General features: G+C 45.0%; 1 long non-coding RNA gene and 1 pseudogene across 1 annotated transcript; one reads left to right on the top strand and one right to left on the bottom strand.

Moving 5' to 3' along the window:
• Nucleotides 1-24093: 24093 nt before the first annotated feature.
• On the bottom strand, nucleotides 24094-25646 carry LOC123386642 (annotated as a pseudogene).
• A 15189-nt stretch (nucleotides 25647-40835) lies between these two features.
• On the top strand, nucleotides 40836-45533 carry LOC109492902. The gene is made up of 2 exons (XR_002146869.3): nucleotides 40836-41081; nucleotides 45184-45533. It is a non-coding gene; the product is annotated as an uncharacterized LOC109492902 (long non-coding RNA).
• The last annotated feature ends 26556 nt before the right edge of the window (nucleotides 45534-72089 follow it).

Below are 72089 nucleotides of genomic sequence, written 5' to 3'. Positions count from 1 at the left end.
TTCATGAGTTTGAGCCCCACATCGAACTCTGCCATGACGACATGGAACTTGCTTTGGATTCAGGGTCTCCTTCTCTCTCTGCCCCTCCCCTGCTCGGGCTCTCCCTCAAAAATAAATAAACATCAAAAAAATAAAAATTAATAAAAATAATTGTTTGGTGTTGAGGGGAGCAAGGGTGTCAAAAATGATCTCCTCGCTGTGTCAGATACTCTACCTACAGCACGGAGTCTGAGTTCACTGTGCTTCTTGGACACTATGATTTGAATTATAGGCCATCCTTTCCACCCAGAGGACCCCTGCTGTCATCTATCTTACTTGGTCTTTCTATTCCTAGTTTGTGTCTCTGCTGAGATACCAGCACGCCTTGCATCAGACCCACCAGGGTTTTGACACCTGAAACGTCAGACGACCACATCTCCCTTGTAGCAAACGTCCAGGTGAAAAGAAAATTCCAGTTAATCATCCAGATCTTTTGTTTCCTTGAAGGCAGGCGTCTGGTTGATTGAACACTTTTATCAGTGTGATGACATGGTCACCGTCAGCACGGGACACTTTCATCTTTCAAATCTATCCGGGGCAGCAGTCAGGCAGGCGTCATGGTCATTGGTGGATATGGCCAGGCATTGTTGGCAAAAATGAGTCTCTGCGCTGAATGGGCCTCTCGTCTGCCGTGACCACAGCATCCTATTTCCATTTTGTTTTGCCACCCTGTGTGGTTTCAAGGGTGACTTGATTGTAACTGGCGCCCCATGTGGCCCAGTCTTGGGGTGGTTTAAAGAAATAGTTGTTTCACGGAAAGATAAACCTAACAACGCGTTCCTTTTGAACGGACGCCTGGAGAAACTACAAAAGGACAGCAGAAAACACATGCTCTATGTAGGCCAAATGCTCTTCAAAGTCTAATGCTCTCATCTAGGTCACCTGGGTGCTTTGCAGACAGGGGCGGTTCCTTCCTCTCTCTCTCTGTCTCTCCTCACTCTTACTCCTAACCAAAAAGAAACAAAACAAAACAAAACAAAGCCCTTATCACCAGGAAGCAAAAACTCTTGCCCACCCAGCTGGTCCAGCCCTTTTCTTCTCCGTTTGTTTCCTGGCTTTTCCATGACCTCTCTCCCGTCCTCTATCCATGTCCCTCTTTCTGTATCACAAATGCACAGAGCTGGATGAGCAAAGACCACTTCCTCTTAAGCCTAGAGGGAAGGAGGAAATGCTGGGAACATACACATAAATGGCTTTGTCTCATAAGGCTTCCTAGGTGCGCTGCTATCAGAACGACACCTAAGGGCCTATTATATTTGATAGAGTGCTATGCAAACAATATAGTTACCTTCTGCCCCATGGCACTTGTCTCATACCCGAGGGGAGAGCTCCAGTTTGGGTATCTTGCACTACTGATCAGAAACCATCAAAAGACCCGGGGAAGTATAAGGTTTGAGACGGATGGTAGACTGAGATGCCTTAACAAGTCATTTGATTCAAGCCTAGCTCATCCTCAAGTCATTCCCACTTAATGATTGCTCAGAGGCCTGTGCATGGTTGTTTGTTGGTCTCAATCTAGTCATTGGTGGCCAGCTGTCCATGACCAACGGCCCCATTGTTTGACCGGGAAGTGCTGTCGGTTGAGCTGTGTCAGATCTTTTGTATTCCTCTTCTGAATATGAGCTCAGGTATTACAGGGTGTTGGGGTCGGGGCGGGGGAGAAGTTCGGGAGAGGAAAGGACATTTCGAAAGGTGAAATTACTGTTGGCTATCGCTTGTTTTTTGCCCCAGGGGACCAGAAAAACAAGCTCAACCAGTGTCAAACTCCAACAAGTGTGTGAAGCTGCATGTTAATGGCTCAGGCTGAGTGTAATAAATTGCCTCGACTGGGGCCTTGCCAGGTTGTTGTCGATTCTGAGGGAAAGTGGCATTTTCATAGGCTCCTGGTTATTCTGAGCTGGAGAACTTTTCCAACATGCTAAGGAAATATACAACCGCACTTTCTGCAAGGCTAACCTTTCCAGAAGGGTGTCCAGTGTCATGTCTGGAGATGTTTAATCTTAGCTGCTGTGATGGCTTTTTGATCAGTGAACTTTTTCTGTTTCCTTTTCTCCAATTTCATGACCCAGTTTACTAGTTCACTTCCTATTGTACATCCACGCTGTCAAATGCAGTTTCAGATGACTGGCGTTTTGTCTTGATCAAAGCTAAGGAGAATTTTATGTTTGCTGTTTTCCTGGTTGCAAGTCAATGGGGCAATTTCTTAGGAGATAATAGAGACGTGGCCAGAAATACAAGTCTTTCCTTACTTGGAGATCAGGAACCGAACTCTGTGGACCTCAGGAGGTCCCAATGTGGAAATTATTAAAGGAATATGAATTTGAACATAAAACCCAAGACAAACCAACACAACCTATTGCAGAGTTAGCATAGCCTTTCTGAAAGCAGAGCATCACCTCCTAACTTACTTCAGTACAAATCAAATAAAACGTAGAGTACATTTTCCCATCATTTCCCTACTTTAATTTTTTCCACAGTAAGCGACCGGCAAGTGCCTTTCTGATCCCTGAGTTGGAGGGACCCCGGGGGCTGCAGTCACCCTGCCCTCCTTCTCTCAAGAAAATCTCCCAGGTCAATAACCTTTTATTTCTGACCTTTTAACCAGCGCTAGTGGGCCATGAAAACCTAAATGCCATTTCTTTCAGGTTCCTGGGAAGCTTCAAGTCTCTTGAATCCAATTCTCTAGGGGAGTTTACCCCGTCTGCTCAGGTCATTGATCCTGGAATAACAGCCTCAAGTCATTTGTGCCAATCCTTCCTCGAGGGGAGGGCAGCGCCTGCTCGACAGGGGGAGGATGATGTCATTAGACAGCTGTAGTCCTCCCCAAAGCCAGGAAGCTGTCATTTCTAAGGTCAGGGAGACTCGGATAAGCATTAGGAACAGGGATGTGGACTGTTCTCATGGTGGAGAAGTTTGAAAGACTAATCGATATGGGGCGTTGCTGCTTACTCTGACGCTTGCTGAAGACCCTGTGGGCAAAATGGGTCTTGAAATAAAGCAGGCGGTACCCATGTTCACATGTGCTTCTGATGCCCATGTGTTTGGACCTTGAAAGTATTTGGATGGAAACCTCAGGGGCTACGATGGTTGAGATTGTATGACATATTTGCAACATCTGGAAGCTTCGGCACAGGTCTGGCCTGTAAAGCAACAATATGGCCCAGAGCGGGTGGGCGGGGGGGGGGGACTGGGCCACTGAAGGCCTATCGTAAGTGGGAGGTCATTTCTAGCAGACTTGACTAAAATGACCGGGCATGTCATTTCTAGAGAGTTCGTATCCTTTTGCAATCAGGAAGTTGATATTCTACGTTAGCAATTTCCAAGACCTTGATTGGGAGTCAACATTCCTGAATTCTAGCCCAGGCCCCGTCGGTAGATCAGATCAGCTGTCTGATCTTGCGCTCTGAAATTTCTGTCACAATTTCTGAACCTGTGCAATGGGAACACTATCACCTGCTGGCATCTGCGTGTCTATTCCATAGGGTTGTTGTACCAACAACAATAGATGTGAAATGCCTTGGAAATAACAAAAGCAATCGTGCCCGTCATGGCCTTAGAATTTATTCAAATTTTTCTTGACGACATCCTGGGGAAATGAGTCTCAAAGGAAGGCCACTCACCATAGAACTGGTGCCTCTTCACCAGTTTGCTTTTTTTTGGAGGAGACGTGGCAGGGTTTAAGCTTGTGTCTTTCAAACTTAAGTATGCACTCGATACAGAACGTCTCTCTAACATTTTATTTACCGAGAACCGTTACCTTTGAAAATAGAGGAGAGTGTGCACCTGAATGACCGAAAAATAAGCGCATCAGTGTAAACGTTATAATCTAACAGCAGTTAGCTCTGTGTTTACAGCTTCGATCACCCTTTATTGTATTCCACGACAGGATATGGAATGAACGGTTGAGATTTTATGAAAACCTGAGGTGAATTGTTCATCTTTCCTACTGCATCCCGGCTGTCCTGCTGTGCGAGATGTGACTTGAACTCCTCGCTTCCATTTTATAAACATAACAGCACTGGAAAATTATTCAGCAAGGACACTGTGAGTGGCAGAGCGGTGATTTGACTTGAATCACTGCTGGGCTTGGCAAATGAATCCTGGCCTGCGTGGTAGGTAGGTTCAAATTTAGTCAATGATTTGTGGCTCTCAACAGGTGATGGGTTATCTTTAAATTTTTTTTTTCAACATTTATTTATTTTTTTGGGGACAGAGAGAGACAGAGCATGAACGGGGGAGGGGCAGAGAGAGAGGGAGACACAGAATCGGAAACAGGCTCCAGGCTCTGAGCCATCAGCCCAGAGCCCGACGCGGGGCTCGAACTCACGGACCGCGAGATCGTGACCTGGCTGAAGTCAGACGCTTAACCGACTGCGCCACCCAGGCGCCCCGATGGGTTATCTTTAATTTGACCAGATGGTTAAACCTGATTTCATTACAGAATGGGATCCTTGGATTCCCTTAACTCTTTACCTCGGGCTTCCCTCCTATGCCAAACAAAATGGTCCCTTTGTTGTTGAAAGGGCTGGTAAATAATGTAAATGACATTGCGGCCATATATATATATATATATATATATATGTCTATATATGTATATATACGTATACATATACATATACATATGTATATATGTACATGTAAATATATGTATACATATACATATACATATGTATATATGTATATATATATATTCCAATTGAGGTTATATATTTCATTAAATTTCCTAATAACCCCTTAAAATAAATTCATATTTAAATATACCAATGATGCACGAATACACTCTAGTTGTAAATACACTCTTGCAAAACCCCCAAATAATACAGGAAAATCAAACCCTCCGGCCAATTTGTGCCATTGCCCTCTCTCCAATGAACCAGACTGCTTTCCCCCTTTTTCTCTACACAGTTACATTTATATGTTCCCATAGGAAAATCATTTTGTTTTTGTTTGGTATATGTGTGTACATACACAAATGGGGTTACATTTGTTCAGTAACTTGCTCCCCCCCCTTAATATGTTTTAGACATCGTCCCAAGTCACTACATGAAAATCTACATTGTTCTTTTAAACTACTGGATAGTATTCTAAAATATGGGTGTATAACAGTTTATTGTAATTAGACTACTTGCGATTTTTCAAACATTAGAAACAATACTACATCTTGCCACTTGCGACGACACGGATGGAGCTAGAAGGTATTATGCTAAGCGAAATAAGTCAGAGAAGACAAACACCATACGATTTCACTTATACGTGGAATTTAAGAAACAAAACAAATAAACGTAGGGGGAAGATAAAAAAAAGGGAGGCAAACCAAGAAACAGACTCTTAACTACAGAAAACAAACTGATGGTGAGTGGAGGGAAGGTGGGTAGGGGAATGGGTTACAGAGATGATGGGGATTAAGGAGGGCACTTTTGAGAAGGACCTGGTGTGGTATTGGAAGTGTTGAATCACTAAATTCTACGCCTGAAACTAAGAGTACGTCGTACGCTAGCTAACGCGCATTTAAATAAAAACTTGGGAAAAAACCCACAATGCTACAGTGAATATTCTAATACATGCCAAATTTAGAAGTGGAATTTTTGGACAGAAGGATATGAAGGATATAAAGAGACCAAGGGAAAGGTAGTAGTAAGTTACATGTTTGCTGGGCTGGTGACTGTCTATTTATTTTGTTTCTGATGCCAGAGATTCTGGCTTTCGTTTCTGTTTTCATAATCCTCTCCTTCTGCACCCCCTTTGGGGCTATACTTGTGTTCATCCGCCCCTGAAGGATAGGTCACTGCTCAAAGTCAATTCCAGGAGCATATGGGTTACAGGAGCTCGGACACCCTTAACAGTAAAGACACCCAACAACAGAGCTACCAAACGAACAGCTTGGAGAGGGCTTTGCTCTCTCTGTTCTGAGTCGGCAGAGGTGGTGGGGGCCAAGGCAGGGGTGGGACCAGGTCAGGGGTTATTCCTCCCAGGAGCCAATGAGGCCTAAGTGATGGCAGGCAGGGCTGTACTTCCTGGCTCCTGGGAGGCATGGAGACGCTACTCAGAGCCCAGGTCCTTGTTTTGTTTTGTTTTTGTTTTTTTTCTTTTTAAATTAAGTTATAATCGACACGTAACATTATATTAGTTTCAGGTGTGCACCATAAGGATTCGATGTTTGTACATATTGTGAAATGATCACAGTAAGTGTAGTTTAGTCCACATCCAACACCACACATTGTTACAAACTTCCTTTATTCTCTCGACGGGAACTTTTAAGATCTACTGTCGTAGCAACTTTCAAAATTGCAATAGAGATTTATTAACCAGGGCCACCATGCTGTGATTACATCCCTAAGGCTTGTTTATTTTAATAACTGGAAGCTTGTACCTTTTGACCCTCTTCACCCCTTTTGTCCTCTCCCCATCCCCAGATCGGCGACTACCGATCCGTTCTCTACATCCATGCATGCAGTTTATGGTTTGTCTGTTTGTTTGTTTTTTAAGATTCCACATGTAAGTGAGAGAGGACCTTTTCAATGGCCTGTGTGCCAGTGGGAATGACACCCAAGTCTCCTGAGCAACAGCCAAGCGGTGGGCAACACGGTCACAGGCATCCTCTCTAGGAAGAAAGGAATCCTATGCTAAGGAATGTCCCTCCTCCTCCCCTTTCCAATTGACTCCTGAACTTATTTGTACTTCTGATAAGAACATTTTGGATAACATCGTAGGTCAGGGCATTTTGGTTTTTTTGGTTTTGGAGAGAAAGAGAGCGTGGGTGAGTGGCAGAAAGGGGCACAGGAAGAGGGAGAGAGACAGTGACAGAGACAGAGAAAGAGGGAGAATTCTTAACAGGCTCCAGACTCAGCACAGAGCCTGACGCAGGGCTCCATCCCACAACCCTGGGATCATGACCTGAGCTGAAATCAAGAGTTGGGTTCTCAACTGACTGAGCCACTCAGGCTCAGCCCCATCCATCTTTTTAAATAGAGGGATCATTACATAACAGAGAAATCTGGATTTACACTCAGAGTGTGAACTGGTTTTTGTTTGTTTGTTTGTTTGTTTGTTTTAAATTCAAGTTAGTTAACATACAGTGTAGTATTCGTTTCAGGAGTGGAATTCAGTGTTTCATCACTTACATGCAACAGCCAGTGCTCATCCCAGCAAGTGCCCTCCTTAATGCTCATGAACTCTTAACGATGATCATAATTATACTCCTGTACACTCTTGCCTCACTTGGTCTTCTGAGAGAGAATTTTTTTTGCCCGCCTAGAATATCTGCCCCAAATCCCCGACTCTTTCTTTAGCATGATGATCTGGGGTGTATTAACCCTAGGAAAACCTGAAGGTCTCCATGCTATAAACTCAAGGGAAGGAGAGACTAATTCTGGTTCAAGTAGCAGGTGAATTCCGTTGGAGAAAAAAGGTGATTTTTTTGAGTTATAATCTCTCTTTTTTTTTTAAGTTTATTTATTTTGAGAGAGAGAGAGAGAGAGAGAGAAAGATGGAGACAGAGAGAGCACGTAAGTGGGGTAAGGGCAGAAACAGAGGATCCCAAGCAGACTCCACACAGTCAGCACAGAGCCTGACATGGGGCTTGAACTCACCAACCGTGAGATCATGACCTGAGCTGAAATTAAGAGTCGGATGCTCAACCAATTGAGCCACCCCCTGCTTCATGCGCTATAATATCTTGATAAAATATTCCTCCAGTCCAACTCTCTTGGCAATGATTATGCTTACCAAGTAAGCATCTGCTATTATTTTGTTTTCCCTGATGAGGACAAAAGGTTCTAAGAGGTTGACATGCGAAGTCTGGTCATCTTGACCGTTCTATTTATCCCTAAGTGAAGAGACCAGAATTTTGGATTTCTGGCTAATCTCTTGGGATCTTGCTAAATAGGACATGGAGAGCATGCAGAACAAAGGAGGGAAGGAAGAATAAGTTTTAGACGACTGTGCTTTTCTCCTTGACCTCAAGCATAGAAGACTCCATGACTGGAGTCTTCCTGGTCTTGAGGAGAAGACTAGGCCATCAGTGGGGCTGCTGGCTGCTCTGCTCCCAGGAGGGCCACTGGCCGCTGTGATTCTACGCCCTGGACGCGGAGGGCGACCCAGCATTCATCCACCAGCTCGTGCTCTGGTTTCATCTGTTTTTTGAATTTATTTCCATTCCTTTCCACCCGCCATTTTGACTCCCTTTGACCTCTTGCCATTCTCAGAGAACCTGAATAATCACATGTAAAAACGAAATCTCTGCAAGGTTCCTGCCCCTGGGGACGCCACATTTAGACGCAGAGGCTGTGAATGACGGATGGCTATAGGCCATTTTAAGGGCCACAGCATCCACTGTTCATTTGTAAAAACTTACTCTCCTGCCAGTTTCCTGACAGAACTGATGTAAATCAATGTGTCAGTGTCTGGACTAAAATAACTTTTTTCCCCCTCTGCGAAAACAGGTTTTCAGATAGAGTTAGCCTGACCCTCACTGTGCCCCTGGGGAGGTGTAATAGCTCTGTGCCCTCTGACACTGCAGAAAAGAGTGTGCTCCTGCACCCAGCCACAGCTCCTCCTGGATTCCAGGCTTCACCGGGTCCAGGACTGAGTGCAGCAGGGACCCAGGTAGCCAGAGCTGACAGCCTCCGGGAGCACACTTTCCAGAACTGCATGGAAACTTTGCATCCAGGTAGAAGGGCTCCGGCTACACATAGTGGAAAAGGCCAGGGCCTGGCCAGGGTGATCCAACTTCCTTTTTTATTTTATTTTATTCATTTATTTTTGAGATACAGAACGAGTGTGAGAGGGGCAGAGAGAGAGGGAGAGAGAATCCCAAGCAGATTCCATGCTCTGTGTAGAGCCTGAGCCTGAGAGGTCACAACCTGAGTCGATGCCAAGAGTTGGGTGCTTAACTAACTGAGCCACCCAGGTGCCCCAAGAGTGATCCAACTTCTTTTTAAAAAATTTTTTAACGTTTATTTTGTTTTTGAGAGAGAGAGAGAGTGTGCGCGAATGGGGGAGGTGCAGAGAGAGAGGGAGACACAGAATCCAAAGCAGGCTCCAGGCTCTGAGCTGTCAGCACAGAGCCTGATGCAGGGCTTGGACTCACAGACCATGCGATCATGACTTGAGCTGAAGTCAGACACTTCACTCACTGAGCCACCCCAGGCGCCCCGGGTGATCCAACTCCTTATACCACAGTCCATACATTCCCCTAACATGCAAACACACACACACACACACACACACACACACACACACACACACAAACTCACACACACACTCTAAATAGGACTCAAGCCCACATTTAGGTTGGTGTCTTACAAAATAAAGCAACTTTGCAATTGCCCTTCTATAACCTAGCTAAGCTTTTATAATCCTGACTTCTTCTAGGTTCAGGGAATAGACATAGGCTGGAGTTCATCTTCTTAGCTGAGCTATTGAGTTATTAAAGATCTCCCTAACAGACGCCTATGTCAAGTCACATTCACAGAAATTATGTATTTTTTTTTTCCGTATGAGACCAAAAATGTGCTGGTCTGATTTAATTCCTTTCCTTCTCTCTCATTTATGACTTAGTTTTATCACGAAACCAAAAAGGTGGGGGGGGGGGCAGGGCCACATTTAATCTTTCAGTTGACCATTTCTTTGCAATTCTTTTAAGCCGTAACAATTTTCCATTCACTCATCTTTACCAAGATAAATGAAGGTGAAAACAAGCCTGTGGGGTGAGTGGTCTGGGAGGTGAGGGCTGGGAGGAGAGAGAGCTGGAAATGAACAATGCTGAACACGTGAGCGACCTATGCACCTCGTCTCAGATTTAACAGCCATTTGCCACGATTTACAATCCAAGGTACCATTCCTTGCCTCTTCTATCCCCAAGCCATGAAGAACAGAAAGAACAAAAATGTCATGTATTTCTTACATTGATGACTTATGGGTTTTTAAGGAGGTTCTCTTGGACATCAGAGCAAGTTGCCTTTGACAGATGTCTCTGCTACTGTATTTGATTTCAAGTTCCCACCAAGGAATGCCAAACAAAATCGGTTATGTTTTAAATTGTCCTATAATTTTTGCCCCTTCCCTCTACTCTGCCATGCCCCCAACCAACAAATAAATCACGCCAAGTTCTTTTAACCGCACGCTTTAAAATGAAACAAGTACAAGGGACATTTTTCAACCTGACATCTGGACCCATTGTTCAGGAAGAACTTTACCAGGTAATGTTCAATTTCTCATGACAAATCACAGCATATAGTCCATCTGGGAGAGCATTCTAGGGTGATTCGGGGAGGCTGAAGGGCTTCCTTCTGCATCTGATATAGACAAACGACCTGTGCTGACGCAGAGGGCTTTTAAGACTATCTAGTCACCCACTGAGCAAATTGAATCATCAAGCATGGATGCTGCCTCTACCAGATGGTCCAGGTCCAGATGATGCAGCTTATAGAAATAGCCTTCTGAACCCAAGGCGATTGAAGATGAAAAGAGAAAAAGAAAAGACAAACTTTGAAACTCAGTCTCCGTTCTTTCTCTCTTGAAGTTCTCCATTAGTCAATCCAAGGAGAGTATGTTCTGGAGAAACATAGTCTCATGTCTGAAAGTCATGGAAGATAGTTAATCAGGAAGTCATTGCTTTTCTTTCTTTCGCTCTTTCCTTCCTTTTCTCCCTCCTCCCCTTCCCTTTGTTCTCTCTTTTCCCCTTTCCCTCCCTCCTTCCTTCCCTCCCTTTCTTCTCCCTCCCTCCTCTCCTCCCCTCCCTTCTCTCCTTCCTTCCTTCCTCCCTCCTTCCCTTCTACCCCCTTCTCTCCTTCCTTCCTTCCTTCCTTCCTTCCTTCCTTCCTTCCTTCCTTCCTTCCTCCTCCTTCCTTCCTTCCTTCCTTCCTTCCTTCCTTCCTTCCTTCCTTCCTCTCTCCCTCCCCCCTTTGTCTCTGTCTCTCTCATTCTTCTATTTCAGGACTTAAGATAGTTCTGGGCTCACAGAAGTTATGACATGGATACTTTGTGATCTTGCTTGGTTTGATTGTTGAAAACACCAGAGTCAACAGGGGACGAGTGCCCTACTTGAATAGTAGCTATAGCAGGAGGCTCTAAAAGATGTTACCCCGTGTTCTCTGCACAAGAAGAAGAAACCAGAGGGTGGGAGGAAAATTCCCAAAGAACAATCTTAGCTTCTTGCCATGAATGGAGGGGGTCAAAAGTAGCTGAGAAATGAGCTATCAAAGGGGAACCTCAAAAGCCAGATTCCTGGGCAGAGAAGTCCTTATGCCCCAAATGGGAAGTTTTGAAGGGAGATTATGGACATGGCCTCTGAGGAGAAGCTATTTTTGAACACAGAATTTATTTAAAAAATTTCTTATTGTTTACTTATTTAAAAAAAAATTTTTTTTTCAATGTTTATTTATTTTTGGGACAGAGAGAGACAGAGCATGAACGGGGGAGGGGCAGAGAGAGAGGGAGACACAGAATCGGAAGCAGGCTCCAGGCTCTGAGCCATCAGCCCAGAGCCCGACGCGGGGCTCGAACTCCCGGACCGCGAGATCGTGACCTGGCTGAAGTCGGACGCTTAACCGACTGCGCCACCCAGGTGCCCCTGTTTACTTATTTTTGAGAGAGAGGCAGAGCATGAGCAGGGGAGGGACAGAGAGAGAGGGAGACATAGAGTCCAAAGCAGGCTCTGTGCTGACAGAATAGCAGCCTATTCAACCATGAGATCATGACCTGAGCCAAAGTTGGCCGCTTAACCGACTGAGCCATCCAGGCACCCCTGAACACAGAATTTATAACCAGATCTCAGTTTTGTTCCTGTTTAGAGTATATTACCCACAGGGCCTTGTGCCTGATGATGACAATAGTAGAATTTTAAAAATTCTTCTGAAACTAATCAGTTGGCTACCATCTGGCAGGTCATGGGCACATGTGACTAGAAGTGAGGAAAATGGGTTGATGTGACTCATGGTTTTATGGAGTGAAGAGAGGGTCTCACCCTCATTCCTAGCTTTCCCTTCCTCTGTAGGCAAAGGGTTCAATGTTTCATGTGTGAGAAGCACAAAGAACATGTGATAACACTCGCATGTTTATATTGATTTCCTGGCTTCGAGAAAAGGTTTCTTGCTATCAAGAGCTTGGCTTTCTTAGGGGTCTCTGAAAAAAAAAAAAAAAAACCAACAAAGAGAAAATGCTTGTGGTGTTTTGAAACTTTGATCATGGAAAGTTCCAAAAACATACACGCATAAAGAGAGCATTGTCTACTGGCCCCATCCTCCCATCACGAGGCATCAGCAATTATCAGTTCAAGCCTGAGTGTGCTTCCTTAATTCTCCACCCTTTCCCCTGCCCCCAACAGGACTTTCTTGACCAAGATCCCAGGCGTCATATTTTTTCACTGGCAACTACTTCGAAACTTATCTCTGAGAGCTATGGACTCTTCCTCTCTTTCTTAAACGTAACTGCAATATCATTATCACACCTAAAAAATCCTAACAATAGGGGCGCCTGGGTGGCGCAGTCGGTTAAGCGTCCGACTTCAGCCAGGTCACGATCTCGCGGTCTGGGAGTTTGAGCCCCGCGTCGGGCTCTGGGCTGATGGCTCAGAGCCTGGAGCCTGTTTCTAATTCTGTGTCTCCCTCTCTCTCTGGCCCTCCCCCGTTCATGCTCTGTCTCTCTCTGTCCCAAAAATAAATAAAAAAACGTTGAAAAAAAAAATCCTAACAATAATTCTTCAATGTCATCCAAATTTCATGACCTTTTGCATTTTGATTGGTTTGAGAACCTTCTGGCTAGTGGGAAGGGGCTCTCTGGCAGGTCACTGGGCACCATGTTAATGCTTCTATTATGTGGTGTGATGTCCACAGGTATAATTAGGCCTGTGGCCTTCTCAGCCCCAGGCAGCCACTAAATGAAAATGCAGGGCAACAGCTAAAGGAAAAAAAAAAAAAAAAAGCTCTGATTTAGCAATTCCCCTCAGGCGCTCTGTTTTCCTCCTGGTTGTTATCCCACAAGCAGTTACCATTTTGTAATTTCCCCAAACCACCCCCATTCTTGTATTATCTAATCACTTACAGAGCATCATAGATGTTGGTAACGTTGTGTTTCCGAGAAAATACTTCTCTAAATCTGTCACTGAGGCGAGAGCCATTGAACTCTGGAAAACTGTCAGGTTAGCTGTAATTATGGTGTGGGGTCAGGGACAAAGATTTGGGGAAAACACCGGGGCTCCTTAGAGCGAAGAAGGGGACCACTGAGGACAAGGCGCCCTCTGTTTCTGGCATATAATTGCTTTAGCATTGAAAAAAACGGCAATCCTTGACCTCTGAGTCTGGAACTTTCTTCAGCATCTCTGACAGAATGTCACTCTGTTTACGACTGTGGTGAGATGATCCTTTACTCCCAGTCTTCTCAAGAGTTGTGGATCACGACGAATATTGTCTGGCGGTCTCACGTTGAGCGTTTTGAACTGCAACGAATCTAAAACCTCTTTGGATCACTGTGTTTTGGGTTTGGTCATTTTTTCCAATTTGCAGGCACAGCCACTCACATCTGAGAGCACCAATTCATCGAGTTAACTGAGGTGGCCCAGCAAGGGCTGTTCGTTGCAAAATGTTAATTTGGAATAGGCCTTCAAACCTTTCTCTTCCTGGGAGAGCCACACGGCTCGACAGAGGCCCGTCCGGCTCTCTGGACAGTGGATGAGGACAGTGTTGATTATACAGTTCCATTTCGGCCACGGAAAGGTTCTGTGCCTGTGCCCTCAGGTAGAGACAGGGGAGAGTTACAGTTGCCTTTTGAGTTCCCACGCTGGGCCCAGGCGTGTTCCTCCCTGCAATCCTATTAACTCACTCTGCGAAGGTAAAGGAGGGTGGGCTTCGTCCCTTCCTTTTTGCATCACAACTGCACCTGTTAGACTGGCTTTCCTCAAACCTTTGCCCTTTTATGCAAATATCCAAAGCCAATCAGTTCAGCAAACCTACTGGCCCTCTCCTACTAAATGCAGGGTCTGTAGTTAGGCTCAGGGAAGCAAGAAATGCTGGAGACACAGATTTTTGTCCTCAGGGAAGAAAGATCTACCCCCAGGTAGCCTCATCCAATACAAACCAATGTCCTGTTGACCCACCCTCTGAAATACCATCGAATCTGTCAACACTTCTCCATGGCCATCCGGCCCAAGCCACCGCCACCACCACCACCATCATCTGCGTGGCTGCTTGCAGGGACTTCTATCTGGTCTTTGTGCATCCACCTTTGCCTCTCTACGGTCCCATGTCAATCCACACAGCACATGAAACCAACTTTTCAAAAACAGACACAACGATAAATCACCCCTCGGCTTGAAGGCTAAAGGTACAAATTCTTAACAAGGCCTTCAAGGCCCCCCCTGTCCCCCACCCCCCAACCGTCTCTTTTGCCCCCTTTGGCTCATCTCCCTCACTGCCGTTCACTGTGACCTGCAGGTCCTGTCCTCACGAGACTTCCTCCTGCCCCAGCTCTCCCTGATAAACTCTTCCTTCCATTTGCCTAATGAGTTCCCAAGCAGCCAGGAGCTCTAGGCTCAAACATCTCTCCTTAGGGACTTTCCCAGAGAGCCACATAGCATCATGTTCTTCTCTGCAGTGCCCCTCACAGTTGTCATCTTCCTCTTGCTGGGTGATTACTTGATGTAGGCCTGTCTCTCCATGCCTTTTGGACCATAAGCAACATGATCCGTGAAGAAGACAGGGACCACGGCTCCTTCATTCACTGTTGCGTCCCTAGTGCCCAGCACAACCGCTGGTGTGGAACGAACGAACAAGGCAAATGCCCTAGGTCAGGGAGACAAGTCACACTGGGAAAGGTGGTCTGGTAGCCTTAGAAATGAAAGGCAGTGCTAAAAGATAAACTGAGGTACATTAAAATTTTTAAGAGCTTGTTTGAACAGAAATTGATCTGGGGGTGCCTCGGCGGCTCAGGCTGTTGAGTGTCCGACTTCGGCTCAGGTCATGATCTCGCGGTCCGTGAGTTTGAGCCCCGCATCGGGCTCTGTGCTGACAGCTCGGAGCCTGGAGCCTGCTTCGGATTCTGTGTCTCCCACACTCTTTGCCCCTCCCCCACTCATGCTTGGTCTCTCTCTCTCTCTCTGTCAAAAAGAAATAAACATTAAGAAAAACTTTTAAAGATTGGTTTGAAGAGGGCAGCAGGAAGCAGAAAGGGTTAAGGGCTCTCTTCTGACCAGAGCACAAAGAGACTCTCATAGACCTAAGGTGAATGCAAAGCAACGAAGTTATTGATTAGCTATAGCTCAAACGTTTGCCTTACTTGGAAAAGCCTAGGTGGCCATTTGTGATTGATTGCCCTTAGGTTCCCACTGAGTAACCTTGAGGCTTCACAGGCTTCAGTTTTGGTTTGTTGATGTTGGTGGCTGCTAAGCTATTAGGACCACTTCAGTCTAATGACCACCTTGATTAACTAATTTAGCAGGAGAGAAGGGAAGGAAAGCAGAGATGAGAGACCTTGGGAGACAGAGTCGAGGTGACTCGAAAAGCACCAAAGGTAAGAGGGCCTTGACGTTTATGAATTCCCACACTTGATGGCTATTTCCCAGAATACATTGCTCAGCACACTTATCCCAAGAAGCGTCCCCTAAAAGAAAAAAAGGGGTCCACGGACAAATACTTTTGAAAAGTATTCTCACCCGTATCTCTTTTTTGGAGCTTCGCCATACGAATGATCATATTTGTACCTGATACTTTAAGGTTACTTAAAGAAAGCCTATTTGACTTGAAATGAGGAAGAGCTATTTGGTGGGTGGGGAGGAGTTAGAGGGTAATTACCTTTTCTGATCTGTTGAGCTAAAATGCCAGCGACTTTCCGAGCGGGGATGTTAAACAGGTCATTGCAAATGTAGCTCTGGAGATGAGAGGGTAGATACGTGAAAATGCTCAGAAAAATATAAGTGCAGGCCTGAACACGTCCATCTTCTACAGGAATGGGCTTTCTGGGGATACAGTCCTTTAGCCTCCAGATAAACTATCTTGGAGGAAAGTGCAGACAAAACGTGCTCACCAATCTCCCTTGCAGTTAAGGGTGGCCAGTAAAAATAAGTGGGAGTTGGTTGGGACTTCCTGCCCAGCTCTTCAGAAGGGATCTACCTGAGGGGAAACAACCCAAATGTCTCCTGACATGCATGGATAAACAAAATGTGGTGATGCTTTCTAAAGGGAAGAGCCGACAAACAAAGAACCACGGGTAGGCCAGTGAGGTCTGGGTGCTTCTTGAGCGATAAGCAGGAGAATTACATTTTTTGCGTGTTTCTTTAAAGGTAAAACCTCTTGGGGGCGCCTGGGTGGCGCACTCGGTTAAGCATCCGACTTCAGCCAGGTCACGATCTCGCGGTCTGTGAGTTCGAGCCCCGCGTCAGGCTCTGGGCTGATGGCTCAGAGCCTGGAGCCTGTTTCCGATTCTGTGTCTCCCTCTCTCTCTGCCCCTCCCCTGTTCATGCTCTGTCTCTCTCTGTCCCAAAAATAAATAAACGTTGAAAAAAAAAAAACAAAAAAACCACAAAAAACCTCTTGGTAAAGAATTCAACGCTATCATAATTTTAGGGGTGAGACTGCCAGGTTCTTGGCTACAACTCACGGTTGAGTATTAGTTGCACTATCTATGATTGAGCTAATTGTAGGTTACCGATGCCGTATGTATATTTATTCAATATCAACCCACATTTGTTTGAGTCCCACTTTGTACGTGTAGTGAGCAGCAAGGAACAATAGACCTGACTGAAGCCACAGTGATGGATCTTATTGCAAACCACAAGCTTTTAAAATTCCCCATTAAATGCAGAGAGTCCTCATGGAAGGAAGGAACTAAGATCCCTATTGATAAATACAGACACCGGATGACCTCATTGCCTCTGCCCCCTTCCACCCGCCAGAGTGTCTCTCAAGGTCCGTGGGTAATTGTGACACTAACAGGCTCCTTTGTAGATCAGCCATTAATTTTAATTAAAAAAAAAAAAAAAGTCTTGGGATTGCATTTGAGCTCAAGAGAAGAATGAAGCCCCTGCAACCAAGAGTGACTGTGGGGCAGGTGGAGAGTAATGAAGACATGACCTTGGGCAAGTCTTCTCTGCAAAACCCAGCTCTTCATCTATAAAATACAAGTGTTGGAAGAGGTTATTTCAGGAACCTTCCAGAGCTGATAGTCTGTGATGCTAGTTATGGAGCTACTGAAATGAAACGGCTTGTGAGGAATTTGAAATTATGTCTCTCCTGGACTGTTAGAGCCCTAAGTTACAGGATGTTCAGTCACACATTTACTCATCCATACTTTCATCCACCGAGCATTTATCAAGGTCATACTGTATGCCTGTTCTTAGCCGCTAGAATTGTCTTGATGGATATGACATGGTTCTTACCTAGAGAAACTCAGGGTTCACCTGCCGAGGCACAAACACCTTAAGAGCTTTAACAAAGGTGAGATTGCAAAGGAGGAAATGCCTGCAATATGTTTATGCAGGTATTATGCAGGACAAAAAAAAGTTTCTAAAGCAATTAAATGAGAAGACAGGATCTTAAAAAGAGTGGAATGCTCCAGCTTGGGAGCTAGAGAGGGAATGAAAGGGGTCAGGTCATAGGGACCTATCATGCTAAGAATTTTGGTCATTTTCTGGTTGAGAATAATCAAGGACAATTATTAAATAATCAAATAAACTAGGATAACAATCACATGATGAACAAAGGAATAATCAAAAGTAGGTTCTAAAAACATCCCGCTCCCCTTTTTAAGAAAAGATTTTATTTTTAAGCAATCTCTGCACGCAATGTGGGGCTCAAACCCATAACCCCAAGATCAAGAGTTGCATGCTCTGCTGACTGAGCCAGTCAGGTGCTAACATCATCTCTGAGAGCTCAGGATAAGAAAAATCCAAGGAGTTGTTCATATCCATAATCTCGTGGAGTGTGACAGCCGAAACTGTAAGGATGTCCCCAGGAAGGTTCCACAATGCTCAAGAGGTAATCATCCCCCCTGCCTCATATTATCACTTTAACAGAGTAACATGGCCTGAAAATGGCAAGATTTCATTCTTTTTCATGGCTGGGTAATATTCTACTGTATATATATGTACCACATTTTCTTTGAAAAAAATTTTTTAAATGTTTTTACTTATTTTTTTAATTTTTTTTTTAACATTTATTTATTTTTGAGACAGAGAGAGACAGAGCATGAATGGGGGAGGGGCAGAGAGAGGGGGAGACACACAGAATCGGAAGCAGGCTCCAGGCTCTGAGCCGTCAGCACAGAGCCCGACGCGGGGCTCGAACTCACGGACCGTGAGATCATGACCTGAGCTGAAGTCGGACGCTTAACCGACTGAGCCACCGGGCGCCCCTGTTTTTACTTATTTTTGAAGGAGAGAGAGAGAGAGTGCATGCAAGCATGAGCAGGGGAGGAGCAGAGGGAGAGGGAGACACAGAATTCGAAGCAGGTTCAGGTTCTGAGCTGTCAGCACAGAGCCCAACGCTGGGCTCGAACTCACAGACCATGAGATCATGACCTGAGCCCAAGTCAGACGCTTAACCGACTGAGCCACCCAGGCGTCCCTGTACCACATTTTCTTCATGGAGCTAGAGAGTATACTGCTCACATGTGGAATTTAAGAAACAAAACAGGGGTGGCTATCTGGATCAGTCATTGGAACATGCAACTCTTGATCTTGGGGTTATGAGTTCAAGACCCATGTTGGGTGTAGAAATTACTTAACAGAGAGAGAAAGAGAGGGAGAGAGGGAGAGAGGGAGAGAGCAAGAGGGATAGAGGGAGAGGGAGAGGGAGATGGAGAGGGAGAGGGAGAGGGAGAGGGAGAGGGAGAGGGAGAGGGAGAGGGAGAGGGAGAGGGAGGGAGAGGAATCAAGAAATAGACTCTTAATTATAGAGAACTGATCATTACCGGGGGGAGGGGGGTTGGGTTAAACAGGCAATGGGGACTAAGGAGGGCACTTGTGATGATCACTGGCTGATGTATGGAAGTGCTGAATCACTATATTGTACACGTGAAACTAATATAACACTGTATGTTAGCTAACGGAAATTAAAATAAAAACTTAAAAAAACCCCAGAGTAACATGGCCTAATGTGTCATGATTCAATGTCAAAATGCTCAAGTGAGGTCCTTCTTTTTTTAGTGTTTCAAGAATGCAGAGGGATAGCTTTGAACTTGGACGGATGTAGATCAAATAGCAATTCCATGTAACCTTACACTGATCACTTAATCTCTCTGAACCCCAATTTACTCTTCCATAAAATGAAGGTAATACTTCCTACTTTTTAGGGTTATGAGAATCAAATAAATCAATGAAAGTATTTAGAATTTGCTAGTGCAATTATACATTTATTTCTGTGATTTTTTTTTAAATTTTTTTTTTCAACGTTTATTTATTTTTGGGACAGAGAGAGACAGAGCATGAACGGGGGAGGGGCAGAGAGAGAGGGAGACACAGAATCGGAAACAGGCTCCAGGCTCTGAGCCATCAGCCCAGAGCCTGACGCGGGGCTCGAACTCCAGGACCGCGAGATCGTGACCTGGCTGATGACCTGGCTGAAGTCGGACGCTTAACCGACTGCGCCACCCAGGCGCCCCTATTTCTGTGATTTTTAAAAACAAAATCTTTCCCACTACATTAGAAGTTCTGTGAAGGTAACAGCCCTGCTTTTCCTCGTCCTTAGGTGGATGGATAGTGCCCAGCCCACGCACGGACTCTGTTAAACAGTGGTGATGATGATAGATCTTTTGTAAAGCGTACGGGGTGATGAGAAGGGGGAATCCCCTTAGGATGTGTTTCTACAATTTTTGTTAAACCAAGAAGTCAGATGCAATAGCTCACCCTATTTGTATAGACCTAATTTCTGGGCTCTATTCTGCCAGGCAACGTATTGCAAACACATCAGTTAGGTGAGGCCGATGCTCATAAACAATTAGATTCACGGCATCAGTAGGAAGAGAGTCCTGAGGCAAGGTGATTCATTCCCCACGTTAAATCCAGTATGGTCAGCCTCTGGATCTTTTAAATGATGCTTTCTCAGTCATGACTTCATTTTTCTTGGGGTTAGTCTCCGCGGTAATTTTCTTTCCTTTTTTCTATAATTGAAATATATTTGACGTATCACATCGTGTAAACTTAAAGTGCACAACATGCTGATCGGATACATTTGTATATTGCAGCATGGTTGCCACTGAAGCAATTATAAGCGACTCTCAGGTCACATAATTATCATCTCTTGTTAGTGGTTCGAATAATTAAGACAGTTTCTTAAGCAAGTTTGATGATTACAATACATCGTTGTTGTCTGCATTCACTATATTGTACATTAGATCTCTAGCACATTGTCAATTTGTACCCTTGATCAGCATCTGTCCTGTCCCGCCACCCTCCACCCCCTGGTAACCATAATTTTACTCTGTTATTACAAGTTGGTTTTTTTTTTTTTAAGATTCCACATATAAGTGATATGCGATATTTGTCATTCTCCATCTGACATCTCGCTTAGCATAATGTCCTCAAGGTCCATCTGTGTTGTCACACTGCAATTTTCTAAAGTGGATAATGTTAAGGTCTAAGTACTTCGGGTGCTTGGGATAACCATCACATCAAGATAAACTCCTCTGTCAGATTTTAAAGTTACAGACGGATCTGTAGCAGACTCAAATAATGATTTGGGTGTTCTAGGCATTATTCTCACTGGAGTATGCGCAGGGAAATTCTTCTGCAGGCATGATTTTCTGCTTGACACTTTCTTCCTGAATATGGAAGAAAATGGCCTTTCCCCATTTCCCTTTCTTCAAGATTTGGTCCTTCATCTAGACCCTCCTGAGATAATCTCCAGATCACGGTGTCTTGCAAAACACATAGACTTCAAAGTCAGACAGATCTCAGTTGCAGTCTGGACGTACTACTTAGCAACTACGAAAATGTGGGCAGAGGCTTTGGATTTATTGTACATCAGTTTCTTCTTCTACAAAATGAAAATAATAATAACGTGTGTTTCAGAGGGTTATTACAGATGTCACCAGATGTAGACATTTTATTTGCCTTAGCTTCTCTTGTAGAGAACACTGTATTTGTCTGGAAGGAATACTGGGGCGAGGGTAAGACCCCTAAGGGCAAGCTCAAGACACCCGATGTGATTAATACACTCAATTGCAGGCAATACGAGGAGGATTTGACTTAGCTTATAAGGAAAAAGGAAAAGGGAAAGGAGGAGAGAGCGGAGATAGGGAGATGGTGGAGGGCTCTATATTGTTCAGTTAGACATTTCCTCAAGCCCTTTTCTTGCCCCCTAGCAAGTCTATAAATTTGATTAAACTCACCGGATTGGTTCTAGAAACACGTGAATGGGGCTGGATTTCAGTTTGGGATCAAAGAGGAGATAGCACATGTGGATGTAAACCAGGTAAAAGATTAGACTAATGCTCTGGGAATTCTTGGAAATTGAGGGAAGGGCTTGGAACTTCCATGGTTTTTGGAATTGAGGTTCAAGCCAAGTTCACTAGAGGTCAAGGAACAAGGAAATCCTAAGGGATGGCTGGATTCTTGAGGATTTGAGTTAATGTACCTAAAATTGTCTACTACGCATTGTTCATCTAAAAACTGATGGCTACTGGAGTGCCTGAGTGGCTCCGTCCACTGAGCATCTGACTCTTGATTTTGACTCAGGTCATGTTCTCCCAGTCTGTGAATTCAAGTCCTGCCTCAGGCTCTGCACTGACAGTGTGGATCCTGTTTGAGATTCCCTCTCTCCCTCTCTTTCTGCCCCTCCTCCAATTTCTTTCTCTCTCTCTCTCTCAAAAGAAATAAGTAAACTTTAATAAAAAAAATAAAAACGATGGCTGCTATCTTTGGCCACATGCAAATCCAATGTTGAGTATTAGACTTGAATTGCATTTCAAAGCTGGAGCTAAGCCCAGATGGAGAAATTAGATATAAGAAGACTTCATCTGACTTAAAGAGGCGAGGGAGGAGAGAGTGCAGAAAAGAGATGTCCAAAATAGGTATTTCTGTCCATCCAGTCCTCTGTTTGTCGTTTCTAAGTCCAGAAACAAGAGCTGTCATTTTTACATTCCTAGGAACTAGCTCTGGAGCCTTTAACATGCCTTCTAATGTCTCAGCCTTAGTTTGACTTTTTTTGCAAAGTGAATTTCCCTACATTGACCTCAAAGGAACCACGTCTGGTCTGAATGAAGTAAGGGAATGTGAAAGTACTTTTCCAAATATGAAGTCTTACACAAGAGCAATCGTGAGCATGATCATGGCTGCCCTGACCACCCACCACCGCAAGCTACTTAAGGGCATGGGCTACGGTCTTATTCATGGCCTTATCTCTTTGCCTAAGACAATGCCCAGAAAGTATTTACTGAGTGAACAAATGACTGCATTCAGCATTTTTCACTTTTTGAATAACCACCACACCTGAAAGTTTATCGTCTACACTGTCTTCATAGCACCTATGCCAACGTGTCTCTGTTCCTCTGACCCTCCACCTCCATTTCTTCTCTTTGAGCTCATGACTTCATCCACTACACTTGATCTTAGCCAAAAGGCCGAGAAGCGATTGACTTCATCCACTAAAGAAGAGTAAAAAAAAAAAAAAAAAAAAAAGTTATTGCAATTCTTCCTCTTGAGCCAATTCTGTGCATCTGGGATTTCTATTTCCTACCCATAAACCCAAGTGATCTGGTTTCTGTCCCAACACTTGACTGAAATTGTTCCCAAATAGTCAATGTAAATTCACCGATTGGAAAGCCTGATTACCTTTTCTTAGACTTTATTCTTCTTGACCTCCTTGAAACACAGGACACTCTGGTCACATTTGGCCACTTTATCCTTTGGCCACTGGACTCTACCCACCGGGGTCTTTTACCATAAATAATGTATATCCCCCTTGGCTTCCCTCCCTTCTTCTATCTGTCTCCATTTCTGGACCAAATTCTCATTCCCTCCTCAATGAGTCTCCAATGGTTTCTACCTTTTCAACTTCCTGATACATGTGCCCTGCCTGCTTTGGGCACCAGCACCTGGATCATATTTTCCCACGTCATAGACTCTCCAATTCCCTAGTGCTCTAACATGCTGCTCTGTGCTTCTGGGAGGATGCTTGGGATCCACCTCCACCTCTACCTTGGGGCAGGTCTCCCCTTCCTGAAACTGGAAGGCAGCAGCTGAACAGAGGGACATAGGGACAGTCTCTTCAGTCTTCCCCTCTCTTGGAATATATCACAACATCGTCTGTGATTCCTGTTTAGATGACTCAGGGACACATTTCTCTGGCTGTCATGTCACCAGACATCAGTCCACATTTCCCGTGGCTTCCTAGATACTTCTATTAGAAGCCCCTGCCTCCTTCTCAGCCTCAACTCTATTAAAATCTGACCCACCTTCCCACATAATCTGGATCTCCCTCTTTACAATCAATAGCACTACCATTTTCTCCAGTTTTTAAAGTTTATTTTTCATTTTCAAATTCATCTCTGATTCTTTCTGCTACTTCTAACTTACTTCTGCTCTGTTTAATTACAGTAAAATAACTTGCTGCGTCTTCCTCTCTTCTCTATAACATCCCTCTCGTTTTCCCTCCTTTTCATTTCCACTCAATTTCCATTCCGGCCTCACTTTTGTGTAGGTCATCATCTCAGGTCTGAATGAATACAGAATTCCTCAGCTTACCAGGAGTTGGAGCTTGGAGTATTTGGAGTTGGGCTGCCTAGGTTTGTGTCCAGACCTTACTGCTTCTTACTGCGCATTGAGGACATTGTCCTTGTGCCGTATCCCTGGCCAGATATGCATGACCTCTTCCCTCTCACTGCTCAGCTTCTATTCCCACTGCATGGCTCAGCTTGTCTCACCCCCATGGGGCCCCCGTGACACAGCCATTGCACACTGCTTTCTTTCTCCTCTGAAACACACTAGCCTTTATGTATTAGTAGCACCATTTCCTAGTTAGGAAAACTTACGTCGTACTCCATGAATGTATCCGGTAAATATTCACAGAGCGCTTTCCTAGGCACTGGGGAAATAGTGTGGCATAGGGTATATAATGAAGCCTACATTCTAATTATGCAGGTATGGAAGATGTGGTTGGCATATGTAAACAAGTCAGCAATCAAGAACAACCTAGTAATAAGTACTATGACAGAAATTTAATGGCGATGGATCTGAAAGTGTTTCATCAGCTATTTTGGATTGGTGGTATAGACAAGGAGAATGTGTTGATTTTCTGAGGAGGGAACAGCGAAAGTGAGATCTGAATCACAGAAGAGTTAACCCTGGGACGATCTGGGACCAGAAGTGTCTAGGTGAAGAGACCAGCAAGTTCAGTGCCCCAAGAATGGAACAAGCCTAGTGACTGGAGAAACACAAAGAAGGTCCATTTACCTGCAGGGTATATATAGGAGGAGGCAGATAAGTCAGAGAGGTTGCCATGGGCGTATGGGAGCCCCAGATCAGATACAGCCTTGTAGCCTCAGGTAGGAAGTTTTAGATTTAAGTTTAGATGTGGTGGAGCAGAAGAATGATACGGCCCGATTGATTTTGAAAATCTCACTCTGGCTGCTGTGTGGAGAAATAGCAGAGGAACATCCAAGTGGAGGCAGGGAGGCTGGCTGCGAGGCCACAGCAGGAGTCCCAGAGAGTGTTGGTGGTGGGAACGGCACGGGATGGGGGAAGGGTGCACACTGGGATATGTTTTGAAGTTGTGGTTGGCATGGCTTGCTGACAGATTGATGTAACCATGGGCAAGAAATGACAAACCAAGGATGTTGGGGTCTCAGCTTGAGCAGTTCGCGGTAAGAGTTGCTTTTTACTGAGGTGAGGATGACAGGGCTCCCCTCCGTGAGGCGGGCAGAAGGTTAAGTGTTTTAGAGGAGAGAGAAGTCCCTATGGGCGAGAGGGCAGGTTGGCTCCTCGGAAGGGGACAAGCTGAGCCTTGAACGATCATCATGGAACTTAATCTAAGAGAGGTTCAACTTATTTTTTTACATTTCGATATCGGGTTTTAATAAGAGAGATATTCAAAATCATTATGGTCGAAATTATTACCTCGAAAACTTTTATAATAAATGCTTGTTGTTAGTCTACATACAATTCGTTTTTGGTGCAAAGTTCTTTGACTGCAAGAAAGAATTTTTGGCTTACTTCACTAATAGGAATATCTCTTAATGTTGGGATGGCCTCTTCTTCGTATTTCTTCTGCTGTTGATTTTTAGCCTAGTTATCGGTGATGGCATGGGTGGAGTTGAGCTGAGAGGTACTCATCATGTTTATTCCCAACAAGAGTACGTAACCGATTACTATAGTAATGAGGAGGTAGACGGACAACGCAAACGCCCAATACTTTTGAGGCCAGTAGGTTAAGCCTAAGGAGTTTAGCCAAGATTCAGAAATAAAAGCTCATAGAAGATATAGTATGAAGCCACATTGGGAGCTTAAGAAAAGAGCAAAGCCATACATCGCTCTTTCTGGCAATGGTGATGGTGAATGTTCCACCATTTCCCCTGTGGCTTTGGACAATCTTGGGTTCTCGAAGCGCCCACTCAGGCCCCTCCTGACAGCTCGGCCACCTCAGCTTCGAGTCCCCTGCGCAAGTGCTGCCCTGGGCTTTCGATACGTTGGGGTGAATGGATATATTTGATGAGAAAACTAAAGACAGAGAGACTACATATGTTAAAACCAAGTCTGTCCTCATTCACACCAACGATTTTGCTAAACTCAAACCTCATTAGGTTTCGTCACTTTACTGGCCCATGTTGCTGAAGCGTTAGCAGTGAGGTGGAGGGAAATGTAGAGATTTGAAGAACGGGATTCGACAGCAGAGGGACTTCAGGTACGTTCTCTGACCTTCTCCCATGGCTCCGACTTCTAAAGCCTCACCTTTTCTATTCATACTTGTGCTGGTTTTATGTTTGTCTGACTTGTCTCTTTGTCTTTGATGGCACCCCTGTTTTTGTTCCCTGGGGGCCTTCATTTAATACTCTTCACTGATCTCCTGTCTCCCTTGCCTGAGGAATTCTCTTTCATCATCAAAAGCATTTCATCAGGCACCTATTTAGCACCCTGCTCTGTGTTAGGAGAGCCTCCAGGTTTCTGACAATTCTTAAATTCCTCTTATATTGTGCCTTTTTGCAGAAATTGTTGTGGCCGCCCGGGTCTACACCACCAGACTTCAGAGAGTTGGTGACAGTGGACCTTGCTCCAGCTCTATGGCAGGTGCTCGGATGTGGCTGGTAATCAGAGAAACTCTACGTTTCCTGGGCTCTCTGTGTTTTAGGGCAATGGCTATGGCCAGAGTGCTCATGAGCCAGATAGAGCAAGGTTCGAATGCTGACGGCCACTTTCGAACTGTGTGATGTGACTGACAGTGCTCGTTTTCCTAAACCTCGGTTTCCTCCATTGTAAATAGGCTATTACACACGTACTTAGCAGTGCTGTGGAGACCTACGTGAGCTAATGTATGTAAGCCCCCAGCACAGTGCCCGACACAGGTAAGGGTTCAGTAAATGGTGGAATTTCTTATTGATTTATCAATCTGTCATTATTGATAAAATGGCATGCCCAGTAGAGCATGAACAAGGGATAGAAAAACAGACACAAATAGGATGAGAAAGTGATGATAGAATCTTAGACGTGGAAGAGGCCAAAGTAGAAGAGACTAAAGTTATTCAGAAAATAAATGGTGAGTGCATACATGGAAATTTAAAGGCTTGTGTTGTCAGCCTGATTGAGTTCATGGGGGTCTGAAAGGGCAGGGTAATAATATTTCCCAGGACCCACCCCATCAGGAATAGTAAGCTATAGGACTTCTTTCTTCCCAGATACACAGAAAGGCAGCAGCACAGTGGATAACTTCCCGAAGCCTTCTTTCGGAAGGTTTGCAGGCAGGGACTGAATCTCTGAAAAAATCCACTCCAGGGGGGCACTGATGCTCTGAGGGCCAGGAAATGGTTCTCTGAAGGGCCTTCTCTTGGCTTTGCCTCGGACAGGATTGCACTAACTTCTTCGAGTTAGCCTATAGTTTGGCAAAAAGCCTTCCCTCCTGGGCAGCTGAATAATTTTCAGATGATCCAGCTGGCGCATTGTAGAAATGGGCTAATGAGTCAGGAATGATCTTCTAAGGCTCTTCCACACCAAACTCGCTCAAGGGTAGAGAATTTCCAGGGAAGTCAGGGGAAGATTTATGAGACGAATCCCGGAACTATTTTCTCCTCCATCTATTGTTTCAGAAACAGTGGGCTTGCGGTGCGAGGGGTGGAGAGGGCAAATTCGCGTGGGGCAAAGACACGACTCCTGCTTTCCAGAGAGAGCTGGAGAAAAGACTGACTCCAGAAGCCAGCTAATGAGGATTCCCTGACAAGGAAATATTCAAGATTGGAATGCGCCTGCCTGCAGGCCCCACAGAGCCTCAGGGATGAATTTGAGGAGGAAAAGAGGTGCAAAACTCAGAGGCACTGAGGGGAGAAAACTTACTCCAACTCTGTGCTGGAAGGGGTCTGATCAGCTGGCTCCTCTGTCTTCACACAGATGGGGAAGAGGTGGAGGGAGAGAAGAGGAGGGGGAGTGGGAAGGTGGAGGAGGAGGAGGAGGAGGAGGAGGAGGAGGAGGAGGAGGAGGAGAAAGTGGTAGCTGCAGTGCTGGAACCCGGTGGTGTTTCTTGTCACCAGGTGAAATTCCTTATTCACTCCCCGCATGTTGCTGCCTTTTCTTGGAGTGAGATGGTCTTTCCGTTACATTGTTACATGGTAGGCTGGAGAGCTACCGAGGCTTTCATAGAACCCGAGAGTCGGGAGAATATCTACAAGAGGGTGCTGCTCTTTGGTAAAAAGGGCTCCTACAGGCACTCAAAATATGGGGACTTCCGGGGTGCCGGGCTGGCTCATTTGGTGGAGCGGGCGACTCGATCTTGGGGTGGTGAGTTAGAGTCCCACATTGGGTGCAGAGATAGCTTAAAAATAAAATCTTAAAAACCCCCACATTTATATTTTTAAGAAATACAAAACGGCAAAATGGAATAACAAGACGATGAATTTGGTTCCATTTTGGTCATGCAGGGACAAAGGGGATAGATCCATCAGGCATGATTTACATGGATAGATTGTCCAAAGAAGCTTGATTGTGCCACAGCTTTAAGGTTTCTTCTTCAAAAAATCTTGTAGTTGTAAAGAGTGCAACAATTGAATTATTAGAATTGCACCTCCTGGATGTCCCCCAGCCAGAAATAGTCAAAAAGTATGCCAACACTGGGGGAGACATCAGGCACATGTGGAACCCACCAGTTGAATAACCAAGATATAATAAGCCATAGGCGAGGCCTTATCTTGGTTAACAAGGTGGTCACAAGAAGAAGAGGTCTTCTGGAGGCCAGGGACAGTGGTTGGGACTTTCAGTTCAGATTCCTCCTAGGCCCTCAATGGCTGCTGTCACATGGGCACAGCGGTTGGCTTCCCACCTACTTCCAGCTCCACCCAAAGCTTTCCAAACATGGATGAACAGTTTAATAAGTAAAACTGAGGGGCGCCTGGGTGGCTCAGTCGGTTGAGCGTCCGACTTCAGCTCAGGTCATGATCTCGCGGTCTGTGGGTTCTAGCCCCCTGTCGGGCTCTGTGCTGACAGCTCGGAGCCTGGAGCCTGCTTCAGATTCTGTCTCCCTCTCTCTCTGCCCTCCCCTTGCTCATGCTCTGTCTCTGTCTGTCAAAAATAAACATTAAAAAATTAATAAGTAAAACAGAGCTTTTCATAATATAGTAGGCTTTAACTACTGACAGTCTTGGTAGCAGAAAGGATGTTCACATCATTTCCCTTCCAGACATTTCTAAGAGGTCTCCAACGCTCTCAGAAATGACTCTTCTTTTCTTTTCTTTTTTCTTAATTATTATTTTTTAACATGTATTTGGTTTTGAGAGACAGAGACAGAGTGTGAGCGGTGGAGGGGCAGAGAGAGAGGGGGACAGAACCGGAAGCAGGCTCCAGGTTCTAAGCTGTCAGCACAGAGCCCAACATGGGGCTCCAACCCAGCAACCGTGAGATCACGACCTGAGCCGAAGTCGGCCGCCTAACTGACTGAGCCATCCAGGTGCCCCAAGACTCTTATTTTCAAATAAGAGGAGTTTTCTTGGATGAATCCAACATTTTTACAGTTGATTTTTTCAACACTTAAGGTCTCTAAAATGTGTTTGTCCTTCCCACTAATAAGAAATTTTGTGATGGCATGCATACGTGTGTGCATGGGAGAAGTGAAGAAAGGGCTCAAGTATAGCAAAGAAAACTTCAGTTTGACTACAGGCCTCGGGCCCTAACCATAGGCTCCAGATTGGGGAGCCTTCAAAACTATTCCCTTCAAAACCAGAAATAATAATAAGTAATAATCTTCTGTTAATGGTTCATCCCGTATACCATTGACTTATCCTTTGGAGGAAGATTGAAATGAGTTACCATGTCAGAACTGGCAGCCACAGGGCACATGTTCAAGATTCGATTATGAGAGCAAAACTTTTAATTAAGACTTTTAATTTTGACTTCGGTTTGTAAGATGTGCAGGATTCCAAGCCTTGCAACACTTGGGAATACCCAGTGGATTTTTTTTTTTTTTTCATAACTCTAAGTCTTTGCTAACAGGAAACAGAAAAGACTGATGAAAAATTTTTTTGGAGCTGGGTCTGGTGGGAATTAGAATGACACCCATGATGCATTTCACAGGGGCTGCTAAACAGCTTCAGATAGAAATTACTTTCGGTGCTTTTTTCCCTTCTCGTCCTGAACAGGAGCTTGTGTTTCCTGCTGATTACAGAAAAAAAAGCCACGGTGTTTACCAACATTGCTGATCCAGTCAATCCCTCTGGCCTCTGTGTTTTGAACTAATGTGTGGTTTCTTTGAGTCTGAAGTAGGCTTAGAAGCAGAGGTTCAGACCACCCACTTTTAGGATCGCTAAGGCAGTGCTAGAACTAAGTTGAAACTGAGGTACTTCATACAAGCTCGTGGGTTTGAGCAGAGGCAATTGTAATGGTCAGAAAGCATTTTGAAGCCATTTTCATATTGATGTCCCCAGTGGATGGGGCCAAGCCCGGGCCTCCTGCCTACCCATGCTGTGTGAATCAATCTACCTGCATATGAAGTAAAATTTCAGTTTCCTGACTTGTCAGCAAATGCAAACATTATTTAGGCATTTTCATTAAAAAAAAAAAAAAATGAGATCAGGGGACCTGGGTGGCTCAGTCAGTTAAGCACCTGGCTCTTGAATTCGGCTTAGGTCATAAACGCACGGTTCCTGAGATGGAGCCCCGCCCTGGGCGCCACCCTGACATTGTGGACCCTGCTTGGGATTCTCTCTCTCCCTCTCTCTCTCTCTGCCCCTCTCCCACTTGCTCTCTCTCTCTCTCTCTCTCAAAATAAATAAACTTAAAAAAATGACATCAGAATGCCCAACATTCTCCCATTGATTGCCTATTTTCTCTCTCTGGTAGGAAAACTCTATTTGTCTTTTAAAGTTTATTTATTTATTTTGAGAGAGTGAGCAGGAGAGAGAGAATCCCAAGTAGGTTCTGTGCTGACCGCGCAGATGGCAGGGGTCATTCTCAAGAACAGTGAGACCGTGACCTGAGCCAAAATCAGTCGGACGCTTACCAGAATGAGCCACCCAGGTGGCCCTTGGAAAGCTCTGTGTAAATCAGGCATACTCAACCCTTTCCGGTGAGCAGCTAGCTTTGAGTTTGCCAAGTTTTCCAATAATCATAGATTATTCAACCTGGATCCTTGGCTCGAATTCTTTCATCTTATTGGTGTGGCAACCACGGTCTTGGCTACTGCATTTATTCGTTTAGTAATTTCTTCATGCATCTAAGTTTTACACATCTACTATGTGTCGGGCCCTGTGTTAAGCACTGGGTATACCATCATGAGCAAGACAGAAAGGATCCCTTAAGGAGTTTGCAGTCCGGTCAGAGAGGTAGATGCTAAGAAAATAAACGTTACACATGTTAATGCATTTCATGAATTGAACAGGCAGGTGGGGTGGGGGGGGGGGGAAGGGAGAACCTCTCTTGGGTAGAATCTTCAGGTAGGTCCCTGGAAAGTGATGTTTTAGGCACTGGGAGAGGAAGGGGTGTGTTGTGAGTGCATTGCTGATAGAAGGAAGAATGGGAGTTATGGTGAAGAAGCGAAGACATCCACTGGCCATTCTCAATTCTCCAAAAGGAATCCTTACCAATTTTCCTGTGGGTCCCGGGGGACTATCAGTGTTGGGCTGGTGGATCTTGAATGGGCAGTGGGGTTTATTATCAGGTGTCCTTCTAAGTTACTGAGAGGTCCCCCACCCTCTCTTTTTTCATCTATTGTAGAAGAAGTGGTATAAAGATTAGACCAGGAGAGATTTGATGTAAAATACATATTCTACCACATCCTGGGATGGAGAGAGGAAAAGCTCACCCATGCCCACACGCTCGCTGAGTTACAACGGCAGAGGTAAATCACTCACCCTCGAGTCTAACATACATACGAGGACAACTCAACACAGCCCAGTCCCTGATTGTTCTTCCTCAGGTAGAAATAGCCTTTCTTTCCGTCTAGCTCCAGGTCTCTGGAATGCTACTTTGGATCACCTAGTTTTTTTTTCTTATTTAAAAAAATTTTTTTTTCAACGTTTATTTATTTTTGGGACAGAGAGAGACAGAGCATGAACGGGGGAGGGGCAGAGAGAGAGGGAGACACAGAATCGGAAACAGGCTCCAGGTTCTGAGCCATCAGCCCAGAGCCCGACGTGGGGCTCGAACTCACGGACCGCGAGATCGTGACCTGAGCTGAAGTCGGACGCTTAACCGACTGCGCCACCCAGGCGCCCCGGATCACCTAGTTTTTATGGGCACTTCCAACCTCTGTCACGTCTCGCAAGTTCCTCGAGGGTAGGATGCTATTGAACCCAGCATCCGCTAGCAAAGCCAGCACCCAGCATATGGCCATGGGCACAAAAACCACTCAGTGAATATTTGTTGAACGGATCATATAGAAAGATTTAGTCTTCAGGAAGAGGAGTTAGAAAGGCAGTACCACTTTTCTTCTTTTGGCTTTTGCACCGTGACCGGAAGTGGGAGCCCAGTATGATCACTCTCATTACCAACAACAAAAAATGGCTATCACAGGATCCCGGCTTCATTCCTGTGATGAAGCCATTGGCCTGGTGACAAAACTATCACTGAGGACCGAGAAGCAAACGTTGAGCTGTTTAACAGAACCCTCAGCAGGGACGTTGTTGCATCATTCCGCTGAGATGTGAAGTAATGTCTGAGCGCTCGGTTCCCAGCGCTGGGCCGCCTCGCTCCCCGCTCCCACTTCAGACAGTGGCTAGACCCCGCATCCTGTCTCCTGACCCGGGCTCTGCCGGCTCCAGGCCAGTCCTACCAGAGGCAACTGGGCAGCAAGGCCCATGAGGAAGTGCACGCAGCCCCACGAGGCCCTCATAAGCACAGGTCAACGCTGTGTCTGCCACGGAAACTTTGGGGGAAGGAAGGATCACCACCCTCCGTGCAGTCCTTTCCCCTGACACTGCTCAGGCCCCACTCCCAAGCAAAGGAAGAGTATTGCAGCCGGAAATTTGAAACTCTGTTGTTCTAGGGCTGTCCACTGAGAAAACCACTGAAGATCCCAGGTCAGTTTCCCGTTCGCGCCAAAGCCAAGAACCCGCTCTGAAATAACAGTGGCGGGTGGTGTTTCCAAAGATAAAGGAGTTTGGGGGTGGGGCCCAGAGGCAGGCAGTCTGTCCCTGCCTGGTGGGTGCCGGGGTAGGTCCCTCCTGCTGTATCACCACTCCAATAAGGGTGCTTCACTTCGGTCCTACGAGAAAGACTCATTTTTACTGGCAAGAGAAGGGGCCCGTTCTGAGCTGACAATGTGGAGTTGTCGGAGGTCAGAGGTGGGAGAGGAGATGAAAGATGGTAAAAAGGATTAATGTCAGCAATGTGCAGATTGGCACCCTGCCTCTGGAAACCACTCAGCCAACAGCAGGGAAACTGGGCCACAGTTAACTGGACATCTGTGCCAGAGGCACGAAGAGGTGTTTATCATTTAGAGGATTCCTGTGCTCTTGGTGAATGAAGACTTCAGGAATGACAAACTTCCCTCCTCTTTTGGTTCTTCTCGAAGATACTGTACGGTCTGACTGACTTTGGTTTTAATGGCCTACAGTTAGCATTAGATGAGGAGAGAAAGGTCCGTCTGTTGTATTTCGTACTACTTTCTTTTGCCTTTACCCTTCCCTGAAACATAAGCTGAAAAGAAGAAGAAAAAGAAAAAAACAAGCCCAGGTAAGAAAGCTCAGCATCCTGGACTAACACCGAGGGCAGAACCTCTTCAGTTGAAAAGAAACCACTACCGGTTATTGTGTGGGGGGCTGGAATCACCCAGAGACCAATTAACACCTTGTTTTGGGGATTACCCCCTGCAGTATTTGCAGATAGTTTCTTAAACAGCCGTGTTTAGAGTCCACACTGTAGGAGTGACTCAAGTGCTGATGAAAGAGCTTCCAGAACAAATAAGGAACCCTACGGGAAACTCTGGCGGAGGTGTGGAGGGCTTCAGTCTTCGGGTTAACAGCTTGGCACTACATTCATTGCTGGAGGAATCTGAGCCTCACAAAAGACAGCTTTTCAAGGAAAAAACTCTTTTTCTTAGAACTGGTTAACAGTCTATTTGTTCTCCAAAGGCTGTTTGGTTAGGGCCCCCTAACATGCAGTTCCTCCAGGGGCCTGCACCTCCCGGGACTGGGGGCTTGTGTGTGCCAATTGGCTTTGGGCTGAATCTATGAGATTCTAGCTTGGGAATCGAGTCCTTGTTGTTCTCAGCGGCCACCGTTTTTATTTTAAACTGCTCCGCACAATTGCCAAGGTACTTTCCAATTAGAGGAACTTGCCCGCATTTTCTTCACTCACCGTTTGCTGTATTCGTTTGGTAAACTGCTAACCAGGGGGTAACTGGGACTGGGAGGATGGAGATAGGAGACTGAGGGGCAGTTTGGTGACATCCGGAGCCTGCTTCTTTGCAGTCCTAATGCTAGTGAAACTGTCCCCAAACAGAAGCCGTCCTGGGCATTAACTGACGTGACACATTCCCACCGCTATCTCCCAGGGAAATGGGCTAACTCTTCTTTCAAAGAATGCATAATGATGAAATTAATTACAGCTCCACACTCCAGGTACATAAAACTCATAGAGCCCCCCTTTCGCACAGGAGGAATCTCAGTGTGTGCCCGTTTTCTTGGTATGGGCATCTTGTTGCTGTGCCCAGTTTGGTGCCTAAATGGGCATTAAATCAATAAACATAAATAGAGGTTTTGATCTATAATGCTTTAACACGAAGTTTTTTATTTTAATAAAACATTTTATTCTAAAAAAAAATTTTTTTTTTTTGAAACTCAGTGCCAAAGATCATTAGAGCTGGCGGGGATTAATACAATCTTATTTTATAGATGAGGAAACTGAGTCCCAGAGAGGGAAAAATCATCCTTCCTCACCCCTTGCTCAAAGTCTGAAAGCTAGTTACTAGCAGAACTGGGATAGGACCAGGTCTTTTGACTTCTAGAGTAGGATTTAGCTCATTAATTAGAATTGTCAGAGTTCCAACCTAGATTTCTCCCAGAATGCATGACACATTTTTATGTTTGGTGTTGATTCCCTCAGGGCTGCCTGACTAGTTTAAACTTTGAGCCAACATTTCAGAAATTATAGTCTTTCTACCACCCATGTAAGAATCACCTGTTAAAAATGCAGAGCCCTAGACTTTCCCAACTTTCAGAATCAGAATCTGAGAACTGTATCTGCAATCTGGATTTTAATGAGCTTCCCTGTGAAGACTCTTATGCATTTGAGAACCATTTTACCTGGCTCCAAATCAAGTTAATAAACTTTACTGATTTAAAATGCTAATTTAAAATAAAAAGTCAACAAGTGGGACTACATGAAACTTAACAGCTTCTGCACAGTAAAAGAAACAAAACGAAAAGGGAACCGACAGGATGGGAGAACGTTTTTGCAAACCATGTATTGGATAGGGGGTTAATATCCAACAATTACAAACAATTCACATAACTCAAAACCAATGACAAAAGAGCTCAAATAAGCTGATTAAAAAATGGGTTGAGGGACTACATCGAGATTTTTTTCCAAAGAAGACCTTCAAATGGCCAACAGGTCCATGCAAAGGTGCTCAACATCATTAATCATCAGGGAAGTGAAATCAAAACCATGATGAGAAATCCCATCACATCTGTAAGAATGCTCCCCATCACGAAGACGAGACATAAGTGTTGGCAGGGATGTGGAGGAAAGGGAACCCTTGTGCATGTTGATGGGAGTGTGAACTTGTTCAGCTGTTGTGGAGAACGATATGAAGATTCTTCAAAAAATCAAAAATGAAACTTCCATAGAACCTGGCAATCTCACTTTTGGGTATCCAAAGGAAATGAAAATGGTTTATTGAAGGGATAGATATATACATGCCTGTGTTTATTGCACGAGTATTCACAATAGCCAAGATAAGGAAACAAGCTAAGTGTCAATGGACGAATAGATAAAGGAAATGGATGGATAAAGATGAATGAAAAAAAAGGAAATTCTGTTTCAGGACATTATGCTAAGTGAGGTAAGTCAGAGAAAGCCAAATACTATAGGATATCTCTTGTAATACGGGGAATCTAAAAAAAATTTCACAGTACAGTGATTTTAGGCCATAATCCTGTAGTTTAAATATTAAACTTACTAAGACACTACGTCTCCATTGTTCCCACCACTAGAAGATATCTGTATGACACAACAGAGGTTTTAGCTCATGCTACGATGGTGATCCTACTTCAGTATGAATGTATCAAATCAATGTGTTGTACGCTTTGAGCTTACACAATGTTGTATGTCAAATATAACTCAGCTGAAAAAAAATAAAATGCTTAATGTTTCTGAAATTAGGTGGCACCTTACAATCAATGATTAATGTAGACAAAAAAGTGTTTAAGTGAATGGAGTCATAATTAATAGCAACTTCGAATTGAGGGCCAAGTTTTTCTCTTAAATCCTTTAGTTACTGAAGAAGCAAAAATTTTAATTTTTATCTGACTTCAATTTCACAGCATGTGATTCTTTCACTGCTTAAATTCCTTTTCAGTAGCAAACAAGAAATGTGGCAAAATTTTGTTTCCTCAGGCCCTGGGCAGTCGTTGGTGAACCGCTTCTCCACACCTTAAGTTCTGCCCCACAGAGGGTTCGAGTCCATTCAATAGAAGACTTTGACTCCTATATTTTAGATTTTACTTTCCGTGATTATATTCAAATCTATGACTTATATTTATGATCTATAATATATATTTGTTATATGTATTTTATGTGTTTACTGAAAAATTTCTTTTTTTCAACGTTTATTTATTTTTGGGACAGAGAGAGACAGAGCATGAACGGGGGAGGGGCAGAGAGAGAGGGAGACACAGAATCGGAAACAGGCTCCAGGCTCTGAGCCATCAGCCCAGAGCCTGACGCGGGGCTCAAACTCAGGAACCGCGAGATCGTGACCTGGCTGAAGTCGGACGCTTAACCGACTGTGCCACCCAGGCGCCCCGAAAAATTTCTAACAAAATCTTGAGTTACCCAATAGCTGTACCTTCTTCCTGAAAGATTCAAGGAATTTAGCATTTCCTACCCACCGAATATCACCCCCCTCTTTCAGAGTATCTCTGCCTAGATTTTTAGACTTTTATTTATTTTATTTTGTGGAGTGAGTGAGAGAGAGCCCAAGCACAAGTGGAGGAGGGGCACAGGGGTAGGGAGACAGAGAGAGAGAGAGAGAGAGAGAGAGAGAGAGAGAGAGAGAGAGAGAGAATCTTAAGAGGAGCCTGATTTGGTGTTTTGATCCCATGACCCTGGGATCAGGACCTGAGCCAAAATCTAGAGCTGGACACTTAACCCCCTGAGTCACCCAGGCACCCCTAGATTTATTTATTTATTTTTTAGAACACAAATTAGTTATTTAAAGTCAGTGGCTAATTATATTTGTCCAAATATTTTATCCATTTTTGGGGGCTTAGCATGTGAGGGGTAACCCACTTAATCTTTTTGTCTGAAAAAGATTTGTTTGACTCTGTTGCAAATAATATAGATATAGAATTCTTGGTTAATAGTTATTTTTTGTCAAGGCTGTGAAAAGATTGCTGTCTTTTGGCATCCGTTGTGCATGAGAATTAGTTTACCTGTCATTTCTTTGCAGCTCATCTGTCTTTTCTTGCCGGTAGGAATTTTTTTTTTAAGAGTTTTTTTTTTTTTTGAGGAACCTCTACACCCAACTTGGGGCTCAAACTCACAACCCCGAGACCAAGAGCTGCACGTTCCTCCGACTGAGCCAGCCAGGTGTTCCCTCTCCAGGAGCTTTTAAGATTTTCTCTTATCTTCAATGTTTACCAACGTCACTATCAAATGTTTCTTGGTTAAGTTCGCTATTATGTATTCTGTTTGACATCTGGTGATCCCTTTTACAAGCGTAAAAGGTTTCGTATATTATTTTCTTCTGAGAACACATGTCATTTCCTTGGTTATGAAAAGTTCTCAGCCGGTGTCTCTTGGGCTACTGATTCACAGATATTTTCCTCTATTCTATTCTTGAAATCCCCCGTTAGACATATATTAGAACCTCTCAGTATGTGTTCTCTGTCTCTTAGCTGCAGTTCAGCCCCCTGTTAAATTCTTTATGTTGCATTCTGGGTAAATTCCTCGACATCATTTTCCAGTTCACCAGTTGTCTCTATTACTATTTCCAAGATGGAATTAATCCTGTCTATGGCACTTTTAATTAAAGTACTATGCTTTTCATTACCAGGATTTCCAATCTGATCTTTTCCATACACACCTGTTTTGTTCCACAGTTTACTGACCATTTCAATGGATATTCTTTCTTTTTCTCTTTGAAGATTCTAAAAACCCTTATTTTAAATGAACTTTCAGGGGCACCTGGGTGGCTCGGTCAGTTAAGCATCTGGCTCTGGATTTCAGCTTAGGTCATGATCTCACAGCTTGTGAGTTCAAGCCCCGCATCAGGCTCTGTCCTGACAGTGTGGGAGTCTCCTTGGGATTCTCTCTCTCTCTCTCTCTCTCTGCCCATCCCCCATTCACTTGCACATACTCTAAGTAAATAAAAAATAAATAAATGAACTTTCAGATTCTGCTATTACTCTCACATAATGTGGCATGAAAGTCTCCCAATTTTGATTTTATTGGCTGCCTTTCTTAGTGCTGGTTTTTTTTAAGGGTGTTAGCATTTGAATGTTCGAGACATACATCTGGAGGGGTATCACACAGACTTTCTCTTACTTTCTTTTTCTATCCCTTTCTCTTCTGCCTGTTTACTCTTTTCCTGTCTCACAATTTTGCAGTTGCTTCCAGTTAGGACTCAGGGTCCCTGTCCACAACCTGGTTTTGTGTTGGTGGCTATGGACTCCTTTCTTATGATGACGCTGGGACATTTCGGATTCAGTCACTGGCAGTTTGGCCCATGTCCTGGCCACAAGGTCTGGCTTGTTTATTCCTGCTTTTCTAGATTCACATTCATCTAAGCCCTCACCTCCACTGCATTTTTTTTTCTGGCAGGCACTCCCACCCTATTCAAATTCAAGCAATAAACTTGGAATCAGGCTTCCTCCATCCAAGACAATACTTTATCCCCAGTATTTTTTGTTTGTTTGTTTGCTTGAGAGAGAGGAAGAGAGGGTGCGAGTGAGGGGCAGAGAGAGAGAGAGAGAGAGAGAGAGAAGCAGCGCTCACCCAATGCACGGTTTGTGTTTTACCAAAAGTAGGGCTTGCCGGATGTGGGACTTGAACTCACAAACTGTGAAATCATGACCTGAGCGGAAGTCACATGCTAAAGGACTGAGCCACCCAGGTGCCCACTTTATCCGTAATATTGTGGAGGAGATCTAGCATATCTTGGCTTACCTTGAGAGTCTACCAAGCTCACAGCTTTAGGAACTTGTTGTGTTAGATTTCTGTTCAATTACTAGTGCACAAATACTTATTTCTTCTTCTTTATGTATGCATGTGCGCATGCTTTACTCCCCCCACAACTATCTTTTTTTTTTTTTTTTTTTTTTTTTTTTTTTTTTTTTTTATTTTGAAAGAGAGAGAGAGAGAACAGGGAAGGGGCAGAGAGAGACAGGAAGACAGAGAGAATCCCAAGCAGGCTCCATGCTGTCAGCACAGAACCCGATGTGGGGCTCGATCTCACAAACTGAGATCCTGACTTGAGTCGAAATCAAGAGTTGGATGCTTAAATGACTGAGCCACCTAGGTGCACCCCCCCCAACTATCTTTTAAATTTACTTATAAAATTTTTTTTAATGTTTATTTTTGAGAGAGAGAGAGAGAGAGAGAGAGAGAGAGAGAGAGATTCTGAAGCAGCCTCCAGGTTCTGAGCGATCAGCACAGAGCCGATGCAGGGCTCGAACCCACAAACCGTGAGATCATGACCTGAACCAAAGTTGGATGCTTAACTGACTGAGTCACACGGGTGCCCCTAAATTTGCTGTTTTAAAATAGGTTATCTGTAATGTCCTTTGTTTCCCATATAACATGCATTCCTCTCCGAATATGGCTCAGTGCCTGACAAAGCCCAGTTGATGTAGTTGAGTTTTCCTTTAAATGACTTTATTAAGCCCATCAATGATTCACTTAGCAAGCCCTTTTGTAATACATTTGTAATATCCTCTAACGAAATGGATCTGGAGGACAGCCAGACTAATTTAGTAGGGAACATGGTTTAAAAATGAATGAATCATTCTCAAAAGCACACAAGATGGTTATAGAAATATATTAATATGTTTCTCTCTTTCCACACATTAAACTAAGATTCTTCGCAGATATTAAAACAAACAGAAAATTCCCACAGATTAGGAATCCCAACCAAGCATTCAATGAGCTTATTTGCTTTAGCCTGGAGAGAAAAGTCATGATATGCTGCTGAATTACATCAGCGAGGAACCAAAGGTGAGACTGGATTTGGTTCTAGAATCCCCTTAGGTGTGCAGTATGCAAATCACTGCAGCAGTGTAGAGATGCATGAATTATTCAGGGATTTCTTAGGGCTTCCCAGAGAAGCCTCCATTTCTTTCATTAAAAATGGTTTCGTAAGGCAGTCCAAAAAAACATTTTTGGCAGGTCACTATATTTAAATCAATTGTTTGAAACGCATCTGCATTTTTTTTCAGTGTTACCCTTGGTGGTTAAGGATTCCTTGGCAGTTCACAAGGGGCCATTTAACTCATAATCGTGGAAGAGGACAAAGAAATCATTTCAGCTTGGTATGATGAGAGCGATAATGAAGATATGCAGAAGAGGGGCCCCTCACATAGACTGTGGGGTTCAAAGAAGACATCCTAGATGAGGTAATGCAGAGCTAAGCTTCCCAGAAGAAGCAAGAATGCATCAGGCAGGATGAGGGTGGTAATGGTGGGTGGGTAGGGTGGGATGAAGTGTTTCAAGAAAAACAGCATCGTGACATACACAATTGTTACTTTTCGGATGACCAGCAGCTGCACCCCACACTGATTTATTCTGGGGACTTAATCTGTCTCCTTACCCAGTGCCCACTGTTGTACTGTCGACAGGAGGGAATACACAGGTCCCTTTCTCCTAGAGACTTGAGTTAAACACCCTTCCTTACGTGATCTCAATAGTACAACGACAGCAAGCTGAGCTATGCCATTCGGATTCTCTCTCCTTGAACTTCACTTTTGACCCAAGGCTGGAATGAAGACTTGGAGGTAATTCACTGCGATACTGTCATGCCTCGTGGATTGTTCCCATTGGAACACTCCTGCTGTCCATTCTATTTCCCCCTTAGTATCCATGGTTCCTGCCTCTTCCCAAGCCTCAGCCCCCATATCCTTTCAGTACATCTCCTTTTGTTTCAACTGGTTAAACGATTCCATTATGGGGGAAAAGAGAGAGAGAGAGAGAAGTAGATCAGAAAGTGTCTCACATGACACATAGAGGCATTTCAACTTTATGCCTGAGGCATCAGGAAGGCTTGATGGTAAGCACGAGCAGCTTTATATCATTTTTTGTGGCAGCTCCGTGGTACCCTATTGGGAAAAGGAGGGGCGAAGGAACAGACTGGAAGCAGGGAGAGGGTAGTTACAGAAGATCTCAGTCACTGAGGGAAGAAGTGATGTGATGATGCTTTGCGTCTCTAAGGACTTGGCTGATTCAGATGTGGGAGGCGAGGGAGAGGTGCGGGTCTTACTGTCCGAGGTGGGGACTTGAGGAGGGTACAAGTCAGGGTTCTCCAGGGAAACAGAATCGATGGAAGATTTATTATGAGGAATTGACTCACAGAGTTTAGAGGCCGCGAGGCCCCATGATCTCCATCTGCAAGCTGGTGGTGTAATTTAGTTTGAGTCTGAACCCCTGAGAACCAGGGGAGCCAGTAGTATAAATCCAAGCTCTAGGGCTGGAGAAAATGAAATGAGACGTCCCATCTCAATCATCAAGGCAGGAGGGAAAGGGCGCAAATTCTTCCTTCTTCTGCCTTTTGTTCTATTTAGCCCCTCGAGAGATTGGATGGTGCCCACTGTTTGGTCTGTTTGGACTGTAATGATGCACCACAGATCTGGTGGCCTATAACAGAGGACATTTATCTCTCACAGTTCTGGAGGCCAGAAGTCTGAAATCAGGGTACCAGCAATGGTCTACTTCCGGTGAGGGCTCTCTCCTTGGTTTCATACTATTGACTTCTTGCTTTGTCTTCATATGGAGCAAAGGGGCAAGGGAGTTCTGCGGGTCCTGTTCTATAAGGGGACCAATCACCTCCCGAGAGTCTCACCTTCTAATACCATCAGCTTGAGGATTAGGATCTCAACATAGGAATTTTGGTGGGGGGACACAAACATTCAGACCATAATACCCACCCACACTGGGAGGGCAGTTGACTTTCTTGAGTCCGTACATTCAAATACTAATCTTATCTGGAAATATCCTCACAGACACTCCCAGAAATAACATTTAACCTGGGTGGGCATCCTGTGATTATTTAAGCTGACACATAAAATTAACCATTATAACGGAGCTATCCCAGAGATAAGAATATAGGAGGAAGTAGGAGGGGTATATGTGTGGTAGTTAGAGAGCTCAGTTACGGTTTTAAGTGCTCACTTTGGACGAGAAAATTCTCTCCTGCTGCAGCAGCAGGGAGGAGACATCCATTTGCTAACCACGGTGATGACTAAGTTGGTCCCCGTTTGAAATTCCAGCTGGGCAGGTCTGGTGGAGGTCTGAAAGGGGGGCATGGGGCCCATTGGAGAGAGAGGTGGGTGTAGTGGGGTGTGGGTTGGTAAGAGTTCCTGGAAGTTCAGGGGGAAGAAGCTGGACCTCCTGCCAATGTAATACACTTTTCTAGGATTCCTCTTCTTTACCCCGCTGGTGGATCGCAGGGTTGAGCTACCTTTTTTTTAAAAAAAAATTTTTTTAATGTTTATTCATTTTTGAAAGACAGAGAGAGACAGAGCACAAGCAGGGGCGGGGCAGAGAGAGAGGGGGACACAGAATTGGAAGCAGGCTCCAGGCTCTGCGCTGTCAGCGCAGAGCCCGATGCGGGGCTCGAACTCACAAACTGTGAGATCATGACCTGAGCCACCGTCGGAAGCTCAACCGACTGAGCCACCCAGGCGCCCCCCCAGGGTTGGCCTAGCTTATTCTCTTTCCCTTGCCCACACCTGTTGGCACTCAAGGTTTCTATCTCCCAATGACTTGCTGTGAGAGGTTCCTGTGATGGGGAAGAGAATGGTTTTGGTTTAAGATTGGATGGGTCTACACAAAAAGGGTTTGGCTTCCTGGGGAACAAATGTAGGGCTAGGAAGTAGAACTTAGGAGCCATCCAGTTACTAATGGATCAGTTGGTGTCAAGTTGGTCTAAGGAACCAGACTGCATGCCCATATGTTGTCTACCTCAAAGGAGCTCACACCCTGAAATTTCTTTACACTCTGGCAAAATAGTTTCTGTGTTGCAAACTGGTGACTTTTGCAGAAAAAGGAAGCAAGGGGGAAAGATTACAATTCCAAGGACTGTCTGTGGAAAAAAAAAAAAAAGAACTCTCCTTTTCTTTTTCATTGCCTTGGAAGTGGAAAGATATTACTGTCTCTAGAGCCAAAATGCTCAGGAGGGCCTATCCCTGGACTTTACCATGAAATGCTGTGATCCCAGGAAAATTTTCATGTCAACTTTGACTTTTGAGTCTAGGAAGAACAGGAGGTGGTTGTAGACAGGAAAGGGCAGATCCCAGAGATAATTTTCAAGTAGGGCGATCTGATCTTCAGAGTGGGATGTGTTTTCTTGAAATTTATTTCTCTTCTGGGGCGCCTGGGTGGCTCAGTCGGTTAGGCGTCCGACTTCGGCGCAGGTCATGATCTCACAGCTCGTGAGTTCAAGCCCCGTATCGGGCTCTGTGCTGACAGCTCAGAGCCTGGAGCCTGCTTCTCATCCCGCGTCTCCCTCTCTCTCTGCCCCTCCCCCGCTTGTGCTCTGTCTCTCTCTGTCTCTCAAAAGTGAATACACGTTAAAAAAAATTTTTTTTAAAAGAAACTTATTTCTCTTCCGGCTCCCTGTCACAGAATGAACATGCTTATCATTTTAAATCATATTTATCATTTATACCTTTCCTTAGATTAAGAGCTTCTTAAAAACATGAACTCAGTTTTATTCATTTTCCTCCTCTTTAGAGTCTCGTCCAGAGAGTGGCATTCAATAAAAACTCAATCGGTGTTTGTGAATTAGATATGAATAATTTCCAGAAACTCCTCTAGTCTTCATGATTTCTTTCCTGCCCTTTGCTTTCTGGAAGGCCCTCACCCATTCAGACTTAATAATAGAGGGAGAGAAGGAGAGCATATTCGAGGATTCTAATAGATCTAACATCATTGTATTCCTTACCTACCTCTGATCCCTCGTTCTGAAAAGGAATCTATTACTCAGTGAAACTCACTGACATTAAGGACCTAATAACTGATAGTGGGTATGTGCTAATAAGCAAATCCTTTTGTTGATAGTATAGGGCTCTAACAATTTTTTTTCTTTTCTGGTTCACCCCATATTCTCTTTCTCTCTAATCTCCTCTGCCTCTCTCCCTAGTCACCCAGGCATCTAGAGATTGAATAATTTTCAGCCATTTTGGTTATTAGTAAACTCTCCTTTTTTTAAAAAAAATATTAAAAAAAATTTTTTTTTCAACGTTTATTTATTTTAGGGACAGAGAGAGACAGAGCATGAACGGGGGAGGGGCAGAGAGAGAGGGAGACACAGAATCGGAAGCAGGCTCCAGGCTCTGAGCCATCAGCCCAGAGCCCGACGCGGGGCTCGAACTCACGGACCGCGAGATCGTGACCTGGCTGAAGTCGGACGCTTAACCGACTGCGCCACCCAGGCGCCCCTAAAAAAATATTTTAATGTTTATTTTTGAAAGAGAGAGAAAGAGCACGTGCATAGGAGGGGCAGAGACAGAGGGAGACAGAGGATCCTAAGGAGTCTCTGTGCTGACAGCAGAGAGTCCGACGCAGGGCTCAAACCTAAGAACTGCGAGACTATGACCTGAGCTGAAGTCCGAGGCCACCCAGGGGCCCCTTCTTTTTTTTTTTTTTTTTTAATATTTATTATTTTGAGAGAGAGAGCGCGTGAGCTAGTTGGGGAGGGGCAGAGAGAGAGGAGAGAGAGAATCCCAAGCAGCCCGTGCACTGAGCCGGATGAGGGGCTTGAACTCACAAAACTGTGATATCATGACCTGAGCTGATATCAAGAGTTGGACGTTTAACCGACTGAGCCACCCAGGAGCCCCAGTAAACTCTCCTTTACGTTATTTTAAGAGAGAAGCCGATGGTCTGTATCCATGCGAAGAAATCCAAGCAGATGGCAAATTGTCTAAAAGAATTCCACTTTTAAATGAAAGAAAGCAGTTAGTCTAAGGGACAAAAGAGAGGAGCCACGAAGGAAGGCATGTGGGTCCACACACCTGCGTGCAGGCCCAGCCCGGGCGTGGCTGTCCTGGGGTCTCAGAATTGGGACCTGTGCTATGTGCTTTGATGCTCATCTTTCCAAACATTTTTGGTTTTTTGTATGGGTTTTATTTCCGTTTCTAATTTCTCCTTAGATTCGTCGTAGAATTCTTTTGAGAAGGTGTACCATGGATTGGCTGAACCAAAAGAGGAAGAAGAGAGTTTTGTGTCCATTTAGACTGGAAAACAAGACCCGAAGGAAGAGTTTGCTATAATTCTATGGCAGTGACTCTGAATTTGGGGGAGGTGCCAGACGGCTTTGAGAATCTTAGCGAATACTTTGGACTCTTTGTAGAAGAATGCACATCGGCACAACATCCCGCAGTCAATTTCAGAGAGTTTGAAGGGTCTTTAGATCCGAGGTTAAAAATCTCTGCCTTGGCGGTGGGGTGGGGAAGGCGCGGTGGCGAGCTGAGGAATAAAGCCTCTGATGTTTGGTGCCTTCGTCACGTCCAATCTGAATCAATTCCTTTGTGAGCTCACTTGTTTCTTGGATTATCTCCCGTCACCAAGTCATTATGGTTAATAGCTTACATTTAGTGAATATATGTTAGCACAGGATCTCACATAATTGTGCCAACAACCTCAGGAGGCAGCTGTGTTATTTTCATTTTATAGGTAAGGAACCTGAGATTGAGTGAGGTTTAGGTACTCGCCCTCAGCGATTTGCTCAAAGCAAATAGTTCCAATCACCTTCACTTTTTTTGTGTGTTCTGTTATATTCGAATCTGAGATTTCTTGACACATCTCAGTTATCCAGAATGCTAGGGTGCCTCCTGGCTTACCAGGGGTCATTAAGACCCCGTAGAGCTGCCTGCGTTTTTGTGAGCCTCATCTTCTTTCGGGGCAGGTTATTTTCTGAATTTCCAGCTGTCATTTTCCTCCTACATTCTTGGCAGACCTGTAGGGAACACAGGGAATATTTTCCCGAGGTGAAACGCGAAGAGTGGAGTGATCTCATCAGATGCAAAGAACATAATATTGTTTTCTTTGCAGGACAGCCAATCTCCTCCTTCGTGTCAACCGTCGTTAACTGAGCACTTACAGCATGCCATGCACCTTGCTGGGGCCACAGCAGAACTGTCTGCTCTTTGCTCGCATCTTAGTGGGCAAACAAGTGCTCTTCTCAAGCAGGTGTTGGTCAAAACTGCCGGAGTTTTGAAGTTTTAGGAGACTTGGAGTTTACCTCCTAAATAATACAAGTGGAGTGATCAGAACTTGGGGGAGGTTTATGTCTGTATTGGGGTGTTATTCTCATTAAGGGACAGAGATGTGCTCGCTTCGGCAGCACATATACTAAAAAAGGGACAGAGAAAAGTGAATCGGAGAGGGATTTGCACTTGGACTCGTAGTCGTAGCCCTGACATTAACTCACCATTCTGGCTGGGGACACCATCAGCAGTTATAATGGGCTGTGCAGGACAGGTCGGTGCACATCCACTTTATGCTGAGGGCCATTCATAAATGGGAGTTATATTTTATTGATAATTGCAGTGCATACTATAGAGTTTTTAAAAGTTAAGGGACAAAAGGATGACATTAAGAGTGAGTTGTTAGGGGCACTTGGCTGGCTCAGTCAGAAGAGGATGAGACTCTTTCTTCTCGGGGTCCTGAGTTCGAACCCATGGTGGGTGTAGAGATGATTTAAATACATAAATAAACTTTTTTTAAAAAAAGGAGCTGTTACACAGACTTCATCACTTTCATTTCCTACAAAGCATCACCATGTAGGGGCGCCCGGGCGGCTCAGTCGGTTAAGCACCTGACTTCGGCTCAGGTCATGATCTCACAGTTTGTGGGTTCGAGCCCCACATCAGGCTCTGTGCTGACAGCTCAGGGCCTGGAGCCTGCTTTGGATTCTGTGTCTCCCTCTGTCTCTGCTCCTCCCCTGCTCACACTCTGTCTCTCTCCCTCTCTCAAAGAAAATAAATAAACATTAAAAAAAACTTAAAAAAACCCCAAAAACAAAGCATCACTATTTGCTTTATGAGTTTGTAGTCATTTTAAGAAGATGGCTTAACCCATGCATTGCAGTCGGTTCAATTACGTATCGCTCTGGGAAGCATTACTTTTCCTTTAGGTGAAAGGTCTAGTCTTCTAAATCAATTTCACTTCTTTTTGACTCTGTGTTTTCTTGCTTGTGTAGAAAAACTGCAAATGTTTTGGCTCATTAGCTGAGAACCTCAGATGTAATTGAATGATGCATTAGACATTTTGGAAAGGAAATTGCTTCTTTGAAGAATTAGTTTTTTCCTCCTGTGGTATAGGCTAGAGGACAGAAAAATCCCTGGGGTACAAGTGGGAGAAAAAAAGAGGGCAGGAAAACACGAGGATGAACTGGGTTAGTATTCCCAGATACACCTGTCCTCACTGAGAAGGATCATCAGTTTCCCCATCTGTCCCATTATCCTGCCATCTTATCAAGTGCTACATCTCTTTGTATCCTGTCCATTTCAACAGTCAGCACTGTGGCTTTTACTGTCTTTTGTGTGTGCTATTACAGTGTCATCCTAAATCTTCACCGACTGTAAATAAAAGGACAGAATGGCAAATAAACATGAAGTCAATGCTAAGAACTATGCCTGACCCGTAGTACTTACTGACTAAATATTTGGCAGAAGAATAAAAGGGAAAGACAGAATGTTGAGGGAAATTAGACTTAAAAAGGATGTACAATAAACATCAAGCGCCTTAGAAAACACATACCTGAATTGTTAACTTCAGAGCTGAAAGAGATTGTAAACCATTGGAGGAAAAATTTCATGTAGCCAAATTTGATGTACATGCAACATCTTGGGATCATGATAATTATAAACAATGGTTTGCATGAAGCTGTTTGAAATGAAAACCTGTTTCCATATTATAAGACCTGAAATATGGCTCATTTAAATAGTTATTTGCCTCCTAGTGCCCCCATTCTCGCTATGTGTATATGGTTCACATAGGTTCTATTCGAGTGCTCATTCTGCTTGGTCTATTGGGCATGGTCCTGCTAAACCTAGGGAAGATGTTTTCCTGACACAGCTCCTAAAGTTTAAAAAAAAAAACTTTCATTAAGACTTATTTTGGGGGGCACCTCGGTGTCTCAGTTGGTTAAGCATCTGACTCTTGATTTCGGCTCAGGTGATGATCTCACAGTTCGTGAGATCGAGCCCTGTCGTCGAGCTCTGCTCTGACAGTGCATAGCCTGCTTGGGATTCTCCCTCTCCCTCTCTCTGCCCCTCCCCCAATCTCTCTCCTTTTCTCTCTCAAAATAAATAAGCTTTGAAAAAAAAAAGTCTTAGTTTTTTAAAGCACTTTTAGGTTCACAGCAAATTGAGAGGAAGGTACCGAGATTTCCCATGTACCCCACCCTGGCCCCACACATGCAGAGCCCCACCAGAATGATACATTTGCTGCAACTGATGAACCTACATCAACACATCATAATCACCCAAAGTCCATTGTTTACATTGGTGTTGTGCATTCTGTGGGTTTGGACAAATGTGCAATGACATGTATCCATCATTATGGTATCACAAGGAGCATTTTCACTGCCCTAAAAATCCTCTGCACTACAATGATTCATCCCTCCCCCTGCTCCCGCCCAAGCCTCCGATTACCACTCATCTTTTCACCGACTCCATTGCCTTTTCCACAATGCCATTTAGTTGGAACCATAGGGTATGGGGCCTTTTCAGGTTGACTTCTTTCACGCAGTAATTTGCATTTAAGATTACTCCATGCATTTTTATGGATCGATAGCTCATTTCTTTGTAGGGTTGTAGAGTATCCCATGTCTAGATGCCCCACTGTTGATCCATCCACCTACCGAAGGGCATCTTGGTTGCTTCCAAGTTGTGGCAATTACGAATAAAGCTGTTAGAAACATCCACGTGCAGGTTTTTATGTGGACGTAAGTTTTCACCTCCTTTGGGTAAATACCAAGGAACACAATTGCTGGATCGTATGGTAAGAGTATGTTTAGTTTTGCAGGAAACTGCCAAACGGTCTTCATTTCGCATTTCCATGAACAACGAATGAGAATTCTTGTTGCTCTACATCCTTGCCAATATTTGGCGGTGTCAGTGTTCTGGATTCTGACCACCCTGATAGACGCGCAGTGGTGGCTCAGTGTTATTTTTCCCTCATATTTCCCTGATGACATACGATTCATCCATTCACTTTTTTAGGCTAGTAAGATGCTCACCCAGTGGGATCCCTTTCCACCTGCTTCAATCCCCACCCTTTCCCAAATCATTAGTGTGGTTAGGATTCCTGTTCAGTGTGTCCTCTAGCCTTTTAGAATATTCTGACACCCCCTGCATGCTGGATAACAGGCCTGCCCACATTGTTCCTCTAACACAAATGGTCTTCTAAGACCTTGGGTCGTGTAAAGTATAAGCATAAGGCTTGACCCAGTGTGTTGAGCCCAAAAAGCATTTCCGAAGAAGCAGCTTCAATAAGTTGTTTAGTTCGGCAAGTTAATCCATATTTCCCAGGGAGAACAGAGCTCTGCCAAGCCTGCCAATTCCTTTTCCTTTTCACTTGTCCATGGTCCCAGAACCCAGTTAAATTCTGTTTGCTGGTGTGCGTGCTGTGACGCAAATGCAGAGAAAGGAGGAAATTCACTTCTCTGCCCAGTTGACACTGGTTTTTCCAGGGGTGAGAGCCCAGGATGGCACCGATGTTACCTCTGAACATCCTTCCCTGCACGGCAGGTGCCTGCCTAGGAGACTGAACCATTTGCATCTGCCATTTGCATATACGTCTTGTGCGCTTAGTGTTGATGTTGGCAGCATCTTCCGGTGCAGCCATTTCCTAACCAGCCTGGCAAAAACCAAGGCAAACCTTTTCAAAAGAGCCGAGTGGGGCTTTTGGAAATGCAAATGTACATATGGGCTTGGGACAGAGGATGGCTTATAATTAACGATCTTTTGTGTATTGCTCATTAAGGGGGTCGACTCAATAAAAAACACATTGCTTCTTCTATGTCAGTGACAGATACTCTTATCAGAAACAAGGCTTTTATTGTGCTAGTTTCCCTCTAATGGGAGAACAAAGGGGTCGCTGTGCACCGGCACTGATGGGGACAGTGAGGGAGAGGGAGCCCGAGGCTGGGGGGGGGGGGGCGGGGCGCTTCACCCTAAACACCATTTAAAAACACCAGCATATTTATTGGCATAATTATTAACACACTGTTTCACTTCATAGTGCAATTTGAGGTCTAGCGTATGTGTTAAGGTGTGGATTCCTCTCTGCCGTCTTTTTTAAGGTGTAAACCTGCCAACCTCTTAAAAGAGACTAAACACCCATCACCCACTTTTGTAAATGGTAGACTTTTTAGAAATCGCAAACAAAACACATTTCTCCCCGGGCGCTTTCTGCATTACCCTCTCTTTCTTGAAATTTAGCATCCTCCACAAACATTCAAGAAACAAGTCAGAAGAACACCAAGAAGGAATTCAGGGGCTCAAAGCAGAGACCTTGTCTCAACTAAAATAATGGCTGAGGAGTCAGGTTCTTCCCTGGTGGGGAGCAGGTCATGTGTTTATCCTTATGAGAGCTGCAAGTGAGAAATACCGTCTGATCTGGTAGCTAGCTTTAGGGATTCTATAATTGAGTCTCTCCAACAGGTTGCAAAATTGACATGGATGTTTTCCTCTTCTGGGTTAAAACTAACTCTAGAAGTTTCCTTCTGTGGAAGGCATAGGGACATTGAAGCTCTCTGAAATGGATTTCAGTAAGTAATTATAAGTGCCCTTTGATGTGCTGAGCAGCCCTTCACATTTGTCATCAAACCTACCCAGCTCTGGGACTTGGCCCAGCTCCCTGGACTTCTCTGGTCCTTTTCTGTAAAACGGGGATCCTGGTAGCGTCTACTTCACGGAGCTGTGAGCATTACAGGAGTCAGTGCCTGGAAAGCGTGTGGTGCATAGAGAGTACACAGGGAACACTGCGTTAGCCTTTCTCCTCCTCCCCTCCCCTCATTTATCTGCCCCTCTTATCTTGACAAGGTCTGTCCCTTGTCAACAGACCGGTGAGAACGCAAATGTTCTTAACACAAGCCTCAGGTGTGCTCATCATTTTACAAAGAGCGGGGGGATATCCCTTGAAAACCAGATGACCCAAAGAAGACAGAGAAATAATGTAGAACGTGCAACATTTCTCTATAGGCTCACAGCCTGCTTTTCTTCAGGGTCTTGCGTGCAATCTCAGGAGCCAAAGGGCCGGCTCGCTGCCTATGGTTCTGCCAATGAGGCTGGCCTGGCCCACCGAGGGAGGGAATGAAGGCAGGAGCCCTGGGCTGGCACCCTGGCCTGATTCCGGGCTTCACTCTGCTGGAATTCTGGAGGGCTAGGCAAGTCATCCTACCTCCCTGGGACTTGTTCCTTCTCCTGCAAATGAGAGGTGTGCGCATATTGAAACTTACGCATCCTTTCAGCAGGGGAGCCTGGGGATTCAAACCCTGGGAACCTGGGACATGCTGGTATAATTAAATAACTCCTGATTTGAGAACTTCCTGTGGGGTGAGGGTGTGGAGGACAGGGACCACCTTCTCAGTGTCAGACTTGCAGGCCGTCAGCCTATTTCAGCAGCATTAAGACCTGTATTTAGGATGGGAGCTTCGTCGGTCCCAGGGCCGTGCCCTCATTCACCACTGGGGATCTGAAGTGACCGTGGGCTACCCCACTGTCACCCGTCTCCACCCCAGTGCTTGAGACTTGCCCTGCATCAACAAAGCAAAAAATGATCGGGATAAAGGAGCTGTTTCAGAGTGAGCAGAGCCACCGAGCCCGGAGTGCTAGTGTGGCACCCCCTTCTGCTTGGTGGAGCAGGGATGATTGTGGAGGGTGTTTCTGAGGGAGGAGATTCATTAGCTCTCTTTTTGCCCCTGGAGTCCCCATGGACTGAAACTCTTCTGACTGGTCCCAAGAGCTGCAAACAGAAAGAGTCTGTGACAGGCCACTGGGGGTTCAGGGGCCGCTGCTGAAAGAGCGGGTCACACCTGGTGGTGTTATCACTTATTCCCATCTTGAAGTGGTTCACTGAACTGGAAGGGCATTGATGGTGGAAAACCATGGGGCAACGGAGGCCTGGGGGAGCGGGGAGGGAAGGGTTAGAAGATTGTGCACCGGGAGTAGATCCAGGGGCAGGGAAGCGGACTTTCTATGAATGTGGCTGTTCTCATGTTACAGTGATACATGTCCATGGTTAGGCCAATTTTTGGGGAGCCTGGAGCCTGTCTTATCTTTGGAGATCAGATGCCCTCGAGTGGGTCTACTCATGTGGCTTCTCCAGCCCTTCCTCATCTCTGCCTTCCTGTCCTGGCTCATGGGTCTCTCCACTTGCCCTTCAACCTTCAGACCATACTGTTAGATTGTAGGTTCCCTTAGAGATAGTTTGATTTCATTTCTTCTTACCGGCAAGGAACCCAAGGTCTGGAGATATGAAAAGAGATGCCCAAGGCCACATGGCAGGGCAAAGACTGGAAGCCACATCTTTGACCTCTAGTTCTGTGTCAAAGGGAGAGCGAGGGCAAGGGAATTCAGATTTATTCAGAGCTTCTCTGGGCTCAGCACTGTGTTGTAGTTAGCTCGGCTCTTTCATTTAATTTTACTCTATCACAGAGGTTTTGCCACTCACTTTACAGAGGAAGGAGTTGAGACTTGGGAGAGGTTAATTCATTTGTGCTGATAAATTGCAGACCTTTATCAGACCGGTTCCAAGCCAAGTCCTTTGGAGTTTCCCACTCCTGTTCCCTCCATACCCTGCAATACGGACGCCAGGCATTACCCTGCCTCGTGCAAATGGTGGATCAAACTTGTATTGCCTTTCTTGAGGCTGCATTCTTTTGCTCTTGTTGGGACTAAGGATTCTGAACATCTTCGAATATTCCGATACTCCTGAACAATAAAGAAACGTTCTACACAGCATACCCCTGTGTACCTCTTGAAAAAGCTACACTCATTTAAAACACACATGCCTTCCCAAAGACTCGTTGTGATGTTCAGGCTAGAAATTTTGAATGGAAGTGAGCTCTCAAGAGAAAGACTTGAAGTCTGGTGAGCCTTCCTTCATTAGAACATAGTGGGAGATGACTTCATAATCCACGTAGCAATCTGGCCCTGCAGAAACATATCCCGTTACCACTTTCTCTAAGCTTCCTTTTCCTTATGGGCAAAATGGGAATAATTTAATTACAGCACCTTTCTTATTGCTGTTTTATTTTAATAAGTCAGTATACACAGAACGCTTACAATAGTGTCTGGCATAATTAATTCAAGCGAAACAATAACTTTAACCCTGAGTATGATGTAAAGCGTTGAACGGAAACATTAGAGTTCTTTTGCAAAATGTTCAACTATAGGTACTAAAAAGTTGAAATACCCTAGTGCTCTCCGAAATTTAGAGTAAAAATGAAACATTTTGATACCCTGAAAATATGTACCTGCCGCTGGAGAATAAGAATTCTAGAAGTTGAAGAGTTAGAACCAAATCAAATCAAAAACAGACACATTAACATTCACGTTTCTCCAGGCCTCGGTGATGTCTCTGGGGCTGGGTTGTCTGCTCTCTTCTTGTCATCTGGACCCCAGGATGGACAGTGGTTTTCCTGGGTAAAGGGTCTGCAGGCACCTCACACGCCAGGGCCGAGAGTAGCCAGGAAAACCCCGAGAGAGAGAATTCACAAGGGCTCTTTTACTGTTGTGGGGGGTTGGGGTTGTACTTACATTTGTAACACCCTCAGCTGGATGGCTGGATTTAGGGCTGGGTAGTTGGGCTTTAAGGAGCCAGGTCATTCTAAAGGAATGTGAGGGGTGCATCTTTGTGAACAGAGGTTAAACAGTGGGAAAGTGGATAAGTAATCGGGGATCTCTCAGCTAATGGCTCGCTAAAAGTTAACATTTCACTACCTCCTGCAGGGAAGCTAATGAGCAAGCTACTCACACAGTTTTACTTAGAAGAAGACACAAATGGCGTGGGGGCGGGGGTGGGGTGGGGTAGGGGTGGGGGGGGGGATGAATTTATCATTGCTGCACACACAGCCCCTCCAGACACGCCAGTCTTGTTGTTTCTTAAGACAGCCCCGTTGTTTCATTCTTGGAACAGGCACAACAACGTTGGAGGGTCCATGCAACATGCTCCTTGTGATATTAAGTAGTAAATGTCAATGTAATGACATTTTCCAGTGTCCTTCAATCTATCAGGGGCCTGTTGTAGGAGGGAAAGTGTAGTAAAGCCTAGGGTAGATTCAAAGCAAAGAGTGACCCCTAGCCTCAAGGGATTTACAGCATATTAAAATACCTAAGACACATACAGCAGTGTTTCTCCAAGAGCCCTTTTCAAAATCACGGGTTGCGTCGTGTGGCTGGCTCAGTTGGTGGAGTATGCGACTCTTGATCATGGGGTTGAAAGTTTGAGCCCCATGTTGGGCGTGGAGATTACTTGGAAAAATAAAATCTTAATAAAACTCAGGTCTGTTACACGAGAAGATCCCCAGCAACCCGTAAATCTGCACTTAATCCTCACCCCCGTAATTCTGGTAAACACACTGGGGTTTGAGGGGCTTTGGTCTGGAGCAAATGTAGGCTCTGAGCCTGGGGCATAAAGCCTTCATTTTCTGTGTCTATACAATTAGCGCAGCCATACCTTATAGGGGAATGTTGAAAGATATTGAAAGAAGTGTGCAGCTCATAGACCCCAAGATGAGAAAGACATGTTAGGTGTGTTTGAAAAGTAGAGGAATTCTGGGGCATCTGGGTGGCTCAGTTGGTTAAGCGTCCGACTTCGGCTCAGGTCAGGATCTCACAGTTCGTGCGTTCAAGCCCCACGTCAGGCTCTGTGCTGACAGCTCAGAGCCTGGAGCCTGCTTCCGATTCTATGTCTCCCTCTTTCTCTGCTCCTCCCCTGCTCACTCTGTCTCTCTCTCAAAAATAAATAAACATTAAGAAAAAAAGTTTTTTTAAAAAAGAAAAGAAAAGTAGAGGAATTGGCCTTGGGAAGTAAGAAGTGGCTTCACTTCTATGGCAACCAGAGGGATAAATGAATAGAATCCCAATGTTCATGGAAAGGCCGATTGAGTGACTGATGTGCCCATCATCGGGGCTTAGGCCTAATGCTTTTTAGTATGCCGTCAGTTCAGAGGGAAATCCTGCAACTTGCTTCTCCACAAATAGTTATCAATGGATATTTGGGGAATGAAAACATACCGGGAAATAGGTTTCATTTATACATGTCTGTCTTTGTGAGGATGAGTTGGAGAGATTAGATATATCTATTGGGTACTGTAGACAGAGACTCCTGGTTGGTTTGAAGTGCTTCTGGTTGGGATGGTGAAGGTTTATACCTGGGGGAATAAACTGAGAAAGTCTGAACTTTGGAAAGGAGAATCTTTAGAGGGACAGGGGGTAGAAAGAGCGACGTGTGCATGTGTTGGGAGGAGGAGGCAGTTCAGGGAAGCTCAGAAGTTGTTCTTTTCCTTGGCAGTTTCCCTGGAGGAATTTCTGCGGCGGAGCTCAGAGCACATTGTCCAGCCTGTGCTCAAGAGGCTGAGCGGGAGATGCAGGAGTGTAAAGTCTAGAAGTGGACTATGGTTGGGCAGAAAGGGCCTTCCTTCCTTCCGACCACAAAAGCAGAGAGAGCTAAGTGTAGGCCTGGAGAAGAAGAAGAAGGAGAAATTGCCAGAAGAGTGTGATGCTCTGGGTGGGGGCAGAATAGGGACTATGTGGAGGAGAAACAGTTAACGCTGGAAGCCCGAGTCCAGCTATCTGAATTACAGGGCCTTGTCTTTTAGCTTAGCTCTTGACCTTGACCTTGAGATGTTCTCCCACTGCACCAAAAAGTGGAGGGTATTTACATATCTCATAACGGGATGAGGAGAAGCAGAGTCCTAGATGGATGAATGGTAGAGCGGGTGGAAGTCTTTGAACAAATCCTTTTATAATCCTCTAGGTAGTAACGGGCTGAGGAATCCACAAGAGGCTGGTAGGGGAAGACTTTGGTTCAAGGCCTGCCTCTGGGATTTTGTCTTTGGGATTCTTCTATCCTGAGACGAAAAGCAGTTTTGTGTGGAAGCACTGTTTACCCTGTGAACTGATCTAGCTCACCCAGTCCTTGGAACAGTTGTAAATGAAGTGCTACCTCAGCTTGAAAACAAAAGAAACCAATGCTGTCACTTTTTTGACCCCTGATGGGAGACTCCGGCTCAAGGTGAACCAAGCTGTTCTTGTTCAGTAGCTCCTCCAGGCTTCTCTTTTTTGCTCTTATAAAAACTAGTTGAAGATTGGGAAGCAAGATCTCTAGCTGCACGATAGCCCTTGATCCACCTGCCTCCTGGGCACTGGGTAAACTTACACTGTCATTGGTCTTGGCTTTCTTTTGGGCCCCTAGCATGTGGCGAGGGGATGCTGGGCTCCATCAGGCTGGGGGCTCAACTTTCAATGGTGAGCAAGTACGTAGAGAAGGACTAGAAGAGCCCCTTTGTAGGGAACACCCCAGAGGTTGTTTGGAAGCAGGCCTGGGACTCCAGAAGCTATAGCTCAGCTCCACAGTGGCAAGATCTCCTGCAGGAAGCCCCATGGTGCCTGCAACACCTAAGTTCAGCAGTCCTCCGACAGGGCAGTCCTGTGGGACAGTTTCTATTCGGCATGGGGATGAGGGACCTTGTATATTTTCGATGAGCACAACACATCGGGACATAGTCACCCAAGTGAGCGAGTGTTAGCTTTTTCGAAGTAGCTTCAAAGCAAACTAAAAGTCCTCTTGCTCCTTTGGCATTTTCTCTGAATACTCAGTGATGGTAAATTCTCTCTACCTGAAATGGATTCTTGCAAATTACCCAAATCCTGAGGAGTCAGAGTCAATGAATGAAGTAGGAGATCAAACAAGCTCAATTATATTATCCTGATATTCTTTTCTTCATGGAAAATGGCCCTAAAAGCAATTATAACAGGAATTTCCATATTATACTAAGCAATGGCAGCCCAGTTGGAATATCCTCCATGGTGAGCCATTGTGTTTTTTGTTCTTAATTTTTTTTAATGTTTATTTATTTTTGAGAGAGAGAGAGCACGAACAGGGGAGGGTAAGAGAGAGAAGGAGACATGGGATCTGAAGCAGGATCCAGGCTCCGAGCTATGGGCACGGAGCCCAACACGGGGCTCAAACTCACAAACCATGAGATCATTACTTGAGCTGAAGTCAGATGCTTAACCAACTGAGCCACCCAGGCACCCCGGTGAGCCACTGTTTTAAAATCATAGATAAGTATCATCACTTTTTCTCTCCCATGTGAAATTCATATGCCTACTATCATTCATCAACCAATACTAAATTTAGAGCTTCCAGTGAGAATTGCTGTTTCTCTAAAACAAACCTCTTTTCCTCTTTAAAATGTTCTTCACACGCACATAGAACATAATTGAAAAGATTGGCTTTGAGGAAACAAAATTGCATGATTTTACCCGATTTAATGTTTTGTCAGTACAAGTTTGATGGCCTAACAGCTCCGATCCAGTGAGAAGGTTGGAAAAGCAAACATAGTCTCTGTCAGAGCTGAGACACTAACTTTATTAGTGACAGATACTAGGAGAGAGAGTCCATCAGAACCACCCTAAACTTAACTTTGAAAGATTATTTCTGTGTTTGATGGAACTTCTAGTTGCCCAAGCATTTGAATGCTTCAAAAAGATAACCCCTTGGGGATCCTGAGAAACTTAACAGAAGACCATGGGGGGAGGGGAAGGAGAAAAAAAGTTACGGAGAGGGAAGGAGGCAAACCCTAAGAGACTCTTAAAAACTGAGAATAAACTGAGGGTTGGTGGGAGGTGGGAGGGAGGCCGGGGCGGTGATGGGCATTGAGGAGGGCACCTGTTGGGATGAGCACTGGGTGTTATGTGGAAACCAATTTGACAATAAATTTCATATTAAAAAAAAAAGATAACCCTTATTCCTATCACATTCTAAATTTTTTCCTTGGCATATAAAAATTTCAAGCTAAGTAAGCATGTCTGTCCTTGCTCATGTCATATACTCTTCAACTTGGATTCAGCAAAATCCCAAAGACAAGATTTGGAGCAGGACTATCTGTTCATGTCATCACACAGAGAAGCTAAATTGCCGGGCGATGATGACAGGGCAGCTCGGTTCCCCCCAGATTGCAAGTGGGCTTGGCAGATCTTTAGCTGGAAATCTCTGAGGCTCACTCCTTTCGTACACTACATCTTGAAAACTGATTAAGCCTCTCTTCAATTTACAATGCAGATACGTTTTTAACAAATTCTACGAGCTTCAAGGTACCAAGTCCCTTTTTACATCTGTGTCTTTTGAGAAACTGATTCATGGTACAAATATAAGAAATTAACCTGGATCATAATAACTGAGGGCTACTGGTGAATTAGAAAAATCTAGAAAATTGTTCCTCAGGTAATAGACAGAGAGACACAGAGAGAAAGTCAAAGTAATAGTTTTTGCTTTAGCCATTCAAGTAAAGGTGAAAATTCTTAATTTTTTTTTTTTTTTAATGTTTGTTTTTGAGAGAGAGAGAGACAGAGCACGAGCCAGGGAGGAGCAGAGAGAGAGGGAGACACAGAATCTGAAACAGGCTCCAGGCTCTGAGCTGTCAGCACAGAGCCCGATGCGGGGCTTGAACCCACAAACTGTGAGATCATGACCTGAATTGAAGTTGGAGGCTTAACCGACCGAGCCACCCAGGCGCCCCGAAAATTCTACTCAAAAATTCATGAGTCATCTTAATTTTCTTTGTTATCTCGAAATTTGAAGTGAAATTTTATAAACAGGGGGGAAAGTGTTACTAGGCAGGTGATCTTCAGTAGCTACTCTTAGATGAAAGCAAAAAATATAGCTACATGTGTTACCTAAAAATTGTGGTATAAAATATGTAAAGAACCTGTGTGGTTAAAGCATTTTCTTAGGGTAATAAGTAGTTTAGGGTTCAGATGTTTCTCCAAGAGTTCAGGTTGCTTCGTCAACCCCCTTCAACTTTAGATAGGCTTTGTAGCTCACTATTTCCCACCTGAACTCTTGGTCAAAAAGGAACAACCCACGGCACATATGGATCGTCAACCTACTTAAAAATAATGGATGTTCCTGGAAATATTGTAGCAATAATATTAGAGAAAGTTTTGAAGGAAAAGCTGCTCACGATTATCACTCTCCTAGCATAGTGTTTCAATTTTTATAGAGTATCTTCCAATTGTTATCTGCGTACAGGCATATCCTTAGGTACTTACAATCATTTTGTGTATTGTCTTATAATCTACATTTAATTTAGGATGCCTGTAATGGGCAATGGGCGTTATCTCTATTATTTGAGAATATTCAAATAATACAAGAAAAACAAACAGGATGCTTGAGACTCCTATGATGTGTTAAGCATTCATTCCCATTTAAGTGGTAGCTTATGAGATATAGGCAAAAGGCCCCTGATGTGTTAGGCATGCAGAGAATGAGGAAGCAAGCAGTTCTGCAGGTAGCATTCCTAAGATATGCTAAATACACTTAGTACGTAAATTAGTAAACCATAAGGCGTGTTAAAAATAGAATGGAATATGTAATGGAACACACAAGAGAGTTACTTTTAGATAAAGGAAGAATAGAAAGATCATGTCCTAATGTTTGATCACTTCTGCATTGACAGCTATGTCAGCCCTAAATTGGCACCCATTAGTGATATCTTTTTTTTTTTTTTAACGATTATTTATTTTTGAGACAGGGAGAGACACAGCATGAACAGGGGAGGGTCAGAGAGAGGGAGACTCAGAATCTGAAGCAGGCTCCAGGCTCTGAGCCGTCAGCCCAGAGCCCGACGCAGGGCTCGAACTCACGGACCGCGAGATCATGACCTGAGCCGAAGTCGGCGGCTTAACCGACTGAGCCACCCAGGCGCCCCTAGTGATACCTTTATAGTCCCACTACAGCTCCTCCTGTGCTCAGCCCGAGAAAGGCAAATCAAATCCGTAGCTGTTCAGCAGGCTATTTGGCAAGTTATAGTTATTGGCCAGATGTACTTGCCCCTGCATCTCTGATAGAGCAAGACTGCACTTTGGCCCATCTCAGTGTGGTCCTTGGAACCCCACGAGTGGCAGAGAAGTCTCATGGAGAGGAGAGAGAGGGAGACAGAGCGAAAGAGAGGACATAAAATCATTGTGTAACTAGGATTCAGGTAGTACGGTCTTCCCACCCTGCTTATATCTTATCCTGAGTATGTTAACTTAGCTCATGTAGTTGCACTTGTATCTTGCCATGTGTTTAAGCGACTTTAATATACTGGGGCGGGGGGAGGGGGCGGTGGTGGTGTGCTGAGCGTGTTGATTTGGTTTGTGAGTCTTTCTTTTCCGTGACCCTGGGAGAGCTTGCTTGGTGGCGGACGTGGGTCTACCGTATGACAATCACTGAGATTTCAAAAGTATTTAATCTCCAAAGGGAAACGATTATGACTCCACTTCTCTCCAGCAAATGATGAAAGAATCAGGGGACTAGAAGAAAAGTTGATTGTGTAGCAATAAGGGTCTTGAGCCAGCATGGTAGGTATAGGTATTCAAATAAATAAATACCTGTTGAAGGAATGAATGAATGAATGAATGAATGTGTGCGAAGAGTTGGGGCTAGCAAAGGAACTAGGAAACCTGAAGGGAAGAGAAAGAAGGTGAGTAATGTGGGGTGTAAGCTGTGTTTAAGGGGTGTAGGTTAATTGAGCTACACGGGACTGTACTTGATACTTATTTGTAGGCCATTTGTGCCAAAGATCCCTGGCTCTGTGAGCCAAAGAGCCAAGCAAATAGTCTTCCGGTAGAGAGAAGGCAAAGTGGGAAGAGATGTGGGTTCCAGAAGCTGTATTTCCAAAAGCCAAAATGACTCCATTGAAGTGTTGGAATTTACTTTCACATACTTCAGAACAGATAGTGTGAACTGTGGGTGCTTTGCTGGTTTAAATCAGATCCTGGTGGGGTAGGTTAAACATCTGAAGTATCTCCCAGTGAGGGATTCGTACTCCAGGGATTAGTGAATTAGCATTTGAAGGTCCTAATTGGAAATGCATACCCTGAGGCGGTTACCGTAAGCCCATTTTGACTAGGCCCCACTAGATCTGCCGAAGATGATTCATCAATGGTTATAAAGAAATGTTAGAAATAATTTATTGGAGCGATGACGGCCATTTGATTTGTGGGCATTGGGTAGAAATATACACTTGCATGAATAGAGTCTAAGACTGTGGTAGAACCAGAAACCTAATACCTTTTGGAGTGGCATTCTTGGCCTAGAGCTCCAATCTAGTCCTATGTGCTGTCACTTGATAGGGGATTCTGTCACTTAATCTAAGTAGAGGATTAGAGTATTTTGCCACATCCGTCTCAGGTAAACCAGGTAGTTGGTGTGCCTAAGGGACAGAGAAGCGGGGCCGCAGGTCATTTGAAGAACAGATTATGGGACTCTTTGGGCCTGCTGACTCATCAGTGTTTGCAGGCGTGCTGAAATGTGGCCTGAAGCTTGCTGTCATTATAACATATGGTCCAGAGCTGCAAAGGGCCTAGGATTTTACCCTACTTATAAGCTACCAAGCTCACCTGCCGCGGCTTCGTGGATGCTGGTGGGACACATGAGAGTCTTACTTCAGAGATGAACAGTGTATCAGTCACAGCATAAGCAGCAGCTAGTGTTAGCAGTTTTGAACTGGTTCCTTGAGCCTCGATCCTTACATGGCGAGAAGAGGGCCAGCTGATAGCTACACAGGGAGTGCTGATGTTACAGGAGAAGACACACGAGTCTAGGGAAACGAAACATTTTATCACGGGGACTAAGCTCTGGACGGAGAGACTATCTCTTTTTTCCCATACTATTCACAATTTCCTACGGCTATTGTGCAAACACGCTTGAAAAGGTAGCCCAGGACAAAAGACAGTCCAGGGCTTACTAATAAGATGTGCAAAATGCGAGAGAACCGTGGAGAATTGCTTCCCAACACATAACCCCCCAGGAATAAGGTGTGAAGGAGGAGTCCTAGTGTCTTCACCAGCTCAGATTATTGGACACAACCACCAACCAACAGAGAGACCACGAAAACTGAACAGCCAAATGGTCCCAGACCCTTGGTGGTCCCCGTGCCAAGCCAGCTGAAGTCTTCCATCTCAAGTGGTGGGAATGCCTGACTGGGAACTTTCTGTTTGGCTTTGTTCCCCTGACCACTTGGACAAATCCCCTTCCAATGCAGCAGATATGGTTATGAGGTTCACAGTCAGTTAGCTTTCCTTCTCTGAAGAAAGCTGTAGGGCCAAGGCTAGGTCAAGGCTGCCTATGTTCCACGGGATCTATCAGTGGCTAAGAAGGCCAGTCACTAGGGATTAGACTTCCATCCTGTGTGTACCGAATTTTCTGGATTCTGTTTGGTAAACTCAGATAAAACCATACGATTAGGTCACTGGCACTAAAAAAAAAGATTTACTGAGGGGCACCTGGGAGGCTCGGTCGGTGAAGAGTCTGATTTCTGCTCAGGTGATGGTCTTGTGAGCTTGCCTTGGGCTCTGTGCTGACAGCGCAGAGCTTGATAGGGAGTCTCTCTCTCTGCCCCTCCTCTCTTTCTCTCTCAAAAAAAAAAAAAAAAAAAAAGAGGGGCGCCTGGGTGGCGCAGTCAGTTAAGCGTCCGACTTCAGCCAGGTCACGATCTCGCGGTCCGGGAGTTCGAGCCCGGCGTCGGGCTCTGGGCTGATGGCTCAGAGCCTGGAGCCTGTTTCCGATTCTGTGTCTCCCTCTCTCTCTGCCCCTCCCCCGTTCATGCTCTGTCTCTCTCTGTCTGAAAAATAAATAAACGTTGAAAAAAAAAATTAAAAAAAAAAAAAAAGAAACAAAAAAACCCACCAAAAACCAAAAAGAAAAAAAGGTTTTACTGAAGGGGATAAAAAGTATGACAGGGGTCTTAGTAACTATACACAGAATGAACAGATGTGTAAAGAGCCGGGTGGGGTAGATGGGAAAAGGAGGTTGCGGAGAAACTAACGAGCAAAACAAAATCCCTTTCTTGTCCAGTCTGATGACTTCTCATGTCCTAAGCAAAGGTGCATTTTGAGTTACCAGGACTGTAAAAGACAGCAATCATTTCGGGAAGCAGGAGTGCTGTTGTGTATTCTCATTAAACCATTTTTTTCATGTTTATTTATTTGAGAGAGAGAGAGTGAGAGAGAGAGAGAGAGAGAGACAGAGGGCAAGCAGGGGAGGGGCAGAGAGAGGGGGACACAGAATCCAAAGCAGGCTCCAGGCTCCAGGCTGTCAGCACAGAGCCCGATGCAGGGCTGGAACCTATGAACCACGCTATCATGACGAGAGCTGAAGCCTGACACCTCATGGACTGAGCCACCCAGGTGCCCCAGATAGTCTCATTTTTTAAAGCTTACTTTAGATATTTACTTCTTTAAGGACGGGGTCCTTGGAAGACCCAAGCTGGGCATTCACGGAAGCTATCGGTTTCTAGATGTTCAAATACCTGGCCTTGTTAGAAGCATGAGGGAGAGAAACACTCCATCAAGGCACGACTGAGATTAAGTCGTAGAGACCTGGTAGAGTAGCAGATCAGCGTTAGCACACCCAGTCAAGGGGAAACAAATGGATTCTCTACCTGCCCCATTAACCGCAAGTCCTTGGGCCATCCCAGGGGTAAGCGACAGGAGGGAGAGGGGCTCCCTAGAACACTATTAAACGGCTGCAAATGGAACCATTAATCTTTGTGATAGCCGTAGAGGAAAACCAGTCCTCCAGCTGACGGGCTTCCCATTAGGAAAGTTCTGGTTAGAAGTGGGGCCCTCTCTTGGGGGAGCTCTGGGGATCGGTTTGGGGATGGCAATCCCCTGGCAGCACCCAAGCATTTCATGATAATCATAAAGGAGAGGGAATCATGCCTTCTTCACAACACTTCCCTGGAATTTGCAGATAGTTTCAGCATCAGCGATTTGATGGTTTTTCTCGCAAGCGCCAGACGAGAAGGGGCCTACTTCTGCCGGGAGAACGGATTGGGAGTCTGGTCACAGAAAATGTGAGCCGTCACCCGGTCCGCTTCCGGCTGCTGCTCCTGGATCGTGGTGTGCCTGGGTTATCGAGCCCTGTCAGAGCTGAGGCCACCGGGCACTCTGTGTGAGGGGCTGCTGGAAAGGGGGTTGTTGTTGGGGGCTTCAAGGCATCCCACGGATGGCTCTGCCTCTCTGGAGTTGCAAGAACTTTCCGGGGTCTCAGGTCTGCTTCAGAATGTACTTGGCACATAATAATGTCTGACAATTATTGCCCACTCTATATCCTACGTACTGTTCCAAGTGCCTCATACATATTAAATCAGTTTTATTAAAAAATTTTTAATACATTTATTTATTTTGATAGACAGAGAGAGACAGAATACAAGTGGGGGAGGGGCAGAGAGAGAAGGAGACAGAGAATCCGAAGCAGGCTCCAGGCTCCGAGCTGTCAGCACAGAGCCAGACACGGGGCTTGAACTCACAAACTGTGAGATCATGACCTGAACCGAAGTCGGATGCTTAACCGACTGAGCCACCCAGGTGCCCCCATGTTAAATCATTTGTCTTCAAAACCTCTCAGTTTGGTATTGAATATTGGTCGATTGAATCAGAGGGTTTAAGCTACTTGCTCAAGGTCACTTAGCTCGTCAAGAGTAGAACTAGCCTTTGAAGCACACAGCAGGCTCTTCACCTGTGGGATGTGCACTCATCGTGGGCACTCAGTCACTAGGCTGATGACAGGGACCCTCTTCTTGGTAGAGATTTCCCATTTGCAGCTGGGCTGACCGGATATGGATTTCTGCACGGTGCCTGCTCCTGGCCTCTTCCAGGCTGGCCTCTGCTGACCAGTGCGGACACCCTGTTGCTCGGTCCAGCTGCTTTATTGGAATGTTCTCATTGCTACAGCCCCTGGTCCTGTATTCTGTTTCCAGGGTTAGGCTGCTCCCCGTGGGAAGGGAGGACACATTCTGAACTCCTGCACTCCATCGTCAGCATTTTCCCTACTGCTGGCTGTGTGTTTACCACCGAGCTACCGCACCTGCCTCTGGCTCACAGGGTGATCGGCTGCACCCTGATGGAGTGGGAAGGAGGAGGTGTTGGTACCTGCTGAAGATCACTTGTGTGACATCCAGAAAGTCATTCATCTTTACTTTTTATTTAAAAAAAAAAAAACGCGTATTTATTTTGAGAGACAGCAAGGGGGGAGGGGCAGAGTTCGAGGGGCTCGAACTCGCGAACCATGAGATCATGACCTGAGCTGAAATCAAGCGTCGGACGCTTAGCCGATGAACCAAGCCACCCAGGCAGGCACCCTGGAAGGCACTCATCTTTTAACTGAGACAAAAAGAGGAGCCCACTTTTGTGAAAGGACGCGCTGGACATAGAACATAGCACGGGGTAGGCTGTTGACTGCATTCTCTTTCCCTGCCTTTTCCATAGGAAATATAGCTACTCAGAATAAACGAGTGCCTCTCTCAGCCGTAGGCCCTAGGAATTTCAGATGTTTGCTTACTGCCCCTGAGGAGGAACTGTGGGTGTATGTGGGTTAGCTGCGCGAGCAGGTAGGACCATGCAATGCATAGCCCAGACCATTAATAACCATGTGGCTTCTATGTTTGAAAGCCAAAGATACGTTCATACAAGGCCTGAGTATGTTTTTACAGCTCCACAAACCATTCATCTACTTCGGCAGGACTTTTCTAATGCCAGCTTTAGAATTTTTGATGTTTTCTCTTTTCTCCTAAAAAAGCGATTTACATTGCAAAGCAGTTTCTGGCCTTGGCATGCTGCAGAGTTGGGGCCTGGACATTTTTTTTTTCTTTAACAGTTTATTAAGGATGTAGGATCCCTCTTGGAGAGATCCTGAATCCTGTGAATTCTGTTAAAAGGTTCAGCCCCACCTACTTTTTTTTTTGTTTTAATTTTTTTTTTCAACGTTTATTTATTTTTGGGACAGAGAGAGACAGAGCATGAACGGGGGAGGGGCAGAGAGAGAGGGAGACACAGAATCGGAAACAGGCTCCAGGCTCTGAGCCATCAGCCCAGAGCCCGACGCGGGGCTCGAACTCACGGACCGCGAGATCGTGACCTGGCTGAAGTCGGTCGCTTAACTGACTGCGCCACCCAGGCGCCCCCCCAACTACTTTTTGAGCATAAAAAGCAAAGAATTGGTTTAAAAATATGTATATAAATCGATTTATCACTCCCTGCTGAGACCTGGGAGGACTGTGGTAATATGGGAAGTCAGAGAATAGCAGGAAGGCTGGTGGGGGGTGTGGGGAGTCGGGGCTTGGGAACCCGCTGGTTCAAGGGTTTCTAGGAAGTGAAGGCTCTTAGTGCTGTCTTTGGCTGCCCGGTAAGGTAAATTTTGGGGCACCCAGGTGGCTCAGTCAGTTGAGTGTCCAACTCTTGATTTCAGCTCAGATCGTGATCTCACAATTCACGAGTTTGAGCCCCACATCGGACTCTGTGCTGACAGCGCAGAGCCTGCTTGGGATTGTCTCCCTCTCTCCCTCATTCTCTGCCCCTCCACTGCTTGCGCTCTCTCTTAATACAAAAAATAAACTTTAAAAAATAAAACAGAAAACCCCTGCTCTCCTTAATCGGGTTGAAGGTACACTTAACATACTCACCACCTACAGGATAGGAGATGCCAAATTTGAGTCCTATGTCTGTGACGTTGGTCACTACTGATTTCCCATTTTCCAAAACAAAAGAAAACAAAACAAAACACACAAAAAACACATTCCTAACAGCGCCTTGAGCTATCTACAAATAAGAGGCTGACCTGGGACTTAGAACTTTTTACCTGTCAGTGGTTTGTGTGTGAGATTATTTATTTATTTCACTACTCTGTTCTCTGCAGCCCATCTGGCACTTACTTGGTAGAGAAGTCAGGCGCTTTCCCACCCATAGCCTGAAGGACAAGCTTCTCGGGTCTGTGACCTGTGCAGTCACACAGGGCCCTGCTCTTGGTAAGGGGCCCCACACTTGGTTTATGCTCTGCTGTGGCTGTCTCGAAATTCTTGATACTTTTTGAAAGACGGGGCCCTGCGTTTTCTTTTTGCGCTGAGCTCTGAGAATTGTGTAGCCAATCTGGATGGCCAGACTTAATCCTGTTCATTAAGGTCATAGGCCCTTTCTTTCTTCCCTCCCTCCTTCTCCGTATGTCACCTTGGTGCCCCTCCCTCTGATGATGTGGATGGCTGTTTCATTTCTTTTCTTTCTTTCTTTTTCTTTCCTGACAAAGAAAAAGAGCATGAACGGGGGGAGGGGCAGAGAGAGAGGGAGACACAGAATCCGAAGCAGGCTCCAGGCTCCGAGCTGTCAGCACAGAGCCTGACGCGGGGCTCGAGCCCACGAACCGTGAGATCATGACCTGAGCCGAAGTTGGACGCTCAACCAACGGAGCCACCCAGGTGCCCTGCGGCTGTTTCATTTCTCCCAGCCTCTATGGGTTACCTTGGAGATTTGGCCAACATGGAAGGAACTGAGGACCGTGAGTATACAATCCAGATTTGGCCAGGCCGCAGAATGCTCTGATCCTGGGGCTCCAGAAACACAGGGAACATCTAGGGGAGACCTGTGTGACCTTTAGAGTGACGAAAGGTAACAATGTTGCTCACAGCCTTGAGGATTTGTATAGCCTTTGAAGAAGGGGTCAGTACTGTCCTGGAGGTAGGCTGGGTAGGGGCATTATTTAGAAACAAAAAGACCTATGATGGGATGTTGAGGTTTTAAGGCACAGAAGCTGCAGTGAGTAAAGGTCCAGCTAAGTTGCATGTGCAGAAAGGGGACATGAAAACGGGTGATTTTCTCCTTATTTGTCCCTGTCGCCCTCTCCTTTATTTAGCGAAGTCCTTTCTGGTACTCCTTCACGCTGAAACACAGGTTGCTGTTTCTCAGGATATAACTGTGTGGGGTGCCTTGTTAAGGCAGGATTTTTGAGGAAGATATCAAGGCCACTTGAGATTCCCTAGGGCCAGATGCAAATTCCTGGCCAGCGTGTGAAGATCAAGGACCTTGGTCACTCTCGCAGTTCACACACAGGTGCAAATGCGACCAGAAGCAGAACTTGATGTAATAGAAACGTGGAGCAGACAGGACGGGGGGCGCCAGGCAGAGAGGGCAGCGGGGGTGGAAACTGGCGGAGGCTGTGTCTGCCCCAGGGCACGGCCTTTTGGTAATTCGCACAAAGGAAAGGAATGGGCTATCTCAGTCTTCAGACCTTGGATTCTATCACAGGATTTCTTAAATGGAAAGAAACTTAAGTATATATATTTTTCTCCGCTTAAAGGTTAAAGTTGGTCATTGTGTAAAAACTTGGAAAATAAAGAATCAAGAAAAATGTTTATAATCCTGTATTTTAGTAATGATCACTGTCTCTTCTTTAAAAAAGAAAGATTATTTCTTTGTTTTTATTTTGATTTTTTTAATGTTTTAGATGTTTATTTATTTTTTGAGAGACAGAGGCAGAGCGTGAGCGAGGGAGGGGCAAAGGGAGAAGGAGTCACAGACTCTGAGCTGCCAGCACAGAGCTCAGTGCGGGGCTCAAACCCGTGAACTGTGAGATCATGACCTGAGCTGAAGTTGGACGCCCAACCCCGACTGAGTCACCCAGGCACCCCAAAAGATTGTTTCTTTGGAAAGGAGCTAGGTCTCCTGCTGTATTTAAAGAATAACTATATATAGATCTCCTGTGCTCATTAGTCTCCTGCACATGTGAACAGTCGTTAAAGGACGAATGGCTTTCCAAAGGGCTCCTGGCAAAAACTATTTTGTGTCTCTTCCAACTAGATTGTTAGGGTTCTTTATGAAATTTCTTTTCCTTCTCTTCATCGTGGTAGAGGAAGATGTTTATGCATTACGTTCGGGCTGATTGAAAGTGAGAACTGACTTGTCTAAAAATCCCCTTTTTAGGAGTGGACTTCTATTATTTAAGTGTTCTAATGATTTAACTGCATGAGCAGAACCTCTTATAACGTGAACCTACCTGTGTTTATTGAACTTAAATTTTTATGGATTGTTGAGAGTTTCCCGTGCTACTCTTAGGCAAGGGTCCTGTGGAAAAAGAACTCACAGGCCTATCTTTGAGTGGCCAGAGTACTGGGGTTACTGGGAGAAGTGATTTTCATCCTATGGCATGTTTTTTCTCTCTTTAGTTAAAAAAAAAAATCATTAAAGCCCTTTGTGTTTGTGTAACTTGGAAGACTAAGAGGCCCACGGTTAACTTGAGAGTTAAATTATAACTTAGTACCTTCTGTGTAAATACTCAGTTTAAAAAAAGAAAAAGGAAGAAATCAATGCCCAAATTGAGAGAGTGAGCGCAAGCTGGGGAGGGGCAAAGAGAGAGAGAGAGGAGAGGAGGGGGGAGGGGGGGGAGAGAGAGAGAGAGAGAGAGAGAGAGAGAGAGAGAGAGAGAGAGAATCCCAAGCAGGCTCCACAGTGCCAGCCTGGAGCCCAAGGCAGGGCTCCAACTCACGAACCATTAGTTTATGACCTGAGCCGAAATCTAGAGTTGGATGCTCAACTGATTGAGCCACCCAGGTGCCCCTTGTTTTATTTTGGAGTTTTACAGGTTTCACTGAATTTATCCAGTTCGATTCAACCAGCATTTCCGCATTGTAGGCACCTACCTACCTTTTGGGGCTGAGGCAAGGAGGGGAAGAGTGAAAACAAAAGTGTGCCCCCCTGGCCTATCCCCCCCGGAGTATAACCCTAGCTAGCTGGCCGGGCAAATGGAATCTTACTCCTAGTCGTAAATGATACATTGATTTTACTCTAATCACAACACTGTTTTACAGTTTCAAGACAGGGATGATCATGTTAAGCATCTGACTTCACTAGCAGCTTTCTGCAAGGGCCGAAGCAGAGACGGAGGCCCGTTAATCAGCTCTGTGTATCATGCCTCGCAGCAGCCCCTCAGGCTCATTGGGGCAGCACCCTTTGGTTTTCTTTGTTATGTGGGGTTTTTGGAAGGCATCGCAAGGGCCTTGATCAGGATGGGCCTCAGGAACATCTAGGTTGGTGTCCTCTCTCCCTTACTTCCCCTGGAATTTCCCTAACATTGTCAGAGGATGTGGAGGCCCGTGGTTGCTGGGATTTTACGGGTCTGGGTCTGTGTAGGCGGAGAGAACACAGTGGACTGGCTGGGGCTAGGTCTCCTGCTGGCCACCTTGAGACCTCCGCAAAGTGAGGGCCAGACGGCCCTGGCTACAGTTCTATGTTTTTGGTGTTTTTTGGTCCTTTTGGTTTCTCAGTCTGAGGTTGACCATAGAATTGTTAGAGTATAGAAGCTAGACCTCCTCGGAAGTGCTAGTTTGTGTTGCCTAATATCCCTTTGTGAGGGAGCTATTAATTCTAGGCAGAAATGAAACACAAATTAGATAACTTGCCCCCATTTAGACAATGTGGAAAGTCAGAGACCTTCAGCCTCAGGCCCTGGAGCTTGGGTAGGTCTCTCAGGTCCTAGGGCATCTGTAACATCATCAATTCAGAAATGCTGCAGGGGAGAATTGACTTTTGTCTGAAGCAGTTTTATTTTTATAGCCAACGGTAGTACTTTTTCTTTGGAAAAAAAAAAAATCAAGGTGTGGATTATTTTCAAACGAAAGGCATGAGTCTGCATTTTATCTTCTAGATGAAATCTTCTAGAGAATTTACTCATTGAAAGTTAGGCTAACAAGTATCCATAAAAATGAAACTGTATCTGATAATTATGTGTATTTCTAAAACCAGACCTGAAGAGTTCTTTTAAATGCCACATTTGCATCTTGAAAAGAGGATATTATTTATTTGCTTTTTTTTTTTCTTGGCCCTCTGCTCTTTGACAGACGATTTTGCTGTGATTGGTAGCATTTTCCTCTCGTGTTCCATTTTCAAATGTTAATCATTAGTCATTCCTCATGACCTCTCCATGCAGCAACCCAGAATACAGGGCTTTTAAGGGCTGCCTACTCGAACAATGCTGGAGGAGGCTCTGAGGGTTTCAAGTGACCCGGGGTCATGTCCTGGGTCAAAAAAAGATGAAAGGTTAGTCTGGTGGTCACAGCCCCCAGGTCCTGGGAAAGGTAGGCCTCTGCAAACTGTGGAAACTGAGAAGGAAGAACGTCCATGCGCTGCCCTGGTTGTGCTCAGTCAGGGAGCCGGGCCTCGCAGGTTCCCAGAAACCCCTTTGATTCGCTGCCCGTTCCACACGATGTTTAGTAATAAACAGAGTTCAATGACCAGTCTAGACAAACAAATCATGGCCCTGGCAAAGCCTGTGTTCTGATGACATGTTATGTCTCTGCAATGCAGAGAGGAAGCAGCCAGCTTTGAAACTAACGCAGGGCCTTTGTGAGCTAACAGCAAACAGAGAGGCTGAGAGGGATTCAGACAGCAGACCCCGCTGCGGCCAAATTAGAAGGTATTCCCCGCTTTGTGGTTTGCGAGTTTCCTGCTCTGTCTTCCTCCAGGCATTAGGAAGCTGCCCTGAACTTGAGTGAAATGCGAGAGGTTTAAATATTAATATTTCTGAAGCCCTCAGGGTAGACTCAACCACCTGCTTCCCCCGTAGCAGCTGTCCTACACGGTTTTCACTAGAGAGACACTATTTTTCTCCTTAACAGAGTATTTTCATCAAAGTTGGATTTTAATGGAGTCAGGAAGCCTTCCAAGAGATTTCCTTTTCACGTTCATTGGCTAGCTTTATCTGTCATTTGGAGGCGACATCTCAGAATTTCCTCGTTTAACTTGCTCTTTCCTCTTCTACCTTGTCAATCAAAGTATGGTACCAAACCTTGGCGAGTTTGTGTGTTATCAGCATGTAAGGCAAACAGTGAAATCTGATTTCTGTTGGGACTAAAAGAGGAAAAATGCTAAGAAAGAACTGAGCTTACTGAACTCTGTAAAAGAATCCTGGGTGAAAACATCAGGGTTTTTATGTGTGTGTGTGTGTGTGATTTTTTTTTTTTTTTTAATTTGAACATGTGCTTCTTATAAATACAGTGCTGGATGATAAA

The sequence above is a fragment of the Felis catus genome, chromosome A1 (assembly GCF_018350175.1).
Source record: "Felis catus isolate Fca126 chromosome A1, F.catus_Fca126_mat1.0, whole genome shotgun sequence".
Lineage (NCBI taxonomy): Eukaryota > Metazoa > Chordata > Mammalia > Carnivora > Felidae > Felis > Felis catus.
The sequence above is the reverse complement of the archived record's forward strand: the minus strand, read 5'-3'. Positions and strand labels throughout refer to the sequence as shown.